Consider the following 72,089-nt stretch of genomic DNA (forward strand, 5'->3'; position numbering starts at 1 on the left):
TGGCTGTTGAGGCTGGTTTGACGCAAGAAACCATGCGTAGGGTGGTCAGGGAGGACCTAAGGATGACACCATGTCGTCGACACAAGTGAAAACTTCTCAGCTAATTCTTTAAATGAATTGTTGATGACGTCAGCCGTGTTTCAAAATTGTGAACATGGACCTATAATAACGGCGTATGAAGTTAAATGTTTTGGATAAATCATCTTTGTATAACTCATAAATTAGGAGTAGTTAATACCACGACGATTTTCATTTATAAAACTGTGTATTTTCTTTCAAAAGATAACTTTTTTCTAATAAATAAGTTTTCTTTGTTTTCCTGCAAAAAAAAAAAAAAAAAAAAAAAAAAAAAAAAAAAAAAAATCATCCGTAATGCAAATATTTATTCAATTTACGGAGTATTTTTCTCCATTTCAAGGAACAAGATGTTGATATGATAACCTTATGCAAAAATTACTAAAGAAAGAAATGAATCCTATTAAATGTACATTCAAATAATTTAGAATGAAATATATTGAGTAAACAGAATCAAACAAAAGCATTAATTTGAAAAAGATATTTGTAAACATGATTCGTGTATTTGAAAGAAAAAAGAAAACCTTCCCTTATTAAAATCAAGAAACGAAGGTGTTTTTTTTTTTTAATTTACTGCACAGATTAGAGATGTTAAACTGTCCGGGAAAAGTAAAAATCGGATATTGCAAAGATTCAAGTTTGTCGATCAATAATTGAATAATTTCAAATATAAGTGTGTGCCCTTTTATTTTTTCAAACGACTTTTTTTTTTACAAATATGATGTGTCAACATAGAAAGAATCTTGAATAAATATCAAAAAAATAAAATCTTTATTTATTTTTTACTTCATAGGTACAATATGATTTATTGTTTTTGAAAAAAAAAATTAAATTGATAATTAAGGAAAAGAAAATTAATTCTGCAGAATGCCAATTCCAAAAAAAGACGGACCAGCTAAAAAAAATCACAGGTTTTTCATCACTGTATATGACAAATCTTACTTGGGTTAATAAGGACCGACTGTTTGGGACCTTGGGACCAATATAATTAGTCCCAAGACTAGACTGGACCTACTAAATACGGGTAGATACAATATTGCTTATAAATGTTTGATTGTTTAAAAAAAAAAAAAAAATTAATAGTTATTCACAAAAAGTAATACTTTTCGGGGAAAAAAATAAAATTTCAAATATTAAACTGTTCTAACTTGAGGCGGGAAAAAAAATCATATAACAATAACAAACTCTTTGGCAATGCTTCAATTGGTTTTTAACTTTTTAGGATGTTCTATATTTATTTAATAATATTTTCTTAGGAAACTTTGTCTAATGCACGGCGTAACACAAAAATACCCATTGAATTTCGTTGTCAGCCGTTGATTCCCTCGTCTGACTTGATACTATTTTATAGTATATTCGTTTTGGTAAATAAACAAAGTAATTTATATTAATAAAGAAACGTTTTTTCTTTATTCGTTCTTAGACTTAAAAACCGACGCAGTTACGTAAAATATATACACTTTAATATTTATACCTTGGGGTAAGATTACATCCCAATGTTACTAAAATTTACAAAGATACGTACCTTATAAAATTAATATTATCGGAGGTAAACAAAACAGCATTCAAACTAAGATAATTGATGAAAATACTAATAAAAAATCTCAAATTGAAAATTTAGGTTGTCTTAAAATTCTTTTTAAGGTCGTCAAACGGTGTCTTGAAGTTGACAGAAGGGTACTTAATTTCTTCTCTAGCCAAAGTCCACGAATTAACATATCCTTATTATTAATTTGTTTGCTATTAAGGCTTCAGAGTTTAGTACAGCAAAATCTAAAGCCTTTGTTTTTGAAGACTTCTTCGTTCCTTTTGGAAATCCTGAACAAAACCGTTAGTATTACCTTGTTCTAATCCTTTTATATTTAACTTTACCAAGGACTTTAAAATACCCATAGCGGGACAATCAACCAAAGCATGTAGAGTGTCATTAAAAAGCCTCCATGCAATCCTTGCACGGGATAAAACACTTAATGATAAACTACCATCTGGGAGCATTTAATATCCTCTTTCTCTAGTTTTCCGGGAGTCTTAACAGCTTGATATGATCATCACAATTTCTTTTCCTACATCGAATGAATTAGGAATTTTCATTTGAAGATGCCAAGGCTATGGTATATGTAATGTGGGCATTTGCTGCTCTTGTGTGGGGAAACTTGAATCTTCCGTTCCCAAAACGTACAAAATTATAAATATCAGGGGTGGTCCGAATTCCATTATTGATTGTAAATCCCTCCAGAGATGCAGTATCATTGAGGTTAGTCAAAATAATATTAGGCCTTAATTTTGTCGGATTATATCTATTAATAAATCTCCCCGATATGCATGCTTACATCTTCAGATGATTCTTTGTGGATCAGCCCGATCCTGAGAAATTGCACTGAAGGTTGAATTCGTGAGATCTGTTCCCATCATTATTCCGGAATATATATTCCTTGTTGTAAATGTGATCCTCCATTCCAAGGTTGGGTATTTTGCCATATTTATCTTCATATAAATTTTAAGGATTATGTTTGACAGAAGATAAATTCCTATACCTAGTTGTGCTCTGGTTCTTTCAATAGCTTCCAAATAACTTTTATGAAACCATCTTGGTAACCATATTTTTTCTTCTATTTTGACGTTTTCAGGAATCCTTGGAGATGAAGTAGCTGGATATTAAAAAGGTCGATCCTCTTCTGAAGATTAAACCCTCTCTACTTATTCAACCTCTGATTAATCAATTTAAAAAGGAAAATTATTCATTCGTCATTCTAAATACCAACTATCAATTGATACTACCATTTCATTTTCATCTATTAATATTATATGGTTCATTTTTTTATTCATGAGTGACATAACTCTGGGAAATATTAATTATATATTATGAAAATATACACATACAGGCTCAAAGATGAAATCTGCGTCCCTTTCGTATTGACAAAAAACAACATAAAATCCGTAGTTTTTAACATTTTTATTTCAAATGAAGTCATTCTAGGTACTGTGGCTTAAGTCTTACTAGATATTAATTGCTCTTCGTCTTGATACGACCTCTGAAGCGGAAACAAGCCTTGACGACAAGGTCCCAGGGCATGAATTCAAAGTGTTTTTTTGATAGCGAACACCAGACTTACCTATGTTGTGTAGCAACGTCTACAAATGTGTGCCTCAGGTACTTGAGACAAAATAATCTATCGCACTAAGATCAAGGATGCTGGGGGCCACTGGTCCTTGGTCATGAGGTCGTAGCAGTTCTCCCCAAGCCAGACAAGAGACTTCTTAGACACATTTAGGGTGCAGATTACTGCTGTGATATAAGGAGAGGCCCCTGACCACCTGGGTGATCCAGGGGATCACATTTTCTCCATTATTTGTTGGTATATCTTGGTGTACACATAACTATGGCACAACTCTGTTCCTGCTCTGAGAACTGAATCTCTTGGAGTTACGAGTATAACTATTTTATTGTACATTAGAAATTAATAGCAGTTTATATTATTGACATATTTGGCTGTTTCTTTTTGGGTGAACAATTGCGTGATATAATAAAGGTAACGACGTGGATGATATCAATATCCAAACTTGGGTCATAAATTATAGAATTTTCTACATAATTATATGCGCATTCGCACTAAACGGAAAGATTTTGTGTTGAGCACACACATTAAATACATTTACAAAGTATCTCATATGCGTTAGATAAGACGTCATACGGAAGATAGTAGGAACATGGGCCCTAATTATCATGCACTAGATATATAAAAATACTCCTTATCGAAAATAAAGTAAAGAAACAAAGACACTTGTTGAGTAAGAATATAGATATGTATACAAGGTGCGGATCAGAAAGTGACTGTACATTTATTACTGTAATTATCTTTTATATATTGGTTACAAATCAAAGCATCTTTTCAAGATCTTTCCATAAACCAAACCAGGTTCGTTGCTAGCTTACACCATTTGAAGGACTTAGGCCCAAAAATTATTAACTCTTTACATAAATAGATTTTTATTATATATATATATACTGGGTGAGGCCGTGGTTTAACAACGAAATTTGAATACCTGCAATAGCTGTACACGCGCAGGTAGGATGTTCTTTGTTGTTTTGGCGGCTAGTCATAAGCGTTTGGCATACGATAAGAAAATGCGATCCGCACCGGACGAGAGAAGGTTGAGATTGCAAATGTCTTCAGCATGGACAGGTCCTTTATCTGGAGAGTCTGGAGGTGATTATGAATCAACAGTAAAGCGCGCAGATCACAACATGAGGGCAGACTGCCAGATTTTTTTTACTTTGTTGGGCCCAGTGTTGGGCCGCCATGCTCATTGGATATCAAACCCTAGGACTTCTTTGTGTGCGCACAAATGAGCAACACACCAACATATCGTCCTGCAACACACCATCCGAGGTAATGTGCAGTATGTGAGAGATGAGGGAATTCCGAAAACTGACGAAGGAGACTGTCATCAAGAAATATTCATTTTTCCGAGGTCGAGTCGAGGCCGTAATTGACGCCAAAAACGATCATATTGAATAATATTTTTTTTTGCCATTGAGGTTCTGTTTGACGTAGGTTTTTATTCAAACCTAATAATTAGTTTAGGAAACAATTTATTTTTTTAAAAAATCGTGTTGGTTCTTAAATAGATATTTCACACTATATTCTGATAAAGTGGCTAGTGATATTAGAGAGTGGAATACTTTTTTTTAAAGCCTTAAGTCATATATTTATTCTAAAATAACTTAGTACACGCCATCGCCAGGAATAATTTTGCGTCAGCTCAAAGACAAATTTTCCTTTAATAATTTAGAGGATATCTACCAAAGAAATCATCAGTGTTACTCTCTGTTTTTCAATAGTGCGTAACTACACAATACTAATATCAATTCAATTGACGTGTTCTCTCCCTCAAGAATGAAATATTAAGAATTTGAGGGGGGGGGGGTGATACGTGAATACTTTATTAATTAGAGCGCTCACTTACAAAAACGAACATTTTAGCAGATACCAGCTTTTATATTTGATTCAAATTTTAACTTATACTGAAAATGCACATGAATTATGATATAAAGGGAGTGGGGATCAAATTGTCGCCAAAATATTTTTCTACAAAAAATAACACAAAATATACATTTTTTAACTTTTTTATTGAAAATCAAAACTATGACGAGCATATAGGTATAGAGTAGCCATTCATTCGATATAATCACCGTTGGCATCAATAACGGCCTCAATACGGCCTCTGAACCGACGCAGGCTCTTCTGACCATCTCATTGTCCATTTTGCCGAATACCTCCTTGATGGAGTCCATCAGGCTGGCCTTGCTGCTATGGGGATGTCTGTTGGTATGTCTCTAAACATAGCCCCAGACAAAATAGTCCAAAGGATTAAGGTCGGGAGAGTTAGGAGACCACAAATCCTTGGTTACGACGTTATAACAGTTGTCGGTTAACCACTGCATGGAGATTTTGGACACATGGCAGGGTGCTGAGTCCTGTTGCCACACCCAGGGCCTGTCTCCGGCCTTCATGGATCTGGTAGGGTCATCCTCAACCATCTTCTTCACCATGTCGACAAAGTCGGTGTCCCTGACCTTCCTGTCGGCGCCCTCCTCCTTGGGTGCCCTCTTTATGGTGGCATCAACATCCCAGGTGTCCTCTAGCTTCTTACGGATACGCTGAACAGTCCGTAAATTCACTCCTAAGGTTGAAGCAATCGTTGAATTGGAGATTTCACTTCCATTATTAACCAATGCCATGACTACTGCGGACTTCAAAAGCTCCTCATTCCACTTATAGCTCTTTATCTCCTCATATGATGACGGCATGATGCTAACTGAACTACGTATCGTCAGCTGACGAGAATAGCTTTCCCATTTGGTAACCGGTTTTTTATTTGATAATGTCGTCTTCAAGTTATCAAGGGTTAAAGTAGGCAATAATTTGATCCCCGCTCCCTCTACATAAAAATAAACAGAAACAGTTTGTATAGAGGCACACGCCTGCAATATTTCATCGATATATGACTACATATTTTATACGCCTCTATACGGTATAGAGTCGTATAAACGAGTTTTTTTCCTTATATCATATTTATAGACAGTGATGTATATACAATGTATTTTTCAGCTGGCCCGTTTTTTTTTTTGAATTGGTAGTCTGAATAATGAATTTTCTTTTCCTTAGCAGTTGTCATTATTATTTAATTCCTGAATAATGAACATCCTTTCCTAAATAGATTCAATCAGAGCCCTTTAAGAAGAATATCGTCACGAGAGTTCACCGCCCTCTTGTGACAGATATCAAGAACTGGAATACAATAAATGAATACTAAAAAAATAATTTGATTGAGCTTACATACACGATTAATTATTATATAAAAGAAAAGGAATAATTACTTTAAAAACAATTTCTTCAATTTACTTTATTTTGCATACACATTCTTCGGCTTCCAAAAGTAGACGAAGTTACTCAATTTTCTTTGATAATTATACCGTTTGCATTCGTAAATGTAAGTACATTATTATTCTTACATACCTAGACAGAGTGTAATATAAAAAATTTTGACATTTGGGGACATTTATAGACGATTTAATTAATGCAACAGCTACTTCAGCAAATGAGTTTAATTTTTTTTTTTTAATTGATTGACATTAGATTTGAATGACGCCTCTATTTTTGCAAATTCCTCCCAATAATTCTCGGCAGAATAGATTAATTGGAGCAGTTCCTCAACGAATCTTAACTGAAGTGAGTACTCGATGGATTTATAAGACCAAAGGGGAATTTTTGAATGTGAAGACTTGCAACTTAAAATTTTTATCTGGTCTTAATCATATACGAAAGAAAGGCTTGCACTTTGATTCTACGTTCCGATGTCAAAATCTTTGTCCTTCAACTTCTTCTTGAATTCCTTTATTTCTGCTTCATAGACACCTTTTTGGATTTGTAAGTTGGGATTTATCCTTTAGATAAGGGGTCGGCAACCTTTTGGAGAGTTAGGGCCAAACAGCAATCGCTGAAGAATCATTGTGGAAAACCATGTTATTGAATATATAATTGAATTTCTGGGTGTTTAGAGAAAACAAGGCTTCTTTATAATTTAAATTAAACAATACCCTTATTTTTTACTACAGGAATTATAACAAAGAAATTCAATATACACACAATTTAAAAGAAAAATCTATATTTTACTTTAAAATAAATGAAAATAGGGAAAATACTAATTATTTAATGTGACACTTTTTTCTGCTAATTTTGTGATATTTTTTTCTATGTCGATGACAAGAGCCAAACATCATCCAGGTAGTCGTCACACAATCTTGTTCTCAAATTACTTTTAGTGTACTTCATCATGGAAAAAAGTTGTTCACAGGCATATGTGTTTCCAAAGAATGACATCAAAAGTTTTGCGTTATTCATAATATTTTCCAGTTGGGTATATATAGTTCTTGTAGAAGGCACAAGTTGATTCGAAATGAAGTTTTGATTTGAAAGATTCATTAGATTCCAAGTCAATAAATTCCAGCTGATATTCTTCCGGCACTTCCTCCACATATGTTTTGTAAGGACTACTAAAAAATTGAAATATCATTTTATATTTCCGGAAGTCAGAAAAACGAGAGGAAAACTCTTTTCTCAAATCATGAATAGAGCTCACAGAGATGTATGTTATTATATCACTCTTGTGATTTTGGAGACTCGGGAAATGAGAGTAGTTTCCTTTTATGGATCTGTGATTCCTAAAGTTGAAGTTTACTCTCAAAAGCAGTAACTTGACCAAACATCTCAAATACAATCTATATTTTAGATGATTGACTATGATAAGATGGTGGGTCGGTCAAAATTCACTTGTAGGCCGATATGGATTTAAAGATAAAATAACTAATGCAAAAAAAAAAAAATAATAATAATCAACATTATAAGAAGTTTCATCTTCTGATGTTGATAAAATTAGATTTATGTCCACTTAGTATATTTCTCCATTTTCGGAAGTAGAAGGTTGCAAATATGGAGTAAAGTAGGTATGATCTGTAAATTGTGGAGATCTTTCTTATTGTGAAATTTGATTTAAAAAAGTTGCTTAGCATTACCATTGTTCTCTGGAATGAGAATGGGTTTGTTGGAGTTTTTGGTGAGACTTGGAACTTAAGGTTTTAGATGTTTACGTAGGCTGCTATACATATTTCTAGCCTAATAATGAAAATGCGAATATTCATCATCAAAAATGGTTTTATTGTTTTTGAAAGTAATCCCTAGCATGACTTATACACTTTTGCATACACTCATACCAATTGTTGAAACTCTTTTTCCACTCCGATTGAGACACCTACAAAACATGGTTTATAAACGCTTCAATAACATCTTCTGTGAACGAAAATCGTTGACCACGCACTTGTTTCTTGATGTACGGGAGTAAAAAGAAGTCATTGGGTGCTAAGTAAGGGTTGTACAGGGAATGAACCATCAATTCGACGTTTTGGCCGGTCAAAAAAGTCCTGGTTTGAGCCAATGTGTTGTAGCGTGCATTGTCATGGAGAACAATGGTTCGTCTTCTCTTGTTCGTTTTCTAAATTTCTCCAAAGACTTCAGGCAAGCAAATTGTGTAATTCCACTCAGAATAGACTGTTCTACGATGCTCAAGTGGAACGGTCGCCACATGACCAGTTTTGCCAAAGAAACAAGTGACCATTTGTTTCGAAATGTTTCTTCAACGAAGAACTTTCGTTGGATTTGGCTCGTCTTCGAAGACCCACACGGTAAATTGTTGTTTTGTTTCGGACTCATGATTCGTCACCTGTGATGATCGTATAAACGTCTTTGAAGTACCGCTAGCGTATTTTTCAACATTTCTTCGCATCAATCGACACGAACCTTCTTTTGAGCGATTGTCAAATTGTGCGGGATCCAACGAGAACAAACCTTTTTTACGGCCAGGTGTACATGCAATATCGAATGTATGCTGGTGGAAGAAATACCCAAGGATGCTTTTATCTCACGGTATGTCACATGACAATCTTGCATTATCACTTCACGCACGGCATCAATGTTCTCTGGCACAACGGCCGTTTTTGGACGACCTTCACGGAAATCGTCTTGGAGCGAGCTTCGGCCACGATTGAATTCATTAAACCAGTTTTTCACAGTGCTTTAGAATGGTGCTTCATCGCCATACAAAGATTTAAGTTCATCAATGCACTCTTGTTGTGATAATCCACGTCCAAAGTTGTGAAAAATGATTGTACGAAAATGTTCACGACTTAATTCCATTTTTTGGCAAAATAAATTTTTTCAAGTCACTGTAAACAACACAAATGATGGTCGTACTTCAAAACATTTAGAGTACGATTATTCTACAAAAATGTCAAATTGCACCTGTTCAGATCTATTAAGTAAATCAGATCAAGAAGAGTGGATTTTGGACCAGTTCTGACAAATAAGCGTTGGTAAACGTTATAATTGCTTGAGAGACATAATCATGGAACCACGAAGAGATTAATTGGTGTTATGATTCACTGGGTATATTATACTTTTTACTTTGGAGATAAGCCACTCAATCCTTTATCTATTCTTATATCATGAGGTTACAATGAACCACTCAGAGAGACTCAGTCTTCGATCAAAGTGTATCCAGATCTCCACTTCCACCATCTAAAAAATAAGGGCAATTTTTACACATTCGTAGAATATATGAAGCGAAGTTTCAAATTCTTTGTTCAAAAATAACAATATCTCTCTTGAAGATCTGCCCAGGATTTGTTCGTAAAAATACAGGATGTCCCTTGTCTCTAACTCAACCATTTTTTACGCGTATAAGTGAATGCACTCTTCATAATGACGTTTGGATCCACATATTCCATACCATCTCCAAAACCAAGTTTGTCGAACCTTCGCCTTATGATAAATGATTGGACCAATACCAATACGAATAACGAAACGAGAGGACGATAAAAATAAATTAATTCGAAATTAAGGGGAATATATAATAATGATTTCATCTAAATCTTAACTCTGTGCCAATATAAAGATATATTTTATGAGATGAAATAAATGAAATAGACTCACTCGTTCAATACAAGATAATTTCAACAATTTATAATCTACAAAGGTCCGGTGTATGTAGTGAGAGGACAGCGTAGCTGGGGGCCCATCAAACAAGCATGTCAAGCCGTATAATTTTTTTTTGAATATTTATGTTCTCAAAAAAAAAAAAAAAAAAAAATCAGTCGGCTAAATTATGCAGCAGAGCAAAAACTTTCATATTTGAATTTTTTTCCCCTAAAATTAAATTTTTTGTGAGCAACTGTTGATTTTTGAAAATTTTCCCCAAGATTTAATATTTGAAATTGAATTTTTGAAATGTTTTTCCAAAAAAAATAACTTTTTGTGTATAGCTATGGATTTTTTAAATTTTTTAGGAAAAAAAATTATTTTTTAGATTTAAAAAAAAAAAATATTCCAAAAACCAAAAAAAAAAAAAAAATCTTGTGTACGCCCCTAATAATAGTTTTTATTTTCTAACATTGCTTAAAACGAAACGAAAAGTACTATAAAAATTGAATAAGGAACGATTAAAAGTGAACAATTAAATAAATTCAATGTGAACGATTTAGTGAACTAAACGAATTCCAAAAAAATAAACGATTTAAGTGAACTAAACGATTACAAAATGTGAACAAACAGCCTGTTTAATTACAGTATGTCAAAGTTTAATTTCTTTTTAGAGTCAATTTACAAGCCGCACCGTGTATTACTACGTGAACCTTTTTATTCGATGGTTTTAGGCGGGCACTCACTTTACCCTGCATGAAAAAATTAAACAACAATAAAATTATGAACCATGTTTATACCATATGTATGTACGGCTTGGCGTAAGTTAGATAATCATGAAAAAATGAAACACGCGCACCGCGCGCAAGGAGAGATATCATTATTATTAAGGCCCCTTGATGTAGAAGCATGTGTGCAAAGAAGAAGCAAAGAAAAAAACACACACTCATGCACAACCGAAAGAACATATTAATTTAATGTGTATGTTGTAAGGAGTGAGTAATCAATCAGAGAACCTGTTGCTTTTCACAATCCTTTCATAGACTTGAGAGCCTGAAACTTTTCTCCGATTCCGATGTAACAAACAACTACCATGATTCCATATGAATTCCGCTTCTTTGTCATCCTCATTTTTCTAAGTACCATCATCCTTCCCATCTTCATATTTGTGACCTGTCGTCTCATCCGTTACCTTCATCAACGTCGAATCTCTGCATCAGAGGAACAAGCTCGAAGGATTCGTTCACTCCTTGAGCGCCCACATATTAGAAACAATTTACTTAATCGCTGTACTCTTCTGGACATGCCAGGGAATGGCGGTGGGGGTGATGCCGGAGTGAGGAAAGAAATAATTCTTGCCCCGCCACCTTCCTACGATGCTCTATTTGGAGAACCCCCTCCCTCCTATGACAAAACCCTTCAAAATTCCTGATTCTGAGCTTATAAAGATGAAATGGACTCAATTATTATGTATATTTGCGTAATTACTATGTATGCAATTGTGTGACGTGTAATTCAAGTGTGTGCCGCCTTTTCATTGAATGTGCACTTGTGCTAAATCGTTTATGCAGGTGATCCTCATTTTCATCGAGAATCCTTACTTTTCTACTCAAACGGTAGGTTTCATGTTTTATTTTGATTTGTTTTTAATGTATTCCAACTAACAACATCTATAAAATGTATGTAGTTATTAGAGTTGAAACTCGGTCCGAGACATAAATTTCTCCAGTTCGGACTTGATGGATTTTTTCTAGAGGGATTTGAACTGATACTCCGGTCTAAACTAAGTAGTAAACCCTGGATTATAATTTGAAGTGTTGATATAAATTTAAACTGTGAACCAAAGTTGCAAAATAATAGTCCGAGTCATTATAATGCCTACAGCTGGTCAGACCAAACTTGGATCTAATAATTTCTCCTTAACATTTAGCTGGGATGATGTAATAGAAACTTTTGTATTTATATTGACAAATTAACGTCAATTTCGATCAACAAATTAATATGATTCATCCTTTGAAGGACTCACAAATGGCATTTGAAGTTGCAAAAATTCCTTATCACGATAATAAAGTTAAAAGTTGATATATTTGATTTGAAAGGGACTTTATTGGGGCCATATACTGTCTCATACATCCAAGGAATGACGTTATATTTATGGGAATGTTATCTATGAATTCTTAGAGGGGAATTTCGAGGGTTTATTACAATTAAAAGAAACTATATATGTGTGGGACGTCAATATAAAAGCAAGCAAAAATAACTTTTAGTGATATTGATTGTGATTTGAATTTGTATTCTTCAAGGGATTATCGGCCATTTCTATCAACAAATTATTCATATTAACCCTTTAAAAGTGCGGAAAATTGCACTCTTATAGTCCACAAATTTGAATACAAAGCCTATCATTGACCAAAATCATATGTTCATGATTAATGTGGAATACGTATTTATATATGATGTTTAAAATAATAAATTTACATTTGTAGACCGTCAGCACGAAATCAAGCTAGAATGATTTTTTTCAAAATTGATTGTAGATTACATTAGAGAAATGATAATAAATTTCTAGCAACAAATTATCCTTATGAACACTTTGGAAGCCCTCTAATTATACTATTTAAAGTTCCCAAAATTGATCCTTATAGTAAAAAAAAGGAGTAGTTGATAGATTTGGTATAAAAATGGGACATATCGTGCTAATATATGTTTCTTAAAATCAAATAAAGGTTTTTAACTATACCTGAAATCATTGAAATGTGAATGCAAGGCCCTTAATTGACTCAAATATGTCAACGCAATATTGGTTGCAAATATGGCTTATAAAGTAAATAATAATACATTAGGATTTTCTTATTTAAAAAATATTTTTTTTTGATTTTGACTTACCACATATAATAATATGTGGTAGCTAGCAGGTACTTGAATTTATTTAACTCTAATGTGCAAGCGCTGTGATTTATGTGAACCGTTAACACAAAAACAAGCTGGAAGGATTTATCTCAAAATCCAGCGTGGATTATTTATATTCGTATTCTGCAACGAATTATAATGAATTTCTATGAACAATTTATTTTTACGAATCCTTTGGATCTGTTGCCAATTACACTTTAATACGCCAAAAGTTATCGTCAAAATGAAAGAAATGGATAGATTTTATATGAAAGGGGCCACATAAATCAAGTTTAATGAAATAAATGTATCTGAATCATTACTAAGATGTTGTGTATCTCAAGTTATTTAATAAACTTGAATACAATGACTATAAATTACTTTAAAATGTCTATGAAATATTGACCTGTATGTATTATATAATAATGGTTAGGGCGGAAAGTAATTTCGTATTTTTCGCTTTTATTTAAATACTTTATAAGAAATGATTTGATTTAAGGCAAGTAGGCCCCATTCTGTTCGATAACTTGTTACAAACGAGAATCCAACTTCATAATGCCCTTTTCGTAGAAGCCCTAGTCCCTATTGGTAAAAACTCGGACAACTAATTTTCACAGGCCTCTATTAAAGCCAAATTTGTAACCCCAAGCACCTTGACCATAAACAGGAGGATATGGTAATCACTTGTTGCCAGTTCCAGGATGCAGATTGGATGCATAAGAATTTCGTATCCGAGCTCCTGGAGCTTCTAGCGCGTCATCAAAGATCTTTGCGACATGGCGTAGTCTTGATGAACACGATTCCTCTCCTTTTAACCAATGCTGGCATCTTCTGTTCGATAGCCACCTTTAAACGGTCGAATGGTTAAGAGATGATGCCAAAATTGAGCCTTTGGCTATAGGGGAGGAACTCATAGTAAATTATTCCCTACTAATCCCACCAAACACACATCATCACTTTCTTGGCAGTCAATCCAGGCTTGGCCATGGTCTGGGCCACTTTATCGGGTTTCGACTAACCTCTCTGTCGCTTGACATTGACGTAAGTGATCTGTTTTTTATCCCCAGTAACTAATTTCAGGCGGAAATAACGTATTTTTCCACTTCAGGTAGTAAAATATGGCGAAATTCTGTATTAGAGACCTCCATACTCTACGCACAATAATTCACGACTGAACCGGCCAAGTGCAATACTGTACTCAAAGCGTTCGTAGTATATACTTACACCTTTACAACGCCGTATAATATGATCCGATGTGACCAATAATGAACAAGATATACGTAGATAATAAAAAGGGCGGGAAATACGAAATTACTTTATTTCCAACCTAACATAACAAAATAAACATTAAACATTTCTCCTTTTCCTGATTTCGGTTCCAAACTATTTTTTGTTTTTTTGTTAACTACTCTTAGAGTATTTACAAATGACAATTTTGAACGCTTTGAAATTATGTGATGTATGTGAATTTTGGCATTTATTACTACATACATAGCTATGTGATAGAGGCAGAGAGTTTGACATTTAATATGTATTATTAATATGATTATACCAGCCAAAATATATATTATTATATACAAAATATGTAGTAGCAGTTGGTACGATTGATAAGTAGTAGTTGTTTAAAGCAAAATAGTTCAACATTTACATAATATATGCTTGTAACTTTAATAATGTAATTTTTACTTAATGAACACGCATACATATTCAGATAATTATACTCATTCATCATTTTTAAAGGATATTTTTTTTTAAATATTCTTGTAAAATAACTGCTTAAACAACGGATACATTTTTGTGATGATTAATTTTGTTATCTTGAATATGGATGTAGCTCGTCAGCACAAAAGTATGCTAGAGTTATTATTCTCAAAGTTGAGGGTGGAGTACATTTGTATTCTTCAATGGTTTGTATAAATATATATATATATATATTTTTAATTTCAAAAATTCCCATCTATTATCAAAAATTGAAGAAATTTCACAAATAAAATTTATTGGAAAAAATTTCACATATAAATTTATTGGAAAAAATTTCAAAAAAAAAAAATTTAGAAAAAAATTTCAAAAATCCATTTCTATACACAAAAAAATTTCAAAAATCTACAGCTGTTCTCAAAAAATCAAATTTTTTGAAATAAAATTTCAAAAATCCACAGTTCACAAAAAAAAAAAAAAAATTTTTTTTTAATAACATTTTTGTGGAGAAAATTTTTAAAAATACAGCTATTCACAGAAAATTAAATTTTTGAAAAAAATTTCAAAATCCATAGTTGTTCACAAAATGTTAAATTTTTTGGCAAAAAAAAATCAAAAATCCGAAGAGAAGATAAAAAAGGCGTGTACCGGCTTTAGGGCCAGAATCGAGTCCGTCATTGAGGCTAGTGGAGGTCATATTGAGTAATAAATCTTCTATACCACAGCTCTCAGTATATTTTTAAAGTCCTTAAAAGTAAAACTCACACGTACTGAATTCAACATTTCCCTAACCCCTCATTTTTGCCTCCCACCTTGTAGTGAGAACTCAATTTGATTTTAGACCTAAATTTTTCACTCTACCAAGTGCCAATTCTTCAAAACCTTTACACAACTATTACGAACTTTAAGTTCAGTCACACGTAGATGAGCAATGATGCTAATTGGGAGTGTTTGGGCATGCTAAACAAAATAAAGCCAAAATCAACATGATAACACTGAAAATTTGAAGAATGTTTTGGAGGAGAGCCGCCTAGCCCCCATGACGTTTGATTAGATCTGCTACAATCAGCTGTGACGAGGGGGTAGGGGAATAAGGAAATACACCAGGACAATGGCAACAATGACTCCGATGTGGATCCTCTATTATAAATTGAGTCCAACAAGGACTTACAATTATAAATCCTCAGTGTTAACCTCCATTATACACAGTGTATACTAACTCAGATGTTCCTTCTTCCAGAATTAAAGATCATGATAGCAGCTTTAAAATAAACTTTGTCAGGTTATACTACAAAAGTACCGTGCTCGTCTAATTTTTTACAATTCTAATAATAGTTATCTTCTTTCGAGCAATCTTTTTTTTATCGAAATATTAAACTGCATATTCCAATATAATGAATTTAGACAGACCAGTATTCGAATATTCTTTATTTGTTGAACATCTCTAATCTGGACTTCATACATTTGATGCATCTCTATATTTTATATAACTCTTTATCTAATGATCAACAGTCTACACACTAATGGTACACTGATTTCACTTTTGTTTCTAAGGGGGCCATCTTGTAGTTGAATGTACTGTTTTTGTTCTTTTTATCTACCTTAAAATGATATTATTATATAGGGTTATAATGACAACATATTCTTAAACGAGAGTTAAATTTCTTTTTGTACAGGGTGCGATCGCTATTGACGCCGGGTTTCAACATTCCACAAAACACGACATATCTCCAGTAAAAATAATTAATGACTCTTGAAACTTTCTGAAGAGAATTATTAATATGCATTGCTTAGATTTCAAGAATAACACTTCCATCAGAAGCTGCAATCTCTTCCAGGCTGGATCGGACATGGGACGAGGAGCTCACTACGTTCTCCATCAGGATCTTGGTCAACACGTTCATGAAGGAGGTCATGAAAGACTCACTCTTGCTATGGGATGAGACCTATTAGTGTCCCTCTCTTCCAGTCCTCATAAAAAAGTCCATGAGATTAAGATTACCTCTCATCCAGTGCTCATAAAAAAGTCCATGAGATTAAGATTACCTCTCTTCCAGTCCTCATAAAAAAGTCCATGAGATTAAGATTATGGCAGACATAATTGTCTCAATAGTTGGGGAGGTTCTTGGAGAGCTACTTCCGGGTCTTTTTCGTGTTGGGGGATGTAAGATCCTTGATCCATCCAGGCCTACCTACCCAACAAGTCCGAAATCCCACTATCCCAAGCCTTGTCCCTGATGGTTCTCATTGATGATATCCTGGATTTGATTGACAATATCCTCGCCATGTGGATCACTACTGCGTTTTTCTTTTCCACATCAAACGCATCAGGATCATCCCTGTTCTCAAAGTACTTGATGGAAACTCGTTTGTAGTTCTTGATGGTATTGTAGGCATTGGCGGTGGAATGTAGTATTTGCAAGTGGTACAACCTAAATCTTGGTGAGGTTATCAAGGGAGCCTGCATCATTTTTTTTTTCAGGGGCAGGGGCGTTGGGCCTTTAATAATTTCGACAGGATGTTTCTGTTACTATATAATGCCAAAATTTGACAAATATTTTTATTTTCCTAAAAGACAAAGTACTTTTTAGAGTTACATTTTTTAACGAAGACTAAAATTGAACAAATAATCTTATTGTTTTTTTCTTTCAAAATTAAAACATTTAAAATTCATATTCAAGAATAATTTTTTTAAACTCTAATAATTATAAAAATCCTCCAAAAGTGAGGGCCCACTGTTTGCATGGGATGTTGTTGAGCTCTTCAATCTTCGAATCGGTTTTTCTCGCGCATAATTCAACAAAACATGTCTCCTCTCTTCGCCTCTTGTGTGCACCCATTCATAGTTATGGCTCAAACAAAACACTCCCCTAAAACCCATTATATGTAGAATCAGCTGATACCAAAGTTTGGCGAGTACAACACTTTTAAGGTTGGAGATTGCCTCTTTTTGTATCTACGTCAAATTCTATCGTACCTTGTATGTACTTTTCTAAGAAAATATTTATATACAACATGGACAACGATTATAATTAAGGATGAGTGTATATACAAATACAACTCTTTCTGGTCGTTTAGATTACTATCCAACCATATTCTTTTGGAGTTATGTAAAAAAAAAAAAAAAAACCTGATTGTTATTGATTTCACTATCAAGTATCTACGTTTTATTTTCACTCTAATAATACGTAACATACTTTGTTATAGTCTGTTATGCTTTGTGTACCATAGGTCCATAGTCAACATGGGTGGATGTGTGTGTTAGTAGGCAAATGGGTTGAAAAAATATATTAAACATGAGTAAACCTATACATAAGTAGGCGCATATTAATCTTCATTGCATTTATCATCCATTCCTTTGAAAAGGAAAGAAAAAATGTCTTAAATTACATACTTGGTTGTTAGTTAATTACGTCATTATTTTCCTCAGCCATTCTATTCATTGTTTTCACTGACGTCATCAATTGCATCAAATTGAAGGAGACGTTATCTTGTAGGCTCAAACATAATATTTTTACAACATAAAATGGTCAAATTCGCAATAAACATTGATGAAACTTCATCCACATGATTAGCTTTTTTGATATATACCGAAGTAAAATTATATTTCAACTTATTATTATCATTATAATCAAGTATAATGTGGAGGTACACTTAAAAACCTAAAACATATCACCAAAAATATTAAATTTTAAGGAACTTTTTTTTTTAATTTTTGAAAAATTTTAAAAATTAATTTTTTTGGAGATAATTTTCGAAAAATTTGAAAAATTAAATTTTTGGAAAAAAATTTAAAAAATGGAATTTCTAATATTGCATTTTTCGGACTACCCTTACATAACATTAATGTACATGGGATAGAATAAGCGCATAGAACACGTACATTGTGCCCCAAATCACCCACTTGTTACGAATATCTCCATTCTGACCAAATATAGCTTCTGAGATTAATGTAATTGAAGATTCTTTCCTTAAAATCTTAAGGAAGAAAAATATATCAACTCAAAGAATGCACAATCCAATAAAATATGGTGGCTTAAGCGTGATATCATTTGCTAAATTTTGGAAATGCCTCAACTCCTATTGGATCAGGAAATTGTGGGACACACAACACTTTTGGAGTCTCTAATTGAACCACTTTCTAGTTACAAAAGGATTTAAATACACCGACTGCCCAAACCGATGGCCCTTTTCATATAAAAACCATCAATTTATTGTGACAATCATTCTGCAACATACCTAAAGGTTTCGTAAGAACAATTTGTTTATTAAAATGGACGATAATTATCCACACTCAATTTTGAGCAAATTCCTTCTAGCTTGCTTTTTTGTTGACGGGCCGCAAATTCCATTTGAAATGATACAACGACAATGAGTTCAGATTGATTAGTATATAGTTGTTCTATTCTTGAAAATAGTTGAACGAATAAAGTGTGGAATTGTTTGCGTTTGAATCTTTACGTGACTTTGTTATTCTAGTAACATTTAAATGTTGTGCATGTTATGAGTAAATATGTTTACATATTAATATATAAAGATGAGTGCTTGAATGACATGATTCTTTAAGTATGTTTTTGAAGCCTATGCCTGTCAGAATAAGCCTTGTAGTTGCATGTCTCTTTGCAATGACTCTACTAACAATTATTAAACACCAATCTTTTGAGACTTTTGGTGAGTCAAAAGAAGTGAGGAATTAGGAACAGATATTTTAAAAATGGGCAAGGAATTCTCCATGGAACAGAACGGATAAATGTTTACATGATTCGATCATTCACACATAAGAAGAATAATGAATTATTATACCTACATAATACAGTATCATGGCACATGAATGTGTTGCTAATGACTTCATTTTCTATGTTTATACACGTATGTTGTATACATATAAAAAACTTCCATCAAAGTCCATTAAAAGAATAATGAGGATTGAGAAGTTGCAGATTCATCTCTATACAGTTATAGTATACAGTATCCAGAGTTATTAGGCATTGACGAATATACAAACTTTGCTTTATTAATATAGAAAATAATCATCCAAGAAATCCACAGTGTTACTCGGTGTTTATCCCCTGAGCACACTCACATGTAGTTACTCAAGATATTCTCTCCTCAAGAAGGTTTGAATAATGATAACAGGTTGAAGAAATTAAAAAAACAATAACATTGTTTAGGTTGCCAACAACAACAACTAAACATGAAGGCTCAAAAACACTTAAGATTTACAACCCTAAATATAGAGGGTGCGCAAGGAATCTACCGCGAAAAGCATTTTTTTTTTTAAACTCAATTTTCTCTCCAACCAATTATCAGATTTAAAAAAAAGTAGCAGATTCTGAAAGCTGGATGGATTATGATTTATTTTAATTAAATAAAATCACATCCAGCCTCAATTACAGTTTCTATAACAGGGCGAAAGTACAAGCAAACCTTCACCATATGGTCCCTTGGCAAATCCTGGGATTCTTTCTTGATCCGACTGATATGTTCGTCTATGGTGTTGCAGGAGATTCGGTTAGTTTGTCATTCCATTGTGTCTCATACAAGAAAAGAAACCCGTCAGATTCAGATCCGGCGAGTTTGGAGGCCAAAAGTCCGGCAAGATGAAGTCGACACAATTATCTTCGAGCCATTTGAGACTCTCCCTGCATTGTTGGTGCTTTAAAATCACCTTTAGAGGCCTCAGATTCCCACCTAACATTGTAAACGAATGTCTCACTGAGTCCCAGAGTTCTAGCAATGGTTATGTTGTCGCACTGGTGGGGATTCCAAGGAGGGTTCCGGGCCTTTTTCGAATATTTGGGACGAAGAATTCGTCAATTGCTTCAGTGCCTGGGTTTGTCCAAGAGAGTGCACCCTAAATGTATATGACACGCTGTGTTTTAGCTACGCACACGCTTGTTGATGCACTTCATATAAAGTAAAACTCTATATTTATTTCTTCCTTTCTTTTCTTTTTCATACATAGCATTGCAAATATATTACAATGTCATGTGTCTGTTGGGCAAAATGGCTTTCAGCAAGGGGTCTGCTCCGGACGTTATCAACAACGCATTTTTAGCTTCAGTGCCAGGGACGCCCTCAGGATTACATTTTGGAGGGGGAACGGCTTGGTTTTTTTGATTTTTATTAGGAAAAAATTCAAAAAATTAAATTTGTTTGAAAAAAAAATTTCCAAAATTAAATTTTTCGAAAAAAATCTCAAAAATCCATAGCTTTTCTCAAAGAATTAAAATATGACAAATAAATTCAAAAATCCTTAGCTATTCACAAATAAGTAAATTTTTGGTAAATTTTTTTCAAAAATCCATATTTATTATCAAAAAATTAATTTTTTTGGAAAAAAAATTCAAAATACAAAGTTCTTCTCAAAGATTTGAAATATGAAAGAAAAAAAATACAAAAAAATGTCAAAAATCCAAATTTATTCTCAGAAATGATTTTTTTTTCTTAAGCTTTATATTATGAAATTTTAGGAAAAAAATACAAATATTAATTTTTTTAGAGAAAAAAATTAAAGATTTTTACTAATATTTGGAGAAAAATTTAAAGTTCCATAGCTATTGACAGAAAATTTCCTTAAATTTTATATACTAAATTTTTGAAATTAAATTAAATTTTTTAGTAATCCAAAAAATTCCTTTTTTTTTTGGGGGAGGGGACTACAGCCCTTCCAGCCCAACTCCTGAGGACGCCCCTGAGTAAAGTACCACTTGTAAAATATTCTTTCAAAATATCAAGGACCCCCATTTAGGAACCACCGGTATAGACCGTAACCCAACACAAATAAATACCCATAATGAGGTAAAAATATGATGCATATATAACTTTTTTCACAACTAAAGATTCCAGATGTTTTCATTCCATTATTGTGACATATTTACATATAAACCGTATTCATCTCTATCGGTGAGATTCACAGTGTGGACATTTGGTCTTTGCTTTGTCTTAAATTCACTTTAAAATGGAAAAAGAAGTTGTAAAAAATGAAAAGAAAGTTTTTATAGTACATGAATGGCAATAAACGTAGAACGGTATCAATCTAATTAACCATACTGCATTTACAAGGTTGTGAAGGAAAACGTGGACTCGAGAGGTTGCTTTAGCAACACTTTAATACTAACAAAATGAGGAAAATCTCAAGTAGCCCTTCACGGTCCTCCTGATAGTCCTAGCAGCGAGTACTATTCATAGATTTGGTGTGTTCCTCATGATCTTCTTCTCCAAGCTAGACAGGTACTCCAGATCCGTCTTTAAATTATAAAGTGAATTTAAGACAAAGCAAAGACCAAATGTCCACACTGTGAATCTCACCGATACAGGTGAATACGGTTTATATGTAAATATGTCACAATAATGGATTGAAAACATCTGGAATCATTATTTGTGAAAAAAGTTATATATACACCATATTTTTACCTCATTATGGGTATTTATTTGTGTTGGGTTTCGGTCTATACCGATTGTTCCTAAATGGGTGTATTTGATATTTTGAAAGAATACTTTACAAGTGGTACTTAACTCAGGGGCGTCCTCAGGAGTTAGGCTGGAAGGGCTGTAGTCCCCCTCCCCCCCAAAAAAAGGATTTTTTTTGTAAACTAAAAAATTTAATTTAATTTTTTTGAATTTCAAAACTTTAGTATATTAAATTTAATGAAATCTTCTGTCAATATCTATGGAATTTCAAATTTTTCTCCAAATAATGTAAAAATCTTTGAAATTTTTCTCCAAAAAAATTAATATTTGTATTTTTTTCCTAAAATTTCATAATATAAAGTTTAAGAAAAAAAAATCATTTTTTGAGAATAAATTTGGATTTTTGACATTTTTTTGTATATCTAAAGATTAATTAATTTTTTTCTAAAAATTTTTATTTTGTGAGAATAAATATGAAATTTTGAAATTTTTTTCTAATAAATTTTATTTTTTGTGAATAGCTAAGAGTTGTGGATTTTTTTTTCTTTCATATTTCAAATCTTTGAGAATAGCTATGGATTTTGAATTTTTTTTCCAAAAAAAATACTTTTTTGATAATAAATATGGATTTTTGAAAAAAAATTGCCATAAATTTACTTATTTGTGAATAACTAAAGATTTTTGAATTTATTTGTCATATTTTAATTCTTTGAGAAAAGCTATGGATTTTTGAGATTTTTTTCGAAAAATTTTATTTGAATTTTGCCTACTAGAGCACTTCACAATGTCCATAATCCTTCCCACCTCAACTTCAACATTTAAAAGATCTGAGATGCGCTGCCTTTTCCCTTTTTCTCACTGATGATGACGAAATATTTATTTTTGTTTATTTATGCACAAAAGAGGGCTGAACCAGAATGTCAAAAAATAATCACTAAATATTACTATAATAAATGAGAAAATTAACATTTATAACAGCCCACGTTTTGCTGTCCAACCCTGTATGTAGTATAATTGATTTAATTAACATTTGCCTTTCGTGATGGACCTCTAATATATATGTATGTATATATAAATATGAAATTGAAACTTAATGTACATACATAACTAAAACTGTAAAATACATTACGTACAAGGACGGTCCCATAAGTACACGACCCAACAAAACACCACAAAAGATTTTTTTAGGGATAAAGGATTTACATAGATTTCAACATAATCTCTTTTCAGCTTTACACACTTTAAAAAAATATTGTTACTATTTAAATGGCAAAAATTTGCTTTGTTACTTTGAAATTTTCCTAAACCCTTAATTAAAATTTCTTCAAGACACTGTTTTTGGTTGGATTTTCAGTTTCGGTCTGAAAATCCTCGAACAGTCTAAGACCTTTATTTTCGTAAACCGTTGAGCAAATACGTCACCCAACTTTCAGACAGTTTTCTCATGTCTAGAGTTGATATCTAAATGTAGTTTTTTCGTTCGATATTTCAACTCTACTCATGTCCAAATTTTTAGATAATTTCAGATGTACCACATTTTTTCAAACGCCTACAATATCTGATAGCACGCACACTTTCAGTGGACAATCATCCAGTACTGCCTTGTGTAATTTCGTTACAATGTCTGAAGTCATTACCTCATTTTGGTCGACCATTGTGATTGACAGGCCTCATGACCTTGTTTAAATTCAGCTGGTCAAAATTTTACTTTTGTAAACGATGGATCAAACGCACCAAGAGTATAATTTAATCCAGCTTTTATAAGGTTGGACTGAGGCCTCATACAATATATGTTTTCACAAATTTCCTGACAAAGTTCACAGTTGATCGTTCCCAAACAAATAATCAACAACGTGGTGCCTTCAAACTTGAAACATATGCTTAATAAATTTAGTAAGTACTGATAAAGATTTTCTATAAGATTGAGGTACGTAGACTGCTAAGCCACTCCATGACCTTAATATACTTCTTCTTGAGCCACTCATTTATTGATATAGGAAAAAAACAGATGAAGGCCAACTTTTTCTTCTTTGAAAAACACAAACGAATTGTTGTCCTTTAATACAAGGCTCCATTAAAATAATTAACGAACTACTGATGTCATAATGAACAACAAAGTAGTAGGCCCAATACTAGTTTATTTATTTAAAAGAACTCAAGCACATTTAGATACCTAGTAGTGTTGAGGTTCGCCCTGAGACATAACATTTATTTAGTTTCGGTCTTAAATGATTTTTTGTAGACTGATTAGGACCGATATTTCGGTCAGGACTGCGATTTTAGACCGTCGACCCAAGTTTAATTGTTTTAAAATTGTGAACCAATTTTTTCCGTCTCAATTTATGGATTGAATTTCTCTCCTATATTTTCCTTCTATAATTGTTTGGAACGCTGATTGGGCAAATTCAAACTCGCTCTTGTTAAATTGTGAACAATTTCTATAACGATTGAATAATTGACCCATAATTTGTACAAACTACCAACTATTTTTGTCCCTTTTTTTCTCTGTTTCTTTTCAAAGAAAAGTTTGCGACATTCTATAAAAATAATGATTTGCGGTCAAATATAATTTATGCAACACATTTTTTTTTTTAGATATTAATCTATAGATCGAATTTCTCACCATTCCTGTTTTATGTTTTATACAAATATGATTTATGGCACCTATTTCTCTTGATATTGCGTCATAGTTGGTCGATGTTAATTATTTTGAAACATAAATGACGTCCTCAACAATTCATCTATAAAATCTGTCTAGACCAAATTTTGAGTGAAAACGATTTTTTATAATACCAATCGGTCATAAGTATTTTTTTCTTACCCAATATGGACCAATATTTTCGGTAGATCGAAATTAAATTGTTTCAAATTGCAGAACTATGTTATGAATTTCCATATATAAAGTTTTTTTTCAGTCTCAATCTGGGGACCGATTTTTACCTCACTCCCAATTTATGAGTTAACCAAATATGATTTATACAACACATTTATTTTCCTATGACGTCATTGTAGGGTCTATGTTCATTATTTTGAAACAAAACTGAAATCATCAACAGTTCATATATTAAATCAGTCGAGACTAAATTTTAAGTGTAATTGAAATAAATCAATCGAACCTCTTTTAAAGGACCGAATAAGTTAGATCCTCATAACAAAATAAAGGTCATAGACTGGTTTAGGTTTTTCAGACCGAAACTCAACATTATTATGTATCTTCAGCTGATGGGAACGTCATTTTATATCTTTGTATAGTACTAGACCAAATTTTTCTATGAGAACGTTCCAGATCGAACTTATTTAATAGAGGAAATTTACGTAGTTTGGCCCACAAAATATACTATAACGATCTCAGTCCGATATTGGATTTTCGGACTGAAACCCAAAACTAATAAGGTATCTATGCTTTTAGTCAACTTTATGAAGAAAATATAAGTTATGTTTCCTATATGTACATTTGGGCACACACCGGAAGATAAAATTTGTTTGAACATCAAGGGGCTTGGTGTATATTTTCTTGCTTAAATGAAAAATGATAATAAGTATTAATTTACGATATATGATGGGTGAATCCTTTAGATTCAAGTCATCTCTCTCTCTCTCTCTCAATGTTCAGAAAAGGCGTCGTTCTTTTCAAGCATAGCGAGTGATCTATTAAAAAAAACACTTTGAATTTGAAACTTACACAAGATATAATTTATTAATTAACAATAGAATTTCAACAAAATTAATACTATAAATAGATGTGTGTCTGAGGTCTCTGAATAATTAATTTAGCCGCTGACAGTGGTTTTGAGGGCCGTGATGTTTGGATGATAGACACTGCAAGCCTTCCCCTTGACATGCATCCAAAAGTTGTAGTCGAGGGGTTTGGTATCAGGGATATAGGGGGCCAAAAGTGTCAAAAAAGAGTTTAAAAGAACACAAAAGAGTAAATGGGTTTCTTTCATTCCTGGTGTCAAAAATTTCTTCTCCACCATCAAAAAGCTCTTTCCATCCACATTTTTGATAGTTCTCTTGTGTGAAACCCCAAGATCTCAGGCATTGGTCCTAATGGACTTGATGCAATTATCCTGGTCTTTTTTGTTTTACTCCTCAGGGACCAGTTTGGGCATTTTGACAGATCCCTTCTTTCTCTTCAACTTTTCGTACTAGTTGACGGCGGCGAAAAAGGGGTTCCTAGAGACGTCCAACTGTTTGGAGTGCGCGAACGGAAATTCGTCCATCACGTTCAAGTGTCATTTTCTAGACTGGTACATTAGCTACAGAGTTCAGGTTTGTTTTGTATTCTAACTAATTGATTATGCATTCATATACCGAAAATTGAATGAAATTCAATCTCTCAACCTTCATTATTTATTCAATTAGTAAGTGTTCAGCTTTTCAAGGGACCGCCCCGTATATGTACTTTGCAAATACTATGACGTTTAAAAAAATGTGGTAAATTTCGATCAATGACTTCCTTATATGTGTTTTTTAAAATAGATTTCTATTATTTTTATTTATTTTTGTGAGTCATTTGCTAATTACGTGTTGAATTCGGTATTGATTCGCGTATCATGGATCCAAGGAGGATCAATGCACTCTTTTTCTTCTCTTCTTGGAGTGGGAAAAACTTTTTAATGACAGTGAAATACTCTTCAATAAATAAAAAAAGAAATGGAAAAAGTGAAAATATTTGTCGTAAAATGATAAAATGTTCATTAGAACGATTTGATTTTCATCTTCATTTGAATTTCGATTATGGGTAGAGTGGAAAAGTTATCAGATGGTATAAAAATCAGCTATTTAAAATGGCATTGTTCTACAAGGTCATTTTTAGGTTTGCACATCTCCATCAAGTTATGAAAAAAAGACAAGAACTCTTTACTTAGTGAATATATATAACAAGAATACATTTTTAGTTATTTTACATAAAATAGTTTATGATTACATTTTCCTAATCTATAAAAAGTATAATTATTTTTTATTGTTAAAATGTCTTATTGAGCAAAAAAAGAGAAAAAAGTTAGGAAAATTTGATGATTCATGTATAGTGCGCATCCATTTTTTTGCGTTTTCTTTTACATTTTCAGAAAAGATAGATGAAAATTTTCTTACTTTATTTTCTTTTTTTGCTCCTTTGGGTAGCTTTAGGAAAAAAAAAAACATTATTAATCTTTTTTATTGGTTAGAATAATGTCGATCATAATTTTAAAATATAAAAAAATATTATTAATGCTGCATTTTAATCGTTATTGGCGAATTAAAGAACTTGTGGCTCCTTTCAGACTTTGACCAAGATGTGCTACTTAAGAATACATCTTAATTTACCACTATTTCCTATTCACTAAATATATCTTCTTCATTATTGTTCACATTGGATCATTTGTAAGGCGTTGTAAATGTGCGATTTTGTTATGGCATAGTGGAGGGGAAGTATGCCCCAAGTACTATCAGTCCACTTGTCCAAAATCTCGATAAAATCAAAGACAGTATCGAGATAGACCATTATAGTACAAGGCGTAGCATCGCTCATGAGCTGAAAGTTCATCATAAAATCATTTTGAACCATTTGCAGAAGGCTGGATACAAAAATATCTCGAATAGGTAAGGAAACGTGTTTCATCAAGACAACGCCAGGCCGCATTCATATATGATGCCGCACCAGAAGCTCCGGATTTTCGGATGGGAAGTTCTTATACGTCCACCCTACAGTCCGGATCTGGTATGAAGTGATTACTACCTGTTCCTGTCTATGGAAAATGCGCTTGGATATAAAAATTTGAACTCAATAGAGGCTTGTGAAAACTGTATGTCCGATTTTTTTGTAAATAAGGACAAGGGATTCTTCGAAAAGAGTATTATGAAGTTGTATTCTTGTTGGGAACAAGTTACCAAACAGAATGGAGCATACTTGAATTAAATCGGATGATTCTAATACTTCTTATAAGGCATTGAATTAAAGTCAAAAATATAAAATACCTTTTTTCCCAACCTAAATTATGATATAAAAAGTTAATTCGTCATTAGTCCTTTACTTAATTTTTTGTTCAAGACTGTTTTGTCTATTAACACTCACCGTATACTCGTACATCTTAAAGGCTTATAAAGTTTGACTGGAATGACAAACAAGATACAATATCTAATTAGTCAAGACAAAATGATCTCTTATTTCGGATCTTTGTAATACAATATTAATACTCCTCACATCTTGCCATATTTACATTCTACTGTTAATAAATAAAAGAGATTAATTTAACCGTAAGAGATGGATTAAAGGCGTATCCTCTCCTATTAAAACCACTAAGAATAATTACATATTATGTACATAGATAATATATATATATTATGTTATTGAATGAAACTGTTATATTCATCAGAGGCAGTTCAATGTACTCAACAGGAAGTCAAATTAAACACAGTTTGTTGTTTTTGTTTTGAGGATTTCTTTAAATCAAGTAGTGAAACGAGCCCGCACGTGATCAATAGCTGAAAAGTGTCTTGGTGAAGAGAAACTTTTTTTGTCCGCTAGAGGTACTATTTAGTTTTTATTCGGAGATATAATTAAGATTTATGATGTTATCCAATATATTTTACTTTATAGAAGATGTTCATTCGATGTCCGGAGGACGGACTTAGCTTTACTAGAGAAGATTTTTATAATATGGAGTTTTGTTAACCTACTAATTTATTTATTGGAGTCCAAAACTGATAATATTATTATATACTGCGTTATTTTTTTCATATATCATTAATCTTAAAATATATATTTTATAATTAAACTATAGAGTCCAAGTTCCTTCCTCTGACAATAATTGACCATTGCATCTTAAATTATACATTTATTATTGTACTATTACTTATTATAATAGCAATTAATCAATTATAAATGTAGAATTGAAAACTGCCTTTCATTTTGGTTGGATATTCAAGGAAATAAAATAATTTCTTCTGTCTCCACAGTAATTTTAGAGTGTAAAGCGGGCATAAAATATCCCTCTATTGACCTATATCCTAGTCTACGTCAGTAAGAAAAATAACATAGTGACGTCGTATGAAAAGCGACACCTTGCAAAATAATTTTAAAACGCTACACCGTTGTTTCTCCTCAAGCTAACAGTCACGTTTTGTTACTTTATTTTAATGCTTTGGTCACAATTAGCTTTTTGATCTACTGTTAACTTCGAATCTCAAAAGCGAAAGGAAATATTAGAAGAAAAAAAACATATGGTAGTTAGCCTTCTGTATTTTTATAGTTGCCAGCTGTAAATTATTATTTAGAGAATAGTCTTTAAAAGACTTAAAATTTGTGAGCGATCGCTCAAAAGCTCGAAAAATTGCTCAAATTTAGGTGAAATTTACTCATTTTTCCACACTGGTTTGAAATAAATAGAAAACATTAGTTTCTAGTTAGACTACAGAATAGCTTTGATGACTTTTTTAGGATGGAAAATGAATATTTAAAACATCAGAATGTAATAACTAATTGATGAAGTCAAATATCACACAACAGGGGCAATTTTTTTTTTTTTTTTTTTTTTGGAGTTGTATGGTTTGTTTTTTTGAAAAAATAATTTGAAAAATAAAATATATTTCTTCCGCCACATAATTTGGTCGAATGACCTTTTTTCCCCTAATTTCTCATTAAATTTTTTCTTCCAAACGAAAAAATATTCTAGTAAATAAGAAAAATGTCTTCATTCAAAAATCAAAATCAAAAATGACGTCATCGTTTAGTTGTAAAATAATTTTTTTACATTAGAAATAAATTGTAGGGCCGGAAGTTTTGGGCCATAGGCTTTCAGGTTTGGCAAAATGAGATATAGATGGTGGCCTTGTCCTAGAACAGACCAACCTCTAATTGTTAGGTTTACCATGTCGATTTTCGTTGCCGTTTTTTTTTTTTTTTGTGGGCAAAATACAACCAATCATCATCATCACTGTTCATAAAATCAAATTACTAAAAAATCATTAATCTCATCGTATTTACGTTAATCCTGCCAAAAAAATTACCACAACACACACACATTGAACGTCAGAGCCATGATTATTTCGTTTCCGTATGTGTTGTCTTTGAGGACTGTTTCTGTGACAGATTGCTGTACCTTCCTACAAAATGAAGGAACATAAAGAACTTTTAAAATATGAGTGTAATATTATACACCATTAATATGTACTTTGGAAATATTATCTTCAGTTCCTACATCTGACAACTGTTGATATATTTAGGGCTGTTATTATTTGATCAAAAGAGATTCTATTAAATTATGACAATCCTCATATTTGATTGATTTATCATTAAATTCATTAATCATTGCGGATTATTTCGAAAATTATTATAGCTTAAATTGTCAACTTAAAAATGCATCGACTTTTCTTCTTCAAAATTTACATAAAAAAAAGAAAAAAATGAAAAATTATTCAGAAAATGACGGATAATTCAGTTAAACATCAATTTTTATGAGGCAAATTTATATGCAAACGAATTTCCAGACAAATTTCTACAAACTTTATTTTATTTACATACAAATCCGATATTCTATTGGAAATCCATTTTTTTCACTTTAAATAAATAAATAAAATTGAAATTTTCACCAGTTTCTTGTTTTGCCTCAAACTTTTTTGATTTTGAATAAATTTAGAAAACATTATTTTTAGTAAAGTTGTTCTTTGAGACGGCAGTCACTTTTTGTTATATAAATTAATGCCTTATCTAGTCTCATTGAGCTCTGAAAAACAACTTGTGTGTTATGGGTATTGAATAAGTTCCCTTATATGAACCACCCACCCCGAAAATCGGCAACCCCGTCCTGCCCTGACCAGGTTCAAAAGAGGAATCCATGCAAAATTTCTGCCTTGTAGGTACAACATTATGGGTACCCATAAAGAACACACAAAGTTTATTATATATATACAGATATATCCTTATCAGTCTACAAAATGTAATATTCTTTTCTCCGAGTACTGTTTTTGATTATGAATGTACAATTATTATTTAAAAATGAATTTAATCTACTCACGGATGCTTATAGTAACATTCATATGTAACAAATATTAAGGGTTAAGATTTATAATACTAAAATATGCACTTTAATGTTGAGGTGATTAAACAACCCTGACAAGTACTAACGTAAGAATTTGACGGGGGGAAAAGGTTAAGGATAGTGTATCGGCCTTAAATGGGGCTTGACATGAGTCCTATTCCTATTATCAATCTATAAAAAAGTCCCATATTTTGAATATTTCCTTCTACATAATATGATTTTAACAGATATTCAATTAAATTACCCACATACGTCAGTTGACCAATTACACTCGTGCAGTCAAATATATAATATATTTTATGATCTATTAAAGTTTGGCAGTATTCTTCGTTAAGGCTTAAATAAAGTACATATTTACTGTTTTTATAAGCAAGTTAATAGCTTCAAGATAACAATAGTGATGACTAGAGTTGATATCTTTGAACCAAAAAAACCGAATGTGATGAGAAGGTGGGTGTGAGACATATGGTACGACTGAATTAGGACCCATGTTAAAATCAGCTCCCTGTTATATGATTTTGGGGGAGATAATCAGTTACTTCTCTAAAGACCTTTTGCAATTGAAATATAATTAGTACAGGGATATATTGTAATTATATTTATATTAATTCATATTTATTTTATTGGGCATTTTTAAAACAATTTACGTTAAAGATTGGTGAGAATTCTTACTTGTGAGGGGGAAGTGAACACACTCCCGATCGGTTATGAAATACGGAATAAAAAAAATAAAAAAAGAGCACAGACAAAAACAGTTTTTTTTCCTTATTTTTAAAGATAGTTTTTTCATCCAAAACTAAACAACTCTAGTGATGTCGTCATTTTGCAAAGATTAGTCCATTGAGAATATTTGTATAAAATATGACCTTCCGGTAAGGTTAATAAAATACAGGGTTAGACCATAATGTAATCGGGTCTCCTAGAATTTTCAATTTGATTTATCGTACCGACTGCTGGGCAAAAAAAAAAGATTTTGACAAAACTCGCAACCACTCATACACTATGACGTCAATTTTTAAAAAGCGTGGTGGAATAAAATATCAGACGTACACGCGTTATAGAATACCCTTGTATTTCTATTAACCTTACCCTGGTGGTATGTAAATGTTTAAAAAAAAAAAAAATGAACGTGGGCACTCTGACAATTTGAACAATGCTTTGAAGGAGAGAAGCTTAGCTCTCATAACATTTTATTAGATGAGCTGCAAACAGCTGCGAGATCATTATAATAAACACAATTAACACTCCGTTTGTTCAATATTTAATAGACAAACGTAGTGTTCACTTCTCCATCTGAAATAAGTAGTCTTGTCCATCTTGAGTGCAAATTGTTTTATAAATCCATCACAAAATAAATTTATATATAATTACATTATTTTACCTGTCCTAATTCTATTTTAAATTGAGAAGATTCTCCTCTTTAAAGCAGCAATTCATTTTCTACCTCTCAAAATCATCAAACAAGGAGGGGTTACTCAAATGTGGACTCTCTAAAATCCCCCTGAGTCACTTTGTGGGACAACTTGTCTGAGACAAGAATTGTTATCAATTCCTTTTGTGCCTTCCAACGATGTCTAAAGGCTCTGGTTGAAGCTGAATCCAGCCATATTTTTACATGTTTTGTTGTATTTTTTTTTTTTTTTTTTATTCTGACATATTAGAAAAGTTGCTAAAGCAACTTTTCGAGTCCCCATTTTGCTGCCCCACCCTTTATGCTCATTTTTCAATCATTCAATAATAATGATAACAAGTTTAAAAAGAAAAAAATAATAATTTTTATATTATTAACTAGAAAAAAATATTGCACGTGTTTAGGTTGCATCTTATACAAATCTTAAACTTTGTGTGTTCTTTATGGGTACCCATAATATTGTACCTGCAAGGCAGAAACTTTGCATGGATTCCTCTTTTGAATCTGGTCAGGCCAGGACGGGGTTGCCGATTTTCAGGGTGGGTGGTTCATATAAGGGAACTCATTCAATACCCAAAACACAAAAGTTGTTTTTCAGAGCTCAATGAGACTAGATAAGGCATTAATTTATATAACAAAAAGTGACTGCTGTCTCAAAGAACAACTTTACGAAAAATAACGTTTTCTAAATTTATTCAAAATCAAAAAAGTTTGAGGCAAAACAAGAAACTGGTGAAAATTTCAATTTTATTTATTTATTTAAAGTGCAAAAATGGATTTCCAATAGAATATCGGATTCGTACGTAAATAAAATAAAGTTTGTAGAAATTTGTCTGGAAATTCGTTTGCATATAAATTTGACTCATAAAAATTGATGTTTAACTGAATTATCCGTAATTTTCTGACTAATTTTCCATTTTTTTCTTTTTTTACCCATGGGATTTTTTTTTTTGTCCTTCAGACGTCAAACTTTTGTGACCGATGCATACCTATTACCTATTAATTTACAATAATTCTTATACCTATATCAAAGCACACACCTTTATACGTTTTTTTAATACAATAGCCACAACTCCAATAGAGCTATATAAGGCCTTGTATCTATTAATATATATATATATATATTAATAGTTGTATAATGAGTATCTTTACCATGACTTGACTTGTCATAGAATGATAAATATACAATAGGTGAGACTGACCCAATAACTCCTCATTGTTCTTTTTTCTGATTAATAATGGGTATTGTGTACAAGTTGTAGCTTGTATCGGCAAACTCTACACGCTCCAACCAAAAAAATGAGATAAAACATTTTAAATGAAGGATTTACAGCACTTGGGAATTGACCATTTTTTGGAATTGGTAATTTAAAGAGTGAATTTTCATTTCCTTACCTTTTGCCATTATTATTTACCTCCTGAGTAATGAACCTCATTTCCTACTACATTCAATTACATTCAAAACCTGATTGAACATTCCTGTGTACACATAAAATACAGAGAGTAACCTTTGAGGATTTGTTGTGGAGTTATAATGGTTAGTCCTGGTTGGACACAGAGTAGAATTGGGGGTAGACATCGGAGTCATGCTTGCCAATGCCATTTTTTATTTCCTTCTCCCTCGTCAAAGCTGATTGTAGCTTATGCAGTGATATAAATCCTGTTAATTTTTTAGCTCTACCGTTTGTTTAAAATTGGTAATCTGAAAAGTAAATTGTCTTTTTCTTCGCAATTGTTTCTACTATTATTTTATTCTTGAATATTGACAATCCTTTCCTAAATAGATTCAATTATATTTAAAACTTGATTTAACATTCAAGTGTGTTCGTCAAAAACTTTTTTGTTGCAGAGTTATAAAGTTATTTCCTTGTTGTACTGAGAGTAGAATTGGAGAACGACATCGGAGTAATTCTATCCAAAGCCCTTGTTTATTTCCTTCTCACCTTCCTCTCTTGTCACAGCTGATTGTAGCTGATCTAATTAAACGTCATAAGTATTATTTTTTCACAAGTTATATGACTTAAATAAATACATAATAACTATTTAGTTTGAATAGATCCGAATGAAATGATTGGTTCAATATTTAGTTGTTAATTAGTATCATCAAATAATAGACTTTATGACGAATAAGTTACAAGTTGTTCAATTTTCTTAGACAAGTTACAACTTTTACTTCTAAAACACATAGTACAAGTTGAAACGTCTTATTTGATTATTTATAATGATGTAAATAAGCTTTTAGCTTAGCAGGAATATTCTCTCAAAGGCTTGAAAGATCCCAACCCAATAATAATGATATATAACTACTATTATTTGAAAGCAAAAAGTGTAGCTGTTCCTGCTCCAATGTACTTGAAAAGTTTTCACGTTCAAAGACCCGAATGCTTCCAGAAGTCCCCCTTATTCCATCTTATTATGAGGATGAGTTGGAAGATTTAAGGACTATGAGTGGGTGCGCCTCAAAGGATGTCAAATATTCCTTGTTATGAGAAAGAACTCTTATTTGAATCCCTTCGATACTACTACCGGTTGGTGCATTGAAATCTGAAGCCCTACTCAATCAATAAGTAATTCAGTTTGAGTCATAGAAGTTAATTCATACTTCGATATATTAAAGACTAAACAGTTAGGTACGATACACAATAAACCTGATCACCCTAGCTGACGTACAAGTCGAGAAAAATACATTTGAACGTGATTGGCTGAGGAAGAGAAGACGCGAAGGGAAGCAGAAAGATCTCATCTTTCTCGAGTTATTCGGTTAATTAGCACTTTGAAGGATCACGAAAGTAGATGGAAGGTCTCATTGTGTGGACAAAGTTGTAAATTTGGCTCTTAAGGAGTATTTGTAGGAGAGGGGGGGTATCGGTTTCCATCCGTTGACTGAGAGAGGAGGCCGAATGAGATCATATCTAATTATGTAAGGCATTACAACTTTTTCTTATATCTACCATGAACCTGAAATTAGAATTAATTTCAGGAATACTTTGCACGGGAGTCGTAGTGTGCAAATTCGTACTCGCGTTTTTCTCTCTTGGGCATGGACGAACTCGGATAGGAGTGAATTCAAATCATAATTGAATTATTTATTAATAAATAATCATGGTCCTTATTGAAACTTAATTATTTGTTATCTAATAATAAGTCTTAATATTATATTACATTAATTATCATTTGATTTTGGGATGATTTTATCGATCCTAATTGTTAGAATAGGTTTAAATATACAATCATAATATGTTTGTACTGTAATATTAAAATAATAGTAAATTAGCAATAACTCAAAAATAAACATATCATTATTAATAATGTAATTTAAATTAAGTAAAAACTCGGAAAAGTAGAGATACTTCCACTTTGTGCCCTCTCTTCCTCAGCCAATTGTATTCTTCCCTTCACTTCACATACCAAATTGATTTCTTTGTTATTAAAAGGTTGCGATAGTTGCATTTCAACTATCCTCTGTTGTTGTCTCCAATTTCGAGATAGAAAGAGAAAGTATGACTTGTGGGCCAACTTATACAGGATACCCCCGGGTCCTTCGGACTGTCAGTACTAGAACTAATTAAACAAAGAAGAAATAAAGTTGAGGGACGCTATCAAGCACAAAAATATATGAGTTTCAGGACTGATATGCAGGACAAAACCGGTCCGGACCAAACAGGAAGGGGCTGCAGTCTTCTGTCCTATATAAGGATGGGCAAAAACTGCTATTTTACTCCCTTTGGTCAAAATGGAACCAAGATACTCAGAGTGGAACTAGTTAGGATTAATAATCACTATTTAGAAAAAATGTTAAATGCAAGACGATATTATCATATTAAACAACATCGAGAGCATTTTCAGTGGAACGGGTAGTCGTAGGGACACTTACATAAACGTGGACCTGTGGTCAACATACTATTAAATACTATTATTCAAAATAAATTTCAAAAACATTCCTACATTTTGAAGTCCGAAAGCTTTAATTTACCAAACTTTTCAGCTTATTTTTCAGTCGATGGTATGAAATGTGATTATTGATAAGTCGATATATACTACCAGCGACAGCTGACTAAAAAGTGTGGGGTTTCCCCTCTTCTTCAGCCTCCTTAATCACTCTCTTTGAACAATGTAAAATAGTGGAGAAAATTGTAGCCACAATATGGTCTCCCATTACTGCTCGACGGAGACCTTGTGGTACACCAAATTTCGATAAGAGGTAAAACATACTCTCATCACGACTATGTCCCAAATGGCATAGTCGAGGGAAGAACAGGCTGGGGAGAACTTATTATGTTTAACGAAGTCAATAATTTTTGTCTTCTTTTGACAGAAATGGCTTTAGTTGCTGTTGAAATTAGCTTCCCATGTCTTCGTATATAAGACTCCTTCCCCAAATCCTTCACATACCTCCCCACAGTCCAATCACTGACATTGAGAGCCATGACATACTACCTCATCGACTTGGGTGGGCTTGGTGTAATTGCGGTGTCCATATACTCCATGATAGGGAGCCATCTAAGGCACTGACTTGGACCCAACATAATTTTAATCTTGTAAACAAGACTCCGGAAGTACCCAACGACCGTCATGATATCCTCAACACTGACTTGGGCTTAGGGCAAATCAGACGCCCTTTTGCTTTTTCCCCTCCATAATGACAGCTGTGGATTTTTGATAGTTTCTTATTTATTGTTTATTTACCGAAATAGTCCTTACTTTTAATGACGCTACGTAGTATTTTAAAATATTCACCCTGAAGATATCCAGATTGATTTAAAGTCAAGCTCATGATTTTACCTTTCATACTAGTCAGTTAACTTATATTTTTACAAGGCAAATCTATGTTATTAAAGACAAAATATGTCTGTTCGTCGACACTTTAACAACTTCAAGGAGGTTGTTTGTTTTGTAACATGCCCAAAATACATACTATGTATTATATCAGCATCAAAGCCTACAATGGGTAACACAGTTGTGTGGGATTTGTTCACTTTTTTTCATGTACATATTTGATAGATCTACAATGTACTTAGAGCCTATTTCTTTTGCTTGTGCAATAACAAAATGTTTGTGGTTATAGTTAATTGTAATACATACTCACATATTACGTAATAGAAAGGCAAATTCCACCATTTTGCAACGTTTTTTGTAAGTAAATTTCAATGATTACATCCCCTATGCGATTGAATATAATACATATTTAATGTTATGAAAAGAGATTTCTTTTTATTTCACACTAACATATTTTGTTTTAATAAATTAAAAGGATTTTGTAAGAGGGCATTTCATTATTTTCATTGTATTATGTACATACATATTTACTAGTGTTGAGCTTCGGTCCGAAAATCCTAGACCGGTTCAAGACTGCTATGACTTATAGTGGACCGAACTAATTCGGTTCTTTTAAGAAGTTTGGTCTATATAACACGGCCTTACTTCACTAAGACAAAAATATACATTGTATTTCTGTCAGCTGTAGATGATTCGGCTTCATTTCCCCTAATCAGTGTTTTGAACTTTGTTTGGGTGAATTTGAGTCCTCTCTTGTTAATTTGTGAACAAGTCACAACAATTATTAATTAATAGTTGTATAGATGCCAAGAATTGGGTCTGTATGGTTCTTTATGTATGAAAGATTGCGTGATACAATTATGGTAAAATTGTGATCGGTTTCAATTCAAACCGATTCTATGGATTGATTTTTTGGTGATGTCAGTTGAGTTTCAAAACTGTGAACATCGACCTACAAACGCGTCATACTAAGTTAAATGTGTCGAATATATCCTAGATGTATAACTCTTAATTCCTGAGTGGTGAAAAAATTGGTCCATAGATTGAGACCGAAAAAATCGTTCTACGATTTAAATACGATTACATTTCAGTCCACGGTCCAAAATCGCAATCTGGACGAAAATATCAGTCCAAATCGGTGAAGAAAAAATCATTTAGGACCGAACAGAGAAAAATAAATCAGTCTAATTCGCTCTTATATATAAATTAGTTGGGATTGGTCTCATTAAAAATTCGGCATCAACCGATTTAATGGATGAGTTGTTGATTACCTTAGTTGTGTCGTATAACTTATATTTGTACGGGTCTTAAATCAAGATAAGTAAGACAATCGGTCCATAAGATGATAATATATCTGTCTGTATTTATTGAGATAAAAAAAACAACGATTCACTTTTTGAAAAAGAATAAATTTTGGTCTACGGACTGAGATCGCGGTCTGGATTAAAGACTTGGTTCAAATCTCATTCGAAAAATCTCGTCAGACCAAACCGAAATATATATATATTTTTTTAGGTTAAACAAAAAGTTCTGAGCGTTTTTCGCTAAATGTCATAAGTGAGACATATTTCACGATTAACACATTTGTTCACTTATAGTTTTTTGTTTGGTGAAGCCAGTAGTGTGTTGCAGCGTTTCAAAATGGAAGTAAAAAAATAGAAAATTCTATTCATTCTTGAGTATCACAACGACTAAGGTGAAGAGGCGGTCAAAAAAAAGGTGCTGTTTATCGAGACCATTCAGTATCGGATGTAAACAGCAAGGTTGGTTTTCCAAGGATTTCGTTCTGCTAATATGGACGTCGAAAATGTCGAGAAAATAATGTAAATCGGGGAGTTGGACGGGCATGTGAGGACTTATTCCATTTCCAAAAATTCCTTTGGAACCATTAACATAAGTCTGGTCCAAAATCTGTTAATTTGTCAAAATGAAGCAAAAAATAACTCTGATAACCTTTTACTTCATTTATTAATATATATATATGTCCTGGACCGAGTCTCAACACTAATATTTACTTAAGAGGACTGTCTTTTTTTTTTTACAAAATGGCGTTAAGAGTAAAGTTATCATCATTCCTCTACATAATTCATAAACACATCAACAGATAATAATTTGGACATCATTTACAGACAATAATAACCAACTGATGAATTGATTGTAAGCGTTGCAAGTAAATTGAACTGGTTTTTCAAATGGTCTTTGTTCTTAATGTCCATTTTAATATATATATATTTATATCAATTCAATGATCAATTTTAAATCAAAATGTCTATAAATTCAATTACGAACAATAATCATATCAGGGGAGTGTTGATTATCCAAAACTTATTACTTATTAATAATGTCCATAGAGTAACTTTTTGTCTATTTGCATCCTTAGCTTTCAAAAAGGGAAGGCAAATTTGACATAAATGTTTGGCAGCTAAATGTTATTTTGTCGTGTAAGATACCTTTACGCAACAAGTCATCATCTTTATTTTATCTCGTTGTATTTATTGTAAGAATGTCTACTTCACCTCTCATCCAAACATCCGTTATCTTCAAGAGATACAAATCTATTCGCCGACGTGTCGAGACTGTTATTGCTTTTGAAGGATGACACATTAAACAAAAAATATAGCTAAATATAGTATTTAAACATATTACAAATTGGTTTTGAGTCGTATTTTCTTAATTCCATCTAAATCATATTTTTCGTAATTAAATCCAACTACGCCAACTTTTGGGTTCCCACTCAATAATTATGTATATACTAGGGTGGTCTGAAAAGTTACCCAACTCAACGTGAAGATGGCAAAACTAATTAAAAAAGGTGGTCACATATATCTAGCATCTGTCGACAGCTACTCAACCAAGTTGCAGCAATTTAGGACGTACATTTGTTATGTAACAGTCGTATGAGTGAGTATTTTTGTGAAAATGTACAAAATCGAGTATTGAGTATTTATTTGTTTTGAATGTAACTTTGTAATCGATTCAAGTAATTGCAAACATATAAAGGTTCATTGTGTCAAAAATTGTGGGGTCTAAGTCAATCCAACTCGGAGTAATTGATCCCAAAACAAAAAGTGTCTTGTGAACAATTATTTTGCGGAGAAAAACACCAAGTACTATTGGGAGGGATACCAGAAATGGTAGCAACGCCTGGAATAAGTGTGTAGAGGCTAAATTATAAATAAATATTCAGTTAAAATGACTTGTATCTTTGTAGGTTGGGAATCTTTTCAGACGACACTCGTATATAAAAAGTCTGTAGTTTGATGTTTTGTAAATGTACCTTCAAATGTTCTAAGTCTGAATAAATATTAGGAAATATAACTTTATATTTCTATATAATCAACAACTACCTATATTATGTGTGCGAGTAGATATCTTGAAGGTAGGTAGAGGTAAGTTTCAGAACTTACTTACTTACACCCACATCATATTTGCCCATACATTCATATATAACATAGTCAATTAATTAAATGTTAAAATGAATAAAAGAACTGAGAATGAGCAGAATAAGGAAAATTATATTTTATGTGGACTGCCAAAAAAAAAAAAAAAATGCATTACATTTGTGTTCTCTGACGAATTAATTATTGTTCATTTTTATCAAGAAATTATTCTCATTAACCCTTTGGGTGTGTTTCAAACTTCACTCAATGTAGTCAAAATTGATCTTGCAATAAAAAAAAAAAAAAATTGATAAATTTTATTTGAAAGGGCCCATATTGGGGCCAATATAAATTTAATAAATCAAATATTATTTCTAAACTATAGCTACAATTTTGTGAATATCAGATCTATTCAGAGTAATTTGATTAATCAGCCTATAATTGACTCAAAAATGTCGTTGAAATATCACTCTGTAGGTTCAGGGTGGCCAAATAAATTGAGAAAATATTTCAAGGCTGATAACGAAGGAACTAGATGTGGTAGAAGCAATTTTTTTTAATCAATTGAAAGCTACATTTAATGATATTAAATTATTTATAAAGAAATCCGCCTTTTTATAACCTCGGCCACACAGCAGCGGAAGCTTTGGCAGGACAGGGCGACCTCGTGCGGATCCAGCGTTAACATTGTAATTATATAATGATGTCGATAACTTTTGGAGGCAAACCGTCTCCCTTAGATGATGAAAGCTTGTGCGTCCTTGTTTGACATTTGCATATGACGTCATTTTTTTTTTTAATTTTTGAATTGGGACCCTTAGGGTGTGAGAAATCACAGGAATTAAATACCTAATCTATATATGGATGTACGAGTAAATGGTTCATTCCACGAACATTTTTCAAACGGAAACGGATTTGACTCAAATTGATATTATTCCAACTTTGAAATAAAATAAATTGTATTCGTAACTCAACCCAACTCTGAGTTCTAAGGTCTTATAGATGAATAAAGTAGTATTTTGATGAATATTTGATTGGTGATGTAGGTATCTTAAACCAAAGCAATTATAGGGAAGGATAATTCATTATTGAGAAACTATAAAATAGCTTTAAAAAAACTTATGTAAAATAAAATTAACCACACAAAGATAGAACACTCATACACCTATTAAAAAAACTTTAGTCATGGAATTAGTAGCAACGATGTCATTTATAAATAAAATACCTACATTTTTATAATATTTTGTGGACATTTATTATATTTTACCTTTTAAAAAAGAGTTTTTTCTATGAAAATAAATGAAGTGTTGAATTTTGTAAATTTAATTTCTGATTTTACCTATTTATACTTTTCTATAAAGATGTTTTCCATGAATTTTCCAGTTGATTCAAACATTTTTAATCAAAACCCACCAATTTTAAAATATTAATATGAAATACCCTTCTTTTTCCATAACAAAAATGAAAAAAAAATATTACAAGATGTAGGATGTTTAAGATATTTAAGGACATAAAATATGGTGAAGGTCAATTATACTCTTTAATAACAGAATAAACAAAAATTATTTATAGCATTTTGTTGCATAACTTAATAGCCATCAATTGACGTAGTAAATGCATCCATTAGATGAGTGGTTTACATGCTTCAAGCCAAAACTAGGAGTTTAAATGTTTTTAGACAATTTTTGATTAAATTCAATATGAAAAGGAGATCAGAGCTCAGAGCTGGATTGAGATACATATATGAAATGTCATTCTTAAGTTTTGCAATAAGGGTTTATTTGACATATTAAATTTTATTGAAATTGGATGAACAAATTTATATATACGAGTATATAATATTAGGTTTGGGAAAAAGTATTTTGTATTTCCCGCCTTTTTTTAATTTACGTATATCTTGTTCATTATTGGTCACATCGGATCATAAGATAAAACGTTATAAAAGGGTGAGTGTATACTACAAACATTTTGGGACGATGTTGCGCTTGCCTGGTTTAGTCCTGAATTATTGTGCGTCGAGTATGGAGGCCTCAAAGGAAGAAATTCGGCATAATTTACATTTTTACTACCTGAAGGGGAAAAAACGCGTCGAAAGTGACCAAGAAAATTTGCTATGTAAACGAGCCCTATACTCTTTAGGTTCTTGTTCGACAACAGTTGTTCGAGTGATTATTCTTTCCCACTCAATTTTGTCCTCTACTGTGAACAACTCGACCGTTTAAAGCTGGCAATCGAACAGAAGCGGCCAGTATTGGTGAATAGAAGACAACAAACAACATCCAGACAACGCCAGATTGCACACATCTTTGTTTACGCGCCAAAATCTCTGAGAGGTCGTATGGGAAGTTCTTATGCATCCACCCTACAGTCTGTACCTGTCACCATGTGACTACCACCAGTTCTTGTCTATGACCAACACGCTTGGGAGTACAAATTTGGGCTCAATAAAGCCCTGTGAAAATTGGTTTTCCATTTTTTTGCTAATAAAGACAAGGGGTTTTACGAGAAGGGAATTATGATCTTGGATTCTCGTTGGCAACAAGTTACAAACAGAAGGAGGCATACTTGGCTTCAATCGAATAATTGCAATATTTCATATAACACATTTAAATAAAGCGAAAAATACGAAATTACTTTTTCCCCGCAGCTATATAAGTTTTCATTATCAACATTTCTTTCTGAGTTTTCCAGGAAATATGACGACATCACAAAAAACAATAAACTATTTTGTTAGCTGAGGCATAACTTGTATGTTGCACATAAATACATATAAAGAAGAGGAAAGATTTGAAAATACCCGTCATAGATATATGACAAATTAAATTTCACCTTTCATCTACAAATTTGTAACTTTATTCTAGGTACTTAACTTTTCTTCTGACACTACATTCTTAATTTCTTTTATTCAATCTCTAAAATACCTATGTACAAACTCTAAAATATCACTTGATCAGGGAGTTCTCAAACTACTTCTAAATATATAAAGCATTTTCGCTATTTTTATTATGATAAAATTAACATCTCCTTGTTGGGGGTCATTTTCGTTTATATAGATAAAACAGAAATGATTTCTTCAATGGAACTCTGTATATCTCATACAATATCTGTGACACTCGACTCCTTATCCCTTCAGTTTGCAAGCATTTAAGGAAAAAAATTTCGAAGGTCTCTTTTTCAATTTTATAGAAAAAATAAACGACATTGTCTCTCATCGAGTGTTTTTCCATATGTATTTGTTTCCAAGCGGTAATGCATTTGTTATGAGCAAATGTATGGAATAGTCAAATCTTTTATAATATATGGCATGCAATATTCCCTTAACAAAAGCCTTTTCGCCCATAGATTCCTGTTTGCTGCTTATTGATCTCATATAAAGTGTTTTGTAGATTCAAGGACCTGTAATCTCCGAATATGTCCATTTCTTAGTCCCCTTGTAAAATTAAAACTAACCCTCGGTTCAACTTCCTTTTCACGTATTGTTATGATTTTCCTCGAAGTATTGTTTCCATTGAAAATCTCACCGACATAATAAAATCGCTTTTTTATGGACATCTTTCACATTCAGTAAACCCTCAAAATATATAAAAAACTAAAAGAACAACACGTCACCTGAATAATTGGAGCAAGCATCAGAAAATATACATTTTTTTAACATTTATTAATACTGCATCATCAGTTGTTGACATGAATTTCAGCTGTTTAACACGCTACAAAGGAAGGCTGCCAATTCATCTTAACTGTCCACATTGTTTTTTTTAGTTCTATACATCTTTTATAAATAAATAGAAACAGAGAATACGTCTCACATGATCTCAAGTATCCAGTCTGTCACTTGTACTACGTGTTCCTCTTGTTACGTAAGGCGCAAGGTATACTACATAAGATATTATGTAGTGGTTATACTGATATATGTACATGCATAAATACGTGAGCCAAAGAAAACACCCATCTCCCGCTCTAACGACTCGACACAAAGAGACGTTGGTATTTCGTATATAGATGCAAACGTTCTTCGTGTCGTAATTGTGCCCATATGAGATTTGATTTAATTATCTTATGTGATTAGTCTACAAAATAATATGTAAAATATTATTTTACATATGTGGCCCGTGAACACAAAAGTCATCTATAATTATTGTTATCAAATTTGAGTATGGATCCCTTTTGTATTCCTCAACTGATTAACGTCAATTTATATTAACAAATTATTCTTATTAACTCTTTGGGTGTGGCATAAATTACACTTAAGTTAGTCAAAATAACTCGTTACAGTACAGGGGCGTGTGCAAGATATATATATATTTATTGGGGAGGGGGGGTGCTTGGTTTTAGAATTTTTTTGAAAACTATTTCGAAAAATCCATTATCTATTCTCAAGAAATTAAAATATTTTATAAAATCCTTAGCTATTCTTAAAAAAATTTAAACATTTTAACTATAATATTAAATTTTTTTGAAAAAAATTTCAAAAATCCATTTGATATTCTCAAAAAAATTTTTTTTTTTTTGGAAACAAAATTCAAAAAGCCACAGCATTTTACGAAAGATTGAATTTTTTAGATAAAAATTTTCCAATTTAAAGTATTGGAAGTAAGGTTTTTAATATTCAATTATTTTAAAAAAATTTCAAAATCTGTAGTTGGTCAAATAAAATTAGTTTTTTTGTAAAAAAAAATTTAATATTAAATTTAAATTTTAAACTGTTTTTTTATATATTTGAAATATTATATTTTGAGGGAAAATTATTATAGTTATTTACTAAAAATTTTTGGAAAAATTTCAAAAAATTATTTTTTTTTTGAAAAAAAATTCAAAAATTATATTTCAAACGTTAAATTTTATGCTCTGTTGCATAATTTGCTGGAATTACCTTTTTTTAAGAAGATTAATTCTTAAAAAAAAATTTTTTACCCCTATTTTCCCATCAAATATCCAAAGCATAAAAATTTTAACCTCAATTTTCGCCTCAATTTGATTAATCCATTCACGGAGATTGTTTCGTAAATGCAACATAGAACTGTTTTTATGTTGAAGCACCACAAATGTAATCCAAGTTCAATTTCGAGAAAAACTTTCCAGCTTGCTTTTGTGTTGACGGCAATATGTACCCAAGAAATGAGTTTATTCTTTATGTTTAAATATGTTTGCTATTTGAGAAAATACCATCAAAATAATTGCCTTAAGAAATTATTATCGAACACATATTAAATTAAAAGTAAGGATGAAGGCCTCTACTTATGTAAGTAAATCATAACCTGTTTCTCATTTTCACTTCAAATGGGATTTACCATATCTACTACATATATACTTCAACGTAGCACCTATACAAAATATAAAAATAGATATTATATATTATGTACCTAGATGAAACAATGGAACCACTTAAAGGACCGCACTGATTGAAATCTCCTTCTTCTCTTTATTACGTAGTTGTCTTTATTGCATGACGCAACCTTTCATATTTAAAATAAGCGGGGAAAATCCCAACATCAGGAGGTAGTTAAGTCAATCATACCAACTGCTATTTATCTTTTGAGTACTTCCAGACTATTATTGTCATTTTTTCAAATGAAATACATCAGTGATTTAGTAAAAAGAAATCCATTATGTTTAACGGTTTTTAAATTAATTTTTATCCCCATTAATATTTATATCCTTTGGAATCCAAACAATGCTTACATGACGATTGGACTCGACGATTTCCATTATGTTACCCACATTTTCGACAATTTGCTTTCCAGGGCGTGATACATATTTGATATCAAAATTACCTGAAAGTAATATACTAAGCCAAAATAGTGCGTGATTGGCTGTAAAAAAACGATAAAGACTATTCAAATTTTCAGTCGCATGGCTTGTGTTTTCGCCTTGTTCGAAGAAAAACTGTCAAATATGCCGTATTTTGTCGTTGAGCATGTCCATCTTTGACGATCACTAAAACAAACCTGAGTCCAACAATCAGAAAACTCTCCAAAAGTTTTTTAAGTTCAGAATGTTATCTTTCAAACACAATTTAGCATAAATGGATACCACTTATACAACTCGAGATACACATTACTAAAGGCATTTATTTAGAAAATATTTGATTTCTTTCCACGACAACTATTATTTTATAATATTAAAATCCTCCTTATTTGATATTGTAATATTTACAATTTTCCTCAGTAATATTTATAAAAAGCGTAGCTACATATTTGTAAATGATAGCTAAAAAAAAATTCATAGAAATAATAAGATGACCGACTCCTTTATTGGAAATCCTGTCCTTTTGGAAACGGAGCAAAAGTATATTATATTTTAAAACTTATTACTTTTTAGATATTTATAAATCAAAAGGAATAAATTATGAAATATCCATGACGTATCAAGTGAAACGAGGGAAATCGACAGCAAACAACATCATACATAGGGTGTTTTTGTATTAGCGAGGTAACACAGTGTTATATAACCTCTTAGAACAAATGAATTTTCCAGTATAATAAAAATAAAGCAGTATTTTTTTCAATCAATGTGTAGACTTGATTGAGCCCACGATAAATAACTTCATTCTCTAACTCCAAATACAGAACACAACGGTTTTGTAAATAGAGTATTGTAGGAATAAAGACGAATAAACAATACGTTTAAATTTGTTGTAACGGACCCCTCAAATTCAATAATTCAAATGATAGTTTACAGGGGAAAAAATCATTTACAGACAACATTATTAGAAAACTTTTTATTAAAAAAACTTATTCAAGAATGTTGTGAAAGATGTTCCTATGTTATATATTACTAGTTTTGAGATAAATTGATTTGAAGTTTATGAAAATGCCCACAAATTGTATTTGATGTCGTATGGGGTTCAGTTTTTGAATGTTCACTCCATGTCCACAATATAAATATATAAGGACACATGTTTGAATAAATTACTTATTAATTTTCACTCATTAATAATTAGCGTATAGGAACTTTTAGATCTAGAGCAGTGCACATAGGAACTTCTAATACTACAAATGCATCCCAAAAGTCATGAAAACACAAGCATTTAGAGCATTTACGGGTCCTGGGTATATTATCACCTTCTATATGTTGCCATTGTGACTAAAAATAATATGATTTGATAAGTAAAAAAACCAATTAAAGTAACTCATTTTCCCCGTAATGTAACTTTGGAACATCTTGTACTATGCTCTTCAATTTTACCCCTTCAAAATAGTTTTTATGAGCTAGGACATTACGTAAAAAATGAGTGCCTATTCTTCACAAAATGACACAACTATTAAAAGGTTCAGTCAGATGAGCAGTGATGCTAATCAGGAGCGTTTTGGGCATGTCAAAAAAAAAAAAAAGAGACACTGAATATCATCATGGTCATTCTGACAATTTGAGGAGGGTTGAGGGGGAAATCACCTACAATCAGCTGTCACAAGGGACAAGGGTAGAAGGAAATATTAAGGACTTTGATGGTTGAACTAAAACATAGAACCGAGTTTTTGACACTAGTTGAGACTAAAACATTAAACCAAGGAGCGTATCAAAGGCTAACGTTTTGTTATTAGTGAAAAAAAAAATATCTTGGTCAAAATTTGCTTTTTTTGTCCGCTAGAGGTAATATTATTATTTCAAGTATTTTGGAGATTCATTTCCTGTTCTCTTGTGAATGAGTCAAGTACTGTACTGTTTCTACTTTTATTTACTTCATTATTCATGTACTTTTTTGCTTGAACAATTATGATTACCTTTTTCAAATAGTTCTTTAGTTGAGACATTAAGTCTTTTTTTTCTCTCTCTCTCCTAACATATTTTCATAAAAAAATAAAAAAATATATATTTATACAGTAGATATTTCATAGAAACAATAAATATTCGGAACTTTTGAAGTCAATGACTAAAAATCCCCATAGTTTTGAATCACACTTAATTGAGTAAATTTTGAAGTTTCCACCCTGTACCTATCTATGGGCTTTATGTCCTATTGTTTAAAATGTATATATCCCCTATTGGTATAATGTATGTAAATACAAGGTATACAATGGTCCATACTCGTATATACCCAAACAATAACGTTTAATTAAACCTCAATTATAAAATTGATTATTCTGCCAATATTGTCTGCAATGAATTTCCAAACAAATATATAATTTATTTCATTGTATGCTTGTATTTTTAATACAGATAGTTTCAATTTGCAAAGAAAACTGAAATAACCAGCCTACACCTCTTTTAATAAACTCAATATAACATAGAGATTTATTGATACACAAGCTGAAGATACTGAAGATGTATTAGTGTTGGGATTTGGTCTGAAAAACCTAGACCGTTGTGATTCTAGTTGAACAAATAATTCGGTTCAAAGAGCTATTCTGTCTGAATTGGTCTCGTTTAACATTTGGTCTGTACATATTCTATAGATGAATTGTTAATGACATCAGTTGCGTTTTAAAATAGAGAACATCAATCAACTATGACGTCATATGAAGTTAACTGAGTTGCATAAATCATCACTGCGCAATCTCAATGACACAAAAATGTACACTCTATTTGATCATCAGCTCTCGGTGTCTCTTCTTATTTTTACTTATATCAGTGTTTTGAACGTTGATTGGTTGAGTTATAATTAACTTTTGTTAAGTTCTCATCAATTCCAAATTTTTATAAGTAATAATTATATTCGTAGTTGGTAGGAATTGGCTAATTGCTAACTGATTTTTGACACACTGTAGAGTGTGACAGCTGATATTTGCTCTCATTTTAAATTACTATCAAAGCTGGAATGGAGAGAAAATCGGTTCAGAGACTGAGACCGAATAAATCAGGCTACATATATTTATTGAGACCGAATAAATCAGGCTACATATATTTATTGAGACCAAAAAAGTTTGTACACAATTGGAAGATGATTAAATTTCGGTTTAATATCGTGGCTTGTACCAAAATATCGGTCCAAATCAGTCTTATATTTTAAATTTATATAACTTTATATTAGGTCGATGTTCACAATTTAAAAAAAAAATGGCGCCATCAACAATTCATCTACGGAATTGGTCTAGACCAGTGGCCGGGAGAGAGGGGTTGCAGCCCTCCCTCCAAATTAAGGACTCAATTAGACTAGAATTTTTTTTTAGTCAGTATTAAAAATTATTATGTAAAATTAGGGGTTTAAATTGAATTCTTTGTATTCAACTATAGATTTTTCAATTTTTTTTTTTGAATAAGTGTGGATTTTTGAAAAAGTTTACCATTTGAGATTTTTTTCTAAAACATGTTAGTTTTCAATTTTTATTCCCAACAAATTAATTTTCTGTGAATAGCTATTGATTTTGTGAAAGTATTTTCCAAAAAATTTTATATATGAAATTCAATTTTTGAAATTATAGCCCAAAAAATTATTTTTTTCTTAAACAGCTGTAGATTTTTAGAATTTTATGTGTATAGCGATAAATTTTTGGAAAAAAAAATCGAATTTTTTGATTTTTGGATATTTTTCCAAAAAAAATCCAAAAACCAAGCCCCCCTCCTCCTAAAAAAATACATATAATCCTGCGGACGCCCCTGCACTAGTTTAGGGTAAATTGATTTTACTAGAAGTACTTTTGGTGTAACGCTAGAAAGAGTTACCCGGCCTCTAGTCCAGTCGGGATTTCAATAAAATCCCAATAACATTATTGTCAAAACATATTGTAATTTACTAGAAATGGGTGTAAGAAATAACAAGACTTGGGATGTAGAATTGTCAGAACACAACTATTTTTCTGGGAAGGCGGTCAAAGATAAAGTATGCGCCTTTAGTTAAAGGAGAAATCTATGATCCATTACATGTTTTATTTTTCTGAGTGCATCAAAACTGAACTTGCTCTGTATTGTAAAAAAATCTGATACTTATAAGTAAGAAGAATGGACAAATGAAAGATAGCCGCATACTTCATGGGCAACAAAATCAAGAGTTGTGTCGTGTACTTTCCTGAGAGAGTCCATGAAATATGGATGGGAAAATATATTTTTTAAGAAGACTCAACGTCATCCCTTTGAGGAAGTGGAAACTCATCTATTATTTCAAATTTATTTGTTTTCTTTTGCTTGTTTTTAGTTTATCATGATAAAGGTATATAAAACAAAAACATGGCGTCATCAAAAATTCATCTGGACGGATTTTTGGTAGCAACAATCCTTACTGAATTTTTTTTGAGACCTGTCAAGACTTCTTTAAAGCACCTAATTATTTCGGTCCACTAAAAATCATATCGATCTCAAACCAATCTAAGATTTTCAGACCAAGCCCAACACTACTAAGTACATACTTATAAACGTGTCTGCAATCAAAAGTAGGAAGATATTTTCTTCGTTTTCACAGCCCACAGTCAATTTATTTTGGAAATTATATGAGTAAATAATATATGGGACTATTAACCCTGATAAACTATTCAATTATTAAAATTAATGTATCCTTGGAAAATGACGTGATCAAAGAGATGAATATGGTAATCGAATGATTTGCAATTTGATGTAGCAACCAAATAGGCAATTCCTTAAAAGCAGAATGACGACTTCAAATTTAGGCATTTTGCAAATTAAGATTACAGATACATAGTTAAATATTTTGTATTAGAGAATTAATTCTGAGAAAAGGATTTGTGAAATACGTAAATTTAAAAAATTAAAAAAAAGTTTTGGAAAAAGGCCTGATTGTGCATAGTGTCACGAGTATTTTTTATTATAATTATCCAAACAGTATTAACAATTAGTCGCAAAGTATCCTCCTTCTGTGGTCAATGCAGCCTGAGCTTGAAAGCCTTGTACACCTAGTCATTGAACATACCAGCCTACTCCCTCTTAACGAAGGCCTTCACGGAATCAATATTGTGCAAGGGGACTTTCAAGCCCTACTATCTAAGAATCCCTTTAATGCTTAGTCCAGTGGTAAGCAGTCCGGTGATGAGGGGGCCATAAGTTTGGAGATCAGAAATCGGTGAGGTTTTCCTTGCACCAAGCTTGAGTTGTTATGGGTTTTTATCCATTTTTAAGCCCTTAGTCTTGTTGTCAAGGTAATCCCCTTTGGAATAGTTGGGATCCAATGAGGGATTCACAACCTCTTTCATCATTTCCTCTTGACGCGGCTTCAACTTCAAAGGCCAAACCGGTCAAGAATTCTTCAGTGACAATCTTGTTGTGTCTTCTATTTTCTGCCTTCCTAATGAGCCTCATGACTTTACAAAAAAAAAAGCTGATTTAGTTATGGGTGTGGAGACCATATGCAATCCTTGCCTTTTCGCTTCCAATGTGGTTGTCTGTTAACGTATCGCAACCAACAATACAGCGAATGAAAAATGATAAATTTTGAAACAATTTCTTTCGAACAACCCAACATCGAGTGTTAGTAATGTTGACTATACGGAACTCTAATTGGGGCGGGACGTACGATTTGCTTAGGTACACTCTATACAGGGTGTCCACGATAAATTGGAACTACTTTAAACTTCATCCAGATCCATAATGTGGATATTCAGGGTTAAATCATACTAATATAAAAGGTTGCGTGAACAATACACTATAACTTCCACCACAATTGTAATGACAACAAACAATAGCCATCATGGAACAAGCAAGGAGAGACGCCCTCCTCGAATTGGCTCGCGCGGGACACAAGCCCTCTGCTATCTACAAGCTTCTTAACTACCCCAAGACCACGGTGTACCGGTTCTTCAATGCCTGGGAGGTTGAGGGGAAGGTCTGCCGCAAGGCCCACAACATGAGAAGTGACCAAATCCGCACTCCTTGCTTCCTTGGAGGCCTCCAGAAGTCCATCAAGGCTTCGTGGGGGACTTCCTTGTCCAGGTTGGCCAAGAACCGTGGAGTGAGCAAGCAGGTGGTCTCCAATGCTGTAAATGAGGACCTCGGGTACAGGTCATACTGAATGGCCAAACAACACATCCTCACGGCATCCATGAAGGCCACCAGGCTCACCAACGGTAAGCGTCTCCTCAATGACCTGAAGAGCCATGGAGGAAGAATCATCTTCTTCTCCGACGAGAAGAACTGGACTGTCGACAGAAGCTACAACGTCCAGAATGTCAGGTGGCTTGCCGAGGAGAGAGAAGAGGTCCCTCCGGTCTTCACCACAAAGTTCCCGGCCTCCGTGATGACCCTGGGTGTCATCTGCAGCACCGGTGGCGTCCTTTCTTCTTCAATCCCAAGGAAAGGGTTAACGCGATAAGGTACTGCGAAGTCATGGAGGAGTTCGTCATCCCCTGGATGAAGGATACGTCCGCTGGGAGGGAGTTCATATTCCAACAAAACTCAGCGCCTGCACACATCGCCATGAGGACCACTAACCTCTTGAACTCCCACGACATCCCTTTCTGGGATCGCAACACCTGGCCCTCCAACTCACCCGACCTCAATCCGTGTGATTACTACTGGTAGGGGAAGTTGGAGAGGGATGTGTGCAAGGTCAGCCAAAAGAGCATCGCGGCCCTGAAGGGCTCCATTACGAGGGAGTGGAATGCTGTCGATGCCGCGGAAGTCATCAGGGCATGCAAATCCTTTAGGGGCAGGATGGAGAAGATGGTGGCTGCTGAGGGAGGACATGTTGAATAAATTTATTGTTTAATATCATGTCTAACTTTTTCATATGAACAAATACACTCCAAATTCCATTTTTATCAAGCAGGTTGAACTTTAAGATAGTTCCAATTTATCGTGGACACCCTGTACATTCAGGAGCAGTTGCAGGATTATAGTTTGTGTCTGTATGGGGTGGGGGTGGGTGGGAGGAAATTAAATTTATCTGAAAAAAAATTGAAAAATTATATCTGTAAAAAAAAAATTTCAGAAATCCACAGTTATTTACAAAAAATTAAATTTTTTGATAAAACATTTTAAATTCCAGAGTTGTTCACAAAAAAATTTTAAATATAAAATTTCTCGTAGAAAAATTTCAAAAATCTATAGCTATTCAGAGATAATTCAATTTTTTGGAAAATAATATTAAAAATTTAATTAAATTTCAAATATTAAATTTTTAAGTAAGAATCAAAATTCCTTAATTTGTTGGAGGGGCTAAAGTCCCTCGAGCCCTCCCCCTGTGACGCCCCTGACATTAAGCCAAAATTTCATAGACAAACTTGATCAGCTTTAGGCTTTATATTCAAATTTGTGGTATGGATAAGATGCTCAAAAAAATTAGCTATAGCTTAGAACCTTTATTTGATTTAAGCGATTTATATTCACAACAATATGGGCCCTTTCAAATATGTAAGACATGTCAATATCTCTATTATTTATTGACAAAATCAACTTTGGTTACTATAAATACAATTTGCGGGTCCTCCATAGGATTAATGATAATAATTTGTTTTGATAGGGATGGACGATGATTCCTCGAAGAATACAAATGTACTCCAGGATTTAATTGAAGTTAGTATTTAATAGATTATAATTATGTACTACTCTAAAAAAAAAAAATGTTGTTATAAAAATCACGATAATTCGTCGAAGAATATCATTATAATCCACTCTCAATTTTTTGAAAAATCATTCTAGCTTGCTTTTTTGTTGAAAACCCACATATGTGCATTGCACATATTGTCAACTAACTAGACTGCTCTTAAATACATAATTACATTGATTGAAACTTATAACAATAAAATAATTATATGTAAATATATTTATTTAATGTTTTTTAATACAAAATATTACTAAAAAGGTTTGTCATTAATACTAATTACGATGACATTTTAACAGAGAGAATAATTATTTGATGGAAAACTAACAAAATATATTATTATTTAAGTACATAAATATAATTATGTTTATTTTTCCAAATGAAGATATTAAGAAAAAAGACTTGGATATTAAGAAAATGTCAATTTGATTATATATTTACTTACAATTTCCTAGAGAATTATTAATGTATAAATTAGTGCTGTGTCGACTCAAGCAATCAATAACTCGGTACATTTTGACTTGACTCGATGATTTTTCGACTTGACACCAATAGTCTATCAATTTTTAAGTTTGGAAATCCCAAGTCAATGTCGTTTCTTTTTGAGTGGCATGTATTTTTATAAGTAAACCTCATTAAATATTTTGAGTTCCGTGGGACTGCTGTTTCTAAGTTATTTTTTCGAATGAACCCCAATTGGACTTATTTATTGGGCCAAATTTTCATTTAATAGACTTTTCTCAAAGAGTTATAAGATATTTTGTAGCAAAATTTTAAGGATTTCATCCATCCTGGTAGCCACTATGAAATGATGGTGATAGTTTGTTCTTAATATGTTGCCTAAACTCTTCATAAGATGCAATTTTAAAAATACTCACAGTATAACGTGCATTGTCTGGAAATATTAGTTGTGGACAAACAGACAATATTTATTTGGTTTCTAAATATAGAAATTACTCCACATGAAATTACCACTATTATCCTACATTTTTCATGAGTAAATTAACGTGTAGCTACTCGATACTTAGATGTTCTTTCCTCGAGAATGAAAAAATACTGATAACAGCTTCAGAAATTTAATTTTTTTTTTTAAATATGATGTACTGAGCTTTATTTACACACGCTCGTTACTAAACCTCCTGCAAAGTCACTTTGATTATTTTTTATTTTAAACTGAAAGTAGTAGCCAGAAGTGGCAGGAGTTATAAGGCGTGGGTAGATAGACAAAATTTGCTTTAATATTATGGAAGAAAATTCCCAAGAAATCTTCAGCGTTACTCTCCGTTTTTCATGAGCTGACTCAGGTTTAGTAACTAAATACTTGGATGTTCTCTCTTCAAGAATGCAAGAACAATAATAACTGTTTGATATTTTTTTAAATATGACGTGATGAGGATGTATTAGTAAATTGGTGTCTAAAGTACTACCTATCTGAGCTCTAGCTCCACACACTGGTTGCTAAACTTCATTTAAAGTCACATCCATTATTTTTACATGTACTTTCTTTTTTATATATATGACGCGCTGAGCTATAGCTGTACATGCTCGTTGCTACATTAATTATTTCTGAAATCAAGTATAAGCTATATATTTAGATGTAAGAGAGGACGTGAAGATCATTGATAAACAGTTATAAAGAAGTCTGGGTGGTGTTTTGATGTATTTTTCTCTATACTGATTCAAGTATAGGGTAGCTATCGGTGGATTATCTTCCACAGACAAAACAAACTTTGCTAAATAAATAGATTAATAAATTGCGACCGACGTGTGTACCTACTTAATTTTGGATTTTCTAATTTATCGAGTTGAGTCAATCCCCAAGGATTTTACTTGACTCAGTACGACTCAAGTTCACATAAAAATAGTTTAAATTGCATTCCTATTTCTTTTTTGTTTCTTGCAGGTATGTTTATACGTATTGAACAAAATTAAAAAGCACGGAAAAGCAGTTGATCAATCAAAGAATAATCCTTCAGCCAGAAATCTCTCCATTCCTTTGTTTGACATTTTTAAAGAAGAATCATCGTGTCTATTAATTACAAACTATGAAATGCCTCGAATTAATTCTAATTGTGTTATTTGAATGTCATATATGTATTTCTGTTTTACTTTTGCTTTAGATAATAAAATTTATAAAACTTCTATGGGTCCATCACTGAATGCTAAACTTCTTATCGAAAAGAGAAGGAAATAGAGCCAAAATCAGTTATTATTGAAGAAATAAAACTAAGATAAAACGAAGAACGGACAAAATTTGGAATGGACAATTTTTTTAACGGACCTTCTTTTAGGAAACGTCTTATTTTAATGGCATTTTTTATAAAAACATTTCATATTTTGTTACAGGTGATTTATTTTTGGGTAAGGTTTATAATTTGATCCGTACGTCATATTTTCTCTCTCTATCTTGAAATTAGATACCACGTCAATGGAAATTTGAAATTCAATCATCAACACCTTTTAATAATTAGGGATGCGACGCAAATAATAGGAGTAGGAGAAAATATCTCTCGAATCTTTCGAGTTATTTGGACGATTTGGAGGGCATTGAAAATAGATGAAAGGTCTCATTAAACGGAGGAAGTTGTAAGTTTGTCTCTTATGGAGTATCAGGGGGAGGCCTGGGAGTCGATCCGTGAACTGAGGGCCCAACAACTATTTCTTGTAGGGTAATTCCATGTCAAATCAACAAGGGCATGTAACCCGACCATCAGATTAGAATGATTTGTAGCACACAAGCTCAAATTCATGAGTAGATTAACTAAGCTAAATTTCAGCAGATAGTATTTGGTCGTTTATGAGATATAGATACTCGTACAAGGGACCAAAATTTTCAGTGTCGCTTTAATGTTTCTTAACACTACTTTTTTTTTGTGTATATTTGTTTATACAAAAGAGTTTACCAGTTTACGCCAAAGGTAGGCGAAAATTCTTCTTTTAAAGGGAGATGTTAACACAGCTACGACTGATTAAATACTGAAAAAAAAGAAGAAAGAGGACACGCATCCACCGGTTTTCCTTTTGTAATTCCTAGACCTAACTTTTTCTTTACACATATCCCATCTCTAATTATTATTTAATTTCCTTATTACTAAAAGGTTGCAAGGATTGAATTTTAATGATCCACTATCTCTAATTTCAAAATGAAAAGAGAAAAAATGACGTACGGGCAAACTCATATAATGTACCCTAGTCAATATGAAAAATTTCACATTGTTTAATATTTATAAATAATTATGCCGATGCTTTAATTATAACATGCACTTTTTGTCCACAATAGATTTATATTCATAGCGACATACGAAAAATACACAGTAATTTTTGAACAATGTAAAGGATGCTCAATCTATCTATGCCGCCACTTTGGCGATTTCTCTTGGGCAAACGGGGAACTATAGGCAGCTTTTTCTTTTTTTTGTTAGATGAGAAGGTTAGGCGGAAATTTGAGGCCTCTAAAGGTGATTTTGATGCAACAGAAATGCGGGCGGAGGTCAAATGGCTCCAAGACAATTTTAACGACTTCATTTCAGCATATGTAAATCCGATTGGATTTTTTTTTAGTGTGGATAGGGGGAAACTCCAAGCCCCCTGGAACACCAAAGACGAACTTATCAGTCGGACCAAGAAGGAATTCCAGAATTTGCAAAGGGAGCAAGTTGCGAAGGCCTGCTCGCACTTTCGGCTTCGTATAGAGACTGTACTTTAGGCTGGAGGGGATTTTATTGAATAAAATAAATATTAATCTATCAAGCTTTCAGAATGTGTCTTTTTATTTTTTTAATAATCTGATAACTGTTTGGAGAGAAAAGTGCCTCTTGAAAATCATTTCAATCGGCACAGATCGTTTGTACACCCTGTATATATAAGAAGGGATGGGCAGTAGGAAAGAAAACAGTAATTCCTTTCCATGTTACTATATAATGACGTCACTAGGATATAAAGTGGGAACATAATTTTATTTCACAATTATTATGATAATAATTGCATAAAGTAATAATTTTTTTTTGAAAGAACCTGTCCTTAGCAATATTCAGATCGAATTAATTCAACACTTTTTTCGAACACAATACCCCGTGAGACTATTATAATTACTTTACATTTTCTACTACTCAAACCTTGTTCTTGATGCTGTATCTTCTAGTTTTCACTTGCAACCTTGACTATGAGGTCCCTTTTGATCATGAATTTTTTTAAATCATTTTTATTTAAAGGAAGTATTATAATTTAAGGGATTGGCAAGGCAAGCTTGTTTACTATTACTAATAAAACAACTTGTAAATTATCAATGTTGCAGCACATTCGATTCCTTTACATTAACGTGTATTGCCACTATTCTGCAGTTCATTTTAAAAGGCTTACATCAGGTTTCTCCCCCCTTGCTCTTTGCCAGTACAAACAGGGTGCTTCAACATCAAAACAATATTGAAAAAAATCAAGAAATGTAGAAAACCCCAAAATATTTAATTGCTTCTAAAATACATACATTCCAATATTTCATATACATGAATCAATTACAGTCTTTGTATTCAAATTACTGGGATGATTTAATATATCCAGGTGTTTTAGCCGTAGAAATGAACCTTTATTTGATGTATGATAATTATATTAGGTCCGATATATCTCTTTTAAAATAAGTCTATCAATATCTTATTCTTTTTGTGACGATATATTTTGACTATTTTAAGTGCAATTTACGCACACCCAAAGGGTTTATAACTTCCTTTTTGTAATCCGTAGCTATCAAACCGTAGAAGTACTAGCGGGGTGGGTGGAGTTTTATTCTAGAGGCGGTATTCTAAAGTTTTCTTGGAAATATAGTCTGTTGCTATCATGTGTTTGGAGTTGTGAGGGCTTCAATATAAATATAGCGAAACAATGATTCGACATAATATTTGATAAAATTTAATGAATTATTATTTATCTCTAGGTTTTTAAGTGTGCGATTTATGAAAATCAGTTGGTTGCTTCAATTTATAACATAGAAAAAGGGATTTTTTCTAATTATTTCCATAATTTGATTTTTTTAATTAAACACGAATAACTCCAAAGTTGCAATCAGGTTTGTTGCCTTAAGAATTCTAAACTGTTGCCAATCAAGATTAATAGAAATACAAGGTTAGACCATCATGTAATCAGGCTTCCTAGAATTTTCAATTTAACGTATCATAACGACTGCTGGGCAAGAAAAACAGATTTGAGAAAAGAGTCAACCCTCATCCACTATGACGTAAATATAAAAAGTTGAACATCAGTCTTAAACACATTATGGTATAACCTTGTATTTCTATTAACCTTGGTGCAAATGTACAAATCCGGTATTTGAAACTGGATAAACTCTGTAAAAATACAGCATTTTTAAGACTTTTATAAAAAACGTCATGAAAGCTTCTCAAAAAAACATTAATAAATTGTCAGGGTTAGCATGTTGATTTTTGCTTTCTTTTATTTTAACATGCCCAAAATACACACGACTTTCATCACTCACTATTATTTTTCTCTACGTTTTCCCATCCGACTGTCGTCTGTTTTGGGCCATTGAATACCTCATACATCAAATCTACATATTTTATTCACATCCATATGTTGAATTAAGTGGAAGAATCCTTCCAAAAAAAGGATTCGAATCGGTAGACAGCAATCAAATGACTCCTTCTGCCTTCTTAAATACTTGGTTGTTCATACATATACTTCCATAGGGAGTGAATAATTTTCCATCTCATTAAAGCATGATTTATTATTATAAGTAATATGTTAAGCATTTAAGCTATTCATCATTTTAAAGAAAATTAAAAACCTTGATAAGTTAATGTTTCATGAATAAAGCTATCATACTTTATTATGGGAGTATAAGGATAGATATTTTTAACTCATCAAGGCAAATGTTTTATTAATTTTGGCAAAATTGATTAATAGCCTTAGGATTTGTGAGAGATTGCTCATTCGCTCAAAAAATTGCTCAATTTGACCTTTTTGAAGGAAAATATAGTATGAGCCTGCCCGTTCCACGGATGCACAAGGAATGAAAATCAAAAGGTGTATGTGATGTCAATGAACTAACCTACTCCTAAATTGCTTAAAGCGAAGATCGCTTAATACACACACCAACTACCTATTAATTTTAAAATTACTTTACCTCCAAATAAATTAGCATCCTGCATCCAATGCTTCAATAGAATAATTATGGGCCATAGGTACTTCAAAATACTACCAAAGGAGTATGCCAATTTAGATATACAATGCCACTATTTGGCTTTATTGAACAGATAAAATTATCATAAGTGTTCATTTGAATTGCTGCAATAAGTGTTTATTTGAATTGCTCCAATAAGTGTTTATTTGAATTGCAGCAATCCAAGACGAATGAACTTGTTAATGCAATCTCCCTTCGTGTTACTATCTGAAAAATTATTGAACAGATTGAATTCTCATGAGTCTGTTTCCATGACGAATTAATTGTCTAATGCAATCTCCCATTCCCTTCTAATTTTTAATTGTAAAAAGAAGAATAAAAACTGTTGCTAGGTAGAAATAAAACGGGGGAGGAGAAGGAAGATTCAAAAGTTTATTTTTGTATATATAAGATGAGGGTTATTATTACATGATTGGATATGTAAGGGAGCCAGATTCCGACAACAACCGATGAAAGGAAAGATAAATTTGGCGTAAAGTTGACTCTTGAATAATCCCCCTTGAATCTTGCAACTAAGAATTAATCTTTTGCGTCAAAATGAGAAATGGTGATCTGTGGAGTTATAACCAGTCGTATTGAGGATGAAATACCTCCATCCAACACGACTCCTGAAGATCACACCAATTTCAAATTTGCTCCAACTACTAATGTGTTCGTTGAATGGTCTTTTAGTATGTTTGAAACACCAATACTGATCGAAAGCTAAAATTAATGGAATAAAATCTTTCTAAAATTTGTCGATATTATAAAGTAAAAATTATAAATAAACTGTATTTATTAATATTTTTTTTTGGGCTCATTTTGGATATTTCAGTTACTCATTTTTTTTTTAAATTTTACTGTTCTTTTTTTGTTCATTTTGGTCAAAAATCGCTCAAAAATCCTAGGTCAATTGATTAAGTTAAGTTTTTTTTTTACGTGATTATTTATTATTCTATTCGTTTTCTCAATTAAAGAATACAACCCTCATTTATCTCCTCTTTGGGGATTCGTACAGCATGCTCTCAACTAGAATGGATACTCAGTAGAGCGCAAACCCTCAGCCTAAATCAAATTGAGTTCTGTATCTCAATGTGTTCCAAAGTGATGGTTCTCTCTGTTTTGTGTTACCTTCACCTTTACCTCTGAAAGTTTAAAAGCTTCTGACTGTGACCATATTTAATCTTTGTACCAAGTTTGATCAAAATGGATCTGTAACTTTTGGTGTAATCCTAGTAACTATAAACTAACGCTAAAACATAATGTCAGCTCAAAAAAGATCTTATTCTCAAGCTTCAGAGTTAAAACGAAATACTTTGACTATTTTATTTATTAAATACACCTATTTTAGTAGGGTTTTTGCTTTTTAATCAAAATTTAACATGTGAAGTCAGCCATTTTCATGACCTATAAATAGTTTTATCAGCAATCCAATTGTAACCGATTTTTTTGGTCCCAAACTGTGTACCGATTTTCTCCCCGCTCTTGATTTATGAGCTGTACAAATTTTGATTTATACCACACATTTAACAAAAGCCACACATTTAACTTCATATTGAAAATCATTACTTACAATTTTCAAACCCAACTGACGTCATAAACCGATTATATACATAATCGGTTTAGACCGACTTTTAAATGAGACCGATCCAGATTGATTTTTTGGGACGAAATAAGAACGAACTTTTCTTTGAAACCGGGCAGACCGAATTAGTTTGGTCCCTTCCAAATCATCACGGTCTCAGACCAGTCTAGGATTTTCAGACCGAAACCCAACACTAGTATACCTAATGTATTTTACTTAGTAGATTTAAATGAGATTGATTTCTTTTCGGGACGAATTAAGAATGAACTTTTCTTTGTTACTGGGCAGACCGAATTAGTTCGGTCAATTTAAAATCATCCAGGTTTCAGACCAGTCCAGGATTTTCAGACCCAAAACCAACACTAATATATACCTAATGTATTTTACTTGGTACAATATACATTTTTATAATTAATTACCCTGAAACTTGAAGCATAAAAATATTCATTAGTATTGAGTGATATTCATTTCCCGTTTATTTTATGGCTTATACTCCACAGATTATTTTGATTCATCAAAAGTTAAAGACATTGAAAATTTCTATAAACTATTCATTTCCATCAAAAATATATACTTGAAGTCAACGTTTATATTCAAAAACTTAAAGGATTGAAAGTGGTTTTGTCTTCGCATACCCAAAGATATCAACTAATTCCATGAATTTCTAATGAATGAATTATTTACCATTTGTTTTTACAATAAAATAAATTTAGTCGTAGGAAACAGATGTTTTATTATGCCTGATGTTCAAGTAATCCATGAAGTGGAATAGCACTTAAATTAAATAAAGTTAAATGTCAAACAATAACTCTCCTTTATACATATACAAGTATCTTTTACAATTTTATACGAGTCAACATAAATATGTAACTTACAGTTCCCTATTCTTTGCACGAGACGTTGCATGGAAATTAGGACATTTTTCAAATATAATTTTAGTAATGCATATAACTAGAATGGGCACTCGGTAGAGTGTCAATTATGCATTGTCTCCGTTTTGTATTACCTTGACCTTTCAAAATTAAATGGCATGTTATTGTGATTATATATTAATTTTCCATACCAAGTTTGATAAAAATCGATTTGTATCTTTTGCCGTAATCCTGGTGACTAACAAATCAACAAAGAAACAGAGGTAGAAACCTATCCTCCCTTCAAATTCCTTATATAGGTAATTATATAATTTTCCATCCACTAAATGCTATTTTAAATGTATAAGGTTCTGCTCTTTATAGCAGTAATTCATTTTCTCCCCAAAATCATATAGTAGGCAGCTGATATTAACAAAGGTCTTAATTCAGTGATACCATATGTCTCGATCCCGCCTTTTTTTCCTTACAAAGATATCAACCCTATTAATGACAATCTTAAGGCTATTAGGGAAAAATGTGTAAAAATTGAGTTATCTAACTAAATTTGTTCCAAAGTTTTACATGCCCAAAATACATAGATTTTCATACATGGTGTATGATAAAACTTCAACGCCTGAAAGGATGTACATAGTTTGTAATTGGGTTATTTACGCTGTTATATATACCATAAAAGACGAATATAGACCTGTCGATGGACTACAATATTAATCAGACTAATTGGACTGCAGCCTTCTTCGTTTTTTTAGACCGATCCAACACCTACTAAATAATTATTATATAGTTGGACATAGTTGGATAAATACTTTCTGATTTTCCCCTTTATTTCTAAGGAAAGGTTGCGAGAGACAATATAGAAGAACCCGTGTTTTAAATTTGATTCGATCAACTCAAATTTCATCAAGATTAATTGCAAATACCCCCACAATTACATCAATAAAATTTGCTCAAAATGAATATATTGACCAACTACAATTATTTTTGGTCCTTTTTCACTCTCCCATGGAATAAAAGTTGCCATGTAAAAGATTTTTGGAAAATCCCACATGTCACTAACTCAATTTGAGTTGATTTTACATATATAAATATGTAATTTGACATAGTATATCCACTATTTTAGGAATCCCACAACAATTACATTCATGATAAATTTATAAGAAATTTGAAAAACCTGGAATATTTAGCTTTAACATTGGAAAAACCAAAGCTGTTGAAATATGTTTTAGGTACTAACTTTTCAGTATATGATTACTCGTATATGTAAAATAAAGTCTGGGTCCTTTATGGGTGCCCATATTGTTCAACCCAGGAGGTTGAAATTTTGCATGGGTGCCTCTCTTGAGCCTGGTAAAGCTAAGACTATAGTACCGATTTTGTGGGGCGGGATAAATTAAGAGGGGCTTATTCTTTACGAAAAAACACACCAATTGTTTTTGGAGCTCAAGGAGACTAGATAAGGGGTTGAGTTATAACGCAATAAGTTACTGGCGTCCCTAAAAAAACAAAAACAAAAAAACTATATGAATTAGGACGCTTCTCTAAATTTATTAAAAATCAAAAAAGTTATGTGCCAAAAAAAAGAAATTGGTGAACATTACAGTTTCAGTTTTTGTAGGTGGAAAAATTGGATTTCCAATGAAATATTGGATTCGCAGATAAAATAAAGTCTATGAAAATTTGTCTGGAAATTTGTTTACATATGAATATGACACATAAAATTTTTTATCCTTTTCTGAATAATTTTTCAGAAGAAATGCCACAAAACGATACATAATTTAATAGTATTGTCAATTTACAAAATATTTTATAATTTAATTTATGCAATATTTGTAAAAAGGAACTAGTTATCGAGGGCTATTCTTTCGACGACATTGTTCTCCATTACTTATTTTTGCAAGGACGAAAAAAAATATATGCAGGTTTTTGTTCCTCTTTACAATCCCAATAAATGTTATTTACTTCTTTTTTTACAAAATTAGTGCAAATGTTTTCTTGCTAATTTATTCACGGATTTCTATTTGGTAATTTTTTGACCAAAATAAAAAATTGACATCTCATTTACACAAATTTTTTCATACATTTATGTTCGCAAGGTTACTAGAAATACAAGGTTATACCTGAACGCGTGTAGGACTGATGTTTGACTTCCACCAGGCTTTTAATATTGACGGGATAGTCTATGAGTTGTTGCGTGTTTGTCATAATCTGCCTGTCTTGCTCAGCAGTCGGTACGATACATCAAATTGAAAATTTAGCAAGCCTGATTATATAAAGGTCTAATCTTGTATATTAGTATGTTATTTGAAGTTTATAATACTTTTTTTTTTAAATTCATAATAATAAATATATTATAATGCTTGTCATCACTGAAAAAGTCTAAACATTAAGAAGAAACAATACTGACCATTGTCAATGGGATTTTCCGCTCCCTCCTTGGCCCGAGCAACGCAGGGTAAACCTTTGCTATTAAATGTATATAGTAGGGAGAGTGGGAAGTTGGTTTTACTCAGAACCTCCTAAATTTAACACAACTGTCCAATATATGTCTACTATTGCTAGAAGTAGTTTTTCCATGTGACGTGTTAAATAATGCTTCTGGACCTAGTATGTGTCCTTGAGATTTTCTCTCTTGTTTAAAGAAGAAAGGGACATATTTTGGTCATGGCTACCACAACCCCAAGGACCATTATTTGGGCTCGATGTTTCGTTCGGTAGACCCCCTGAATTGACGAAAGCCAGCAGTCATTCCACGGGTTGCACACTTTATCCACTGTGAAAGTCGTCTTTTCGCAGACAATTTTTACCTACAACTCACTTTTTCTTTATTCATTTGAGGACTCTCTTCAAAGATTCTGTTAGAAGGTAGTGAGGAATCCTTGTGTGTGATCACAAAACCTTCTCATAATAATGAGATAACGAGAATTAATTACCACTCCAGGTTTTGCTTACGAGTCCTGTAATAAAACATTCAACGTGTTGATCGTGTGTGAATAATTCTTTCTTAGGATTTATCATGTTCTTTCATTGAATAGGTACTTTTATGATTATTATCCTTTTTCTCAGAAAAAAAACAACATATCTTACGCAATTTGAGAGGCATAACTAACACAAATTCAAAAATAATTTGATTTTTAGTCATTGTTCATCTTTTTTTATAGTGGGTATTCATTTTTCCATGAATGTCCCTATAATGTGTATGCGTATTAATAAATATATTATATTATCTAGCGGCCATTGTTGTAGGATGATGATATGACCTGATACATCCATGGTACATTAATATTATATCATACTTAATACAACTTTTTTTGTATAGTCAAGCTCTAAGAGATTGTTTTTATAGGGCTATTGTTCAGATAATGATCCCAACCTTGAGAAAAACATAAATTCTTAGTATCCTGGAGAAAAAATCGCCAATTCAAAAGTTTGTGTCTTTAAATATGCAGTTCCTAATTTGGGGTTTCGTATCTTCAGCAGAACAGATCTTTCGAACTAGCCATTCTCTTCCTCTAAGGGTGGCTTTACCCTTGGACAATTCATTCAAAGATTGACAATAATTTATTGAGATGATTTATACGATCCGGACAAGAATGGATCACTATGAGTGAAGTTTATTCTGAATACCTATATATATATATACAACGAATACAATATCCAATTGTAAAAAATTGTTTAAAATCGCTGCTATATTCGCTTACTCAAAAACCCTAATTAATTTTGATAACTACAGCGTTTATCTTATCTAATGGTACACATTTTTTTTTTTTTCAATTTTTCAAGAGTAAAATTTAAACTGGAGGTTTTGTGCGGACATATATTTAACAAAATTATCTGAAAATAATGTTTGGCACAACTTTTATTCAATATGTGAGCCCTCAGCTCTAATAATTGCCTCAATACGAGGCCTAAATCTCTTGCAGTCCTCGACCATGTAGTCAGACTCGAGCTTGGTCCACCACTTTTTGATGGAAGCCGCTAGAGACTGGATACTTTTCTGAGAAGTAGTACAAACCCTCCCATCCAGATGCGCCTAGATATAGCACACTAAGGGCTTCGTGTATAGAGAGGAGGGTGGTCATATGTTGAGGTCCCAAAAGTCTGGAAAGTTGTATCTTATGAAGGCCTGGGGTTAAGAGGTGCGATGGAGCTCCGTTTTGAGTGAAACCATTGTTCTAGGTGGATTTTTTGTTCCAGAAACATGCCTCACTGAAGCTTAGACATTGGCTCGATGTTTGGGTGTGATGTAGCGGCTGTTCTGCTTATTCACAGAGTCATCATCACTGATAATTTTTTCATCAGAAAAGAGCAAAACTTTCCGCGAATTTTTGTTTTCTTTGAGAAAATTTAGAATCTTCTTTGTTCTTTCCAACGGTCTCAACTATTAAGATAATAGATGTTTTATTGTCCTCCTGTGTGATTTTGCATCAATATAATTCTAGATAGAGAAAAAATAAAGAGTGTACCACTACGTACAACCCTCTTAAATTGTATCAAGTAACATAGATATGTTATATTTTTTTGCATCAAAATGCTAATTAGATATTATTTCTAACTTTCTGATTTAATCAACGCTCCATAATGCAATTTTACTTATAATGAAAACCCTCATAGAGTAAATATAATTCAACTGCTACAATTGAATCGTTGCCAAGTTAATTATAATGTAATTCCTCAGATGATTCATTATCTTGATGTTACATGCATTTAGATGTAAACAAAGTAGGATTAATTCCTATAGTGCATTATGAAGGTTATGTACTTGAGTAGTCAATATGTAGGTACTTGGTTTGAGACTCGGGTCTAGACAGATATTTTTTTCCGGTTCGGTCTTAAGTGATTTTTTCTAGACCGAAATTTCAATCGTTTTCAAATCATGGGCAAATATTTTGCCTGTCTCAATATATTAAGGGGTTATTAAGGTTTTATGACACACCAAATGACAGCTGAAAGAAAAATAAACAACATTTGTTCCTATCCCGTGTCTCTAGTAAGTGTGAAAATATCGGAGCATCAATAAAAAAACAATATCGTCCGGCAATGATGGCTTCCAGGCGGCGGTGGAAGGCCTAGCACCCACTGCAAGTGTATTCCTCTGTCATGGCGCTCAGTGCTTGCTGACAGTGGCCTTGATGACGGACACTATATTTTTTTATTTATTCAAAAAGATTTAACAAAATTTGAAGCTTTTTCCAAGAAATTAGACTGAAAAAGGGCATAAAATGATATACCCACATTTTATCAATCTTTTTTAAATTGCTCAACTTTTTGGCGTGCCAAAGAAACACTAAAAGAATATTGGCATCTCCATCCCGATTGCCTAGAACATCAAGAAGTCCATTACAGCTTTATATAGTCCATTACAGCCGAAAATAACTGAAACTTATTCAGCAACAATATGATAAACTTAATGCCTTCTTCTATGCAGCCCTCCTCCAGCCCTGACCTCGAACACCTAGATTTTAAAGTTTGCTGTGCCTCGGAGAAAATGTTTGCTCCACCTTATCCAAATTGGTATTCGTTTGAAACATATTAGTTTTTTTCCAGAATAAATCTGGTTTCAATGAGATGTTTTGAACATCTAGAGTTTTTCTATAACAGCAAATCTGGTGACATCAATTTTAGCTCGTTAGTAGCATAATCTGTATAGTTATTTGTGTTCGAATATTTTTCAAATTATGAAAATATACTGATTTTATAAATTGCACCAATAAAACTCAGGTGGAAATTTCAATTAGTTAAAAGTATATAATATATTATGTCAAGCCATTTATAGCTATATTTTTTTCGACAGCAAATGTATGTTCCTCACTCAGAGAGTTGGAGTACCCAAAATTTACGCGAATATTTATGTCTAAAGATCTAAACCGACCTGCATTGTTGCCAACGAGAATCCAACTTCATTTTGCCCTTCTCGTAGAAGCCTTGTCTATATTTGCAAAAAAAAAAACCCGGAGATCCAATTTTCACAGGCCTCAATTGAGGGCAAATTTATACCCCAAAGGGCGTTGACAATAGACAGAAACAGGTGGTAGTCACTAGATAGCAGGTTCGAACTGTAGCATGGATGCATAATAACTTCCAAACTGAGCTACTGGAGCATCTGGCACGTGTTTGCAGCCTAGCATTATCTTGATGAAGTCTTGTGGTCTCCTATTAACCAATGTTAGCCGCTTCTGTTGGATCGCCAGCTTCAAAAGTTTTACTTGTTCACAATAGAGGGCAGAATTTAGCAGGGGAATATGTTTTGAACCACTTTTGTGCAACACAAAACAGTTTATTATCGGCTTTGTTTACTTAGCAACTTTTCTTGGTCCCTTTCGATTCGTTTTTCCCTTTTACTTGATAGAAATGTAAAAATTACTAATATCTTCCTTACATACTTGACGCACAATAATTCACGACTGAGCCAGTCAAGCGCAATATGGTCCGAAAAGTGTTTGTAGTATACAATCAGACCTTTACAATGTCTTACCGTATGATCTTACCAATAATGAACAGGATATATTTAGTTAAAATTAATTGGGCGGGAAATACGAAATTACTTTTCCTCTAACCTAATATTAAGGATAATAAATTTTTGATAGATGTTAAAAGTTTAAGTCCATATTTTTGTCTATTCTATTATGCATATATCCATGTACTGTCTATAACATCCAAACCCATAGCAATGATCGATCTAGCTTTTCCTTAATTAAAAAGGAAAAAGGGTATTATACTTTTGTTTTTGTAAAATTGGGTCGTTTGACACGGTGTTACTTCACCGACACTAAATTATAAAAAGTATTTTGCTGTCAGCTGTCGTAGTTTCGGCTTCCACCTTATTAACCAGTGTTATGAAAGTTGATTGGTTGAATTAGGACTAGTGTTGTATCGGTCTAAGAAACTCAAAAGATTGCAATCCTATCAGCCCGGTCCTAATACAATTTTTCAGTCTCAGTGCCGGACCTTATCGGTCTTTTAGGGTCACTACAATAGCTAAAATCACGTAGTGATTAACTACTTTATATCAGTTCTGAAGTTTTGTCATAACCTTTTTCAAAGTGACAAGATACCTTAATAATAAAACATTTATTGCTACCCTTCAAATAAAACATACAATCAGTATGGGCAGATTTAAAAATATCTTTAACTTTTGGTGGCCTTGCAATAATCTGCCGGATTAGGTGCAGTCCATCCTGAACGTGTTCTAGGGATGGTGCATTGTTCAGCCAGCCTCCGATATCCGAATTCATTAAAAAACTGGAGAGGCTAGAGACGGAATGCCCTTGAAAAGATTGAATATTGTCCTAAAGCGGTGTCCTCTCAACCATAAATTTAGGACATTCATAAACCAGATGAAGTGGTTCTTCATCTTTTACACCACACCCACAACATAGTGGCCTAACTTCATGGGGCATGAGGTGATGGCGTCAGCGTAGGAGACCATGCCCAGTCATAAACTGAACCAATGGGTTTAGTTTTCCTTCCAAAAATCCAAGAGATGCTTCCACATCCCAAGTCTAACACTTGGGAGCATCCCACGGCTTCGACGGCAATAGTCAATGTTCAACCAAAGGGTCTGCTATTTGTCTATGTTATGAGCAGAGACCTTCTCCCTAAGAGATGTCCGAGGGATTCCAACAATTCGGGTAGGAGGTTGATCCAGAGCTCCAGCTTTGGCTAGTATATTAGCCACTTCATTTGAGACAAGATACCTTAAGTTTGAAGTAAGAAGTGTGTAGCTAAAATACGTTCTAGCTATTCTTCATTATTTTATTCTTTTTTTATATATTATTTAATCCTAGATACAAGCGAAGAAAATAAATAAAAAAATAGCTAGTATCGTAGGACCGACTAATTGGTCCTTTGTACCGTTGAATGGTAAAAAAGATCGGACCGACAAAAAAACTGAAGAAGGGGGGAAGGGGAGACTGATTAGGAAATCAGTCCTAGGACCGAACCAACACTAGTTGAAATTAGCTCTTGTTAAGTTGTGTACAATTCTCAACAATAATTGAATAATAGTTCTATGGTTGGAAATAATTGTCTAACTACCAATTGATTTTTGGTCCTTTTTTTCTCTTTTATTTTCCTCATATGAAATATAAAATGCGCTCTTTTTCTGTGCTTGACAGGATTTTATCTTCAGTTTATTATATGTGTTACATTATAAAATTGGATTAAATTGAAAATATATATTACATATTCTACGTCATTTAAATTATTATTGTTTCATGCATAAACATTCTATTTAATTATTATGTAAAGTAGGTAAGATATGAGCTGTTAAAGTTTCAATTTTCCACATTTCTTTCATTTCAGTGTTCCCTGGATGAGGTCACGTTAAAAAAAGTATATGTTGATAACCTCAAGGGTGCTCTTATTAAAATATCTCCCTATTTTGAAAATTCAAACAACCTATAAGTTACTTCGTAACTTTGAACGACTACATCTAAGGGATTTATGAGTATTTTCTATCAAATTTCTTTAGAAAGGGAATAGACATCTTTGTCTTAATATTAATTATACTTTTTTCATAAAAAACCATCAGAATAGCAGAGACAATCGATAATATAGTAAGAATAGGTGGCTATTATGTATTAAACATGAAAGGATTATGTGAAAAACATAAAACAACAATAAGATCTTAATTTTTTCGTTTATCTTGAATATAATAAATATAGAGTTCAATGTAATTATCTTACTAACAGAATCAAATATGTTACCTTGAATAAGCATCTTTTGTGTTGTGATTTTGGCTATTCTCTCTAAATATATATATATATATATATATGTTGGTAAATTCATGGTAACTAGGTTACCTTGGTTACTTTATAAATGGTATTGAGAGAAATTAAATTTTCTAAAGGATCCTACACTCAACTTGCTTGAACAGCTTATAATACAAACCAATTAATTCAATAATAACTCTTCAAATATAAAATGAAGGAGTTTGAAACCTCGACTGGCCTGACAACAATCCCAAAAAGGAAATAGCATCTGCATGTCCAAAGATACAGCCTAATTAATCAATAAAGTAAAAAATTAATTAACGGAGAACACACAAATTAAATTTTTTAAGAATGTCATTTATTATTTATATTTTTTATTTGTCAAATCAATACTAAAACAACTTCATCACTATTTTGTTACATTTAATTATTATGATCAATAAATCTTATAAATAATTAGCTCGTAAGAGGAATATGTAGTCATTATCTGTAATTAATTTATTTGCTTGGAGATCTTCACAAGAGTAGCATTCCAATTTGGTCCAATTTAGTAGTTTATAGGAAGAGATTTCCTGACAAAATAAGATTGATTATTGGACCCATATTTAGATATACCAATAGTAGTTTACAGAA

The 72,089-nt window shown here is 32.4% G+C and overlaps 1 long non-coding RNA gene across 1 annotated transcript; it reads left to right on the forward strand.

Moving 5' to 3' along the window:
* The first annotated feature begins 10,988 nt into the window (after positions 1-10,988).
* LOC139905911 (uncharacterized) lies at positions 10,989-56,264 on the forward strand. The gene is made up of 2 exons (XR_011781038.1): positions 10,989-11,725; positions 56,026-56,264. It is a non-coding gene; the product is annotated as an uncharacterized lncRNA (long non-coding RNA).
* The last annotated feature ends 15,825 nt before the right edge of the window (positions 56,265-72,089 follow it).

Source organism: Lepeophtheirus salmonis, chromosome 7 (genome assembly GCF_016086655.4).
Source record: "Lepeophtheirus salmonis chromosome 7, UVic_Lsal_1.4, whole genome shotgun sequence".
Lineage (NCBI taxonomy): Eukaryota > Metazoa > Arthropoda > Copepoda > Siphonostomatoida > Caligidae > Lepeophtheirus > Lepeophtheirus salmonis.